Source organism: Narcine bancroftii, chromosome 2, assembly GCF_036971445.1.
Source record: "Narcine bancroftii isolate sNarBan1 chromosome 2, sNarBan1.hap1, whole genome shotgun sequence".
Classification (NCBI taxonomy): domain Eukaryota; kingdom Metazoa; phylum Chordata; class Chondrichthyes; order Torpediniformes; family Narcinidae; genus Narcine; species Narcine bancroftii.
The window spans coordinates 250,317,981-250,390,069 of record NC_091470.1 but is presented as its reverse complement, the minus strand read 5'-3'; the positions used below and the strand labels follow the sequence as shown (position 1 = coordinate 250,390,069).

Genomic DNA, 72,089 nt, shown 5'->3' with positions numbered 1-72,089 from the left:
CACCTGTCAGGTCCCTTCCAAGTCACTCAGAATCTTAGTTCGGCATTAAAACTCCCTTGTGGTTGCTCAGAAAACACCCTGGAACTCAGTAAAGCTGATGAAGTTGCTGCTTCACAATTCCAGGGAACTGAGTTTGATCCTGACGCCTGGTGCTGCCCGTGTGGAGCTTGCTCTCCTTGTGACAGTGTTCCAGTTTCCTCCCATATCCCAACACGTGAAGCTTGGTAGGTTAATTGACACTTTGATTGCCCTTGGTGTGGATTTTGGAGGTTAAATTTAGAGATATGCGATGGAAATGTGGCAAGGATAAAAAGGGATTTGTCAGCTTGATTTAATCCATTTGGTCCTTTCTTACTCCAAAGATGCTGAGTAATTCCAGCATTTATTTTCCATTTTTATTTCAGGTTTCCCACTGCCTCATTGTTTTGTTTTTTTTCAGTATGGCAACCTCAAGTTACATGGAGTAAGAGGTCGGATCATAGGAGAAGACGCGACTAATGCAAAAGGTCATTCATCAAAATGATCAGTGGAACTAATGCTACCTGAATAAGTCAGGAGTAACATATTTTGCAGCAAGAAAAATGTATTGTTTCCTTGCACTGATTATGTGGCTTATTGTTATTGGGTCTATCGTCCCAAATAACAATAAGCCCTAGAGTGTTGGTTTAGACAGTGAAAGCAATAACTCAATTAATCATTTGCAAATACCACAAAAGAGGGTGTTAAGGATAAAAAGTACACCAAAGGACCCAATAGGATTCTATAAATTGTTGCTGTGCATATTCTTGAGGGATTAGATTTGAATTGATAAAGTATAGTTGTACAGTGCAACTGAGATACACATGGTTATGCAGATGAATTCATAGGATGGCTATTTTGGAGTAGGACTTTGTTCTCTGTTCTGTTTGTTAATCATGTGATGCTGTGACATGTGCATTTTCAAAGTTATTGTCATTTAACGGAGGCAAAGTTCCAAATTTGCATTCATCATAAGAAGTGAAAGTGGGGTCCAGAGTGCCTTTCAAGTCTGTTCTGGCAGCTCAATCCCACTCTCCTGACCATTCAGCATTACTCCTTTAAATATTTACTATATCCATCTCAGCCTGGAACATACCCAATGACAAACTGTCCACAGGCCTCTGTGGTAAATAATTCCAAATATTTGCAGCTTTCCATCGAAAGACTGTTCTTCTCATCTCATTCCTGAATGGCTGGTCTTTACCAAAAGACTGTGCTTCCCTGGTTCTGGTGAGTACGTAATGTGTGCAACAGAAGACTTTCTGACCTCGCAAAGGAGGGGGTCATTTCCATTTCATTTTCATTGGACAGCCCAATGGCGCAATGCTGTCTCACACTGCCAGAAACCTGGGTTCAATCTTGACCTCTGCTGCTATTTGTGTGGAATTTGCATAGTCTTTCCCTGGGTGCTCCAGTTTCTTCGCAAATCTTAATGATGTGCAGGATGGTAGAAAAAAAACAATGTCTTAATGGAGAAAAGTTGTTGGTTAATCCATGACCAAACAGGACCCTATATTTGTACCCCTCCAATTATAACCCTTGAGCATTCTTGAACTGATTTGAAGTAAAAACACTCAACAGGTCAGGCAGCATCGGTAGGATATGAAAGCATGACATGTGAGGCCTGAGATACAAATGACAACAAAAGTAACCGTTAGTGCAACACTATTACAGCACCAGTGACTCACATTCGAATCTGGTGCTGTCTGTAAGGAGTTTGAATGTTCTCTGCATGTCTGTGTGGGTTTCCTCTGGGCACTCTGGTTTCCTCCCACAGTTCAAAATGTAGGTTGTAGGTCAATTGGGGTTGTGGGCTGAAAGGGCCTGTTACCATGCTGTATGTCTAAAATTTCAAAAAAATATATTAAAGGGGATGTGATCTAGTTTAATCTAAGAGAGCTGCTGTGATATCTGAGAGAAATGATACAGCTTCATCAGGGAGGTTCAATGTTGCAAATAACAAAGCTGGAATTTGTCTGGGTGAGCTGTAAGGAACAGCTGAAAATATTGGTGATGGGTAAATCTTTTTAACTATTCAGTGAAAATTATGAAGCAGAAAAAGTTCATGGAATCCAGCTGCATTTTTGCCAAGAAAATTACTGTTTCCCAAAATGATGCATATTGTGTAAAAAGCATTGATTAGTGTTTAATTGGCAAGTATATGAATTCAAAATAAATATTCTACCATCACATTTTGCTATTTTTCTGCCACTATATGGAATATAGTTTATAAAATACAGTAAAACCTCTGGTGTCCAGCATCTACAGGGATTGGTAAATGCCAGATAAGTGTATTTTCTGGCTGCATGAGACTTACTCTTACAATATCGAATACACCTCCATTAACAATAAGCAGTTTAAATGATAAAAAGCAATACTACTATACTGTCCTTAAACTAAACAAACTTCACTTGCTTGAATGTATAAACTTTAAAGCGTTTTACTTTAAAATCATTTAGCATTATTGTATCTGCAGGTTCCTCCCCCTCCACAGAGCTGCCCAAAAGAAGCATAATAACATTATAGATAATTACCCCAGCTCCCCCAAGTTTACAGATAAAGGCTCTGACCAGGGCAACTCATACTATGCTCAAATAAGGGGGCACTTTAAGAGAGTCACCCTAACAATGAGTGGCATCAACTAGCTCTTCATCCTGGATGACTGTTTCACACAACTTTATTTGCTACGAGCAAAGCATGACCAAAGCACTCCGCTGGCTGAATATTTGCTCCCATCTTCACCAAAGGTTTATGTGTTACTTCGGAGAACATTTACAACTTTAAACATGTATTTTTTACCTATTTTTTTTCTTATTTATTTCAATTTTTAAATTTTATTTCCCTCAATTTTTTTTTTTGCCAGTTGCTTAAATTCCAGATATCATGGGTTTTATTGTATAAATTAAGTTTCAAAAGCAGGCAGAAAGAAATCAACTTTACAAAATCTATCTCCTCCCCCACAACTTCCCAGCTTTCTTCTTGTGTATCTTTCCATCCATATCCACCTATGACCTCAAGCATGTGGGTCTATGCTCCTCCCCTGCCCATCCATCAATTGTTCTATTCAACCATTTCTTGCTTTTTACTCACACCTTGATGAAGATCTCAGACCCGAATGGTTGGTTATGTATGTTTGGCCTGCTGAATTTCTCCATAACTTTTGTGAATTAAATTACAATCACAGCATCAACAGATTTCTTGTTTAAAAAAATTTCCAAAATAGTTTGCAAGTTTTAAAATGGCAACTCATATACAGGTAATCCCTGATTTATGAGCTATGCCATCTGAACATACAACCGAATTAAGAAAATATATATAAAGAAAATTTATCCAGATTATGTTGTATTTCACGAGGTATAACAGGGAAAAGGGCATGTTAGAGCCAAAATGTGCATACTTACCTTGTTAATCGGCATTTCAGAGTCCCGGGGCTGGGAGCAGCCATCTTGAATCCTGTGTGAATACACAAGTCTTCGGTAGGCGCATGTGTGGTGGGTTTGTGCATTGAAATTTGGTTAGCACATGCACGAGAGATAAGAACGCAAATTCAATATCATTAGTATGTTTAACTCTCTTACATGTGCCAACCAAACTCCGATACGCGAATCTACTGCGCATGCTTGATGTGTTCACATATTGGAGTTTGTGTGGTGCATGCATGCGTGAGAGTAGAGGATGCGATTTCAATGTCATCAGGGTGCTTAACTCTTGTGTATGCACCAACCAAACTCCAATATGCAAACCCACCGAAAGCTCATGCATGCGCCAACCAAAAACTCACGCATGCACACAAGAATCGAGATGGCTGTGCCCAGCCCTGGGATCCCAAAACACTGACTAACAAGGTAAGCATGGTCCAGAATGTGGAAAGATTCACCAAGGTTGACTGACAAGTTCAGGAAGCTTTAAGTTGTTATCGTCAAATGTAAGATGAAAAAAATGATTTAATTAAAAAGTTTGCTTTAAAACTTCAGTATTCCACGTGCATGGGAACAATTCTGACTTACGTCCATTCCAAGATACAACCGATTCTTTGATCGTAAGTCTTTGATACTTTGGTTGTAAGTCGGGGACTACCTGTACTCAATTTTTGTGACATAACAGCTCCGACAAGTAAATGTGAGGATTGTTCGGATCATTGATGACTTTTTGTCAGTATAATCAACAGACATGAAAGGTGTAGAGGCCAGACAGCAGTTCCTAGAATTAAAAGCAGCTCTCTGATGTTTGTCTTCTGTCTGATCCCTGTGCACTTGTTGAATTGACAGCTAATAAACTATCCTTTATCAACTGTGAAGCTGGACAGTCCAAAGCTCAGTGTGTTGTAGCAAGGGTTGCTAACTCTCTTCATATGTTGGGATGTTTCAGCACATGATTTTATGCCTCTCCCAAACTCCTACCATTGGTTATTGAGTCATCTGGGACTATAGTTGCTGGAATTTAGAAGAATGAAAGGGGATCTTATAGAAATATATAAAATTATGAAAGACATAGACAAGATAGAGGTGGAGCAGTTATTTCTATTGGTAGGGGAGAATAGAACTAGGGAACATAACCTCAAGATTCAGGGTAGTAGATTTAGGATGGAGATGAGGAGGAGCATCGTTTTACCAAAGAGTGGTGTATCAATGGAATTCAGTGTCCATTGAAGCAGTGGAATCTACCACAGTAAATATATTTAAGACAAGGTTGGATATATTTTTACATAGTAGGGGAATTAAAGGATTTGGGGTAAAGGCAGGTCGGTGAGTTGAGCCTATCATCAGATCAGCCATGATCTCAATAAAGGGTGGAACAGGCTCAATGGGCCAGATGGCCTACTCCTGCTCCGACATATTTCTCATAAGTTAGCTGCACCTTTGGTTCTCTTGATGTAAAATTAGTCATTATGCTCCCCCTCACCCACCCACCACACTAGGGGGTTGCAGGCTGTGGGAAAAGTCAGCTTAGAGGCTCCACAGTGCATGGCTCTGAGTGGGATACAGGAATGGGCTTGCCTGCAAGCCCCTAGATGCCTGAGTGACTGACGCTCCTTGCCCAAATGTGTTCACGAAGGTTGTCAATGGGGCCAAAAAAAGAGACAAATGAAAAGTTATCTCAGCAGCAGCCAACATGTTTGGGCAAGGGTGGATTGAGAAGGTCTAGGGGATGTCTTTGTACATACGGGAACAGATCCAACAATCTTTACTGGGATCTACTTGAACCATACGGATCCCACGGGAAACCATTCTTTTGTGAATTTCAGGTGCTGTCAGTCACCAGAGTCCACATTAAAAGAATTAACCAATGAACACAGATTAAAGCGAACGCCACATTCTGCACTACCCTGATGGATACTTGTCAGCAGTGGAAAACCTCACTGATTGGAAAACCACAGTTTTAATTTACAATCGCAGAATGCACCACTGTGCCCCCACTCCCCTGCTGAGTGAGTTCTCGAATAGGAGTTTGTGCCCCCCCTGCAGTTACCCTAATGCCACCTGATTAGATCTCTTCTTGTTGATGTAAAAGGCACAACCAATGTTCTTTGATCTCCAGTAGATAATTGTACATCAGAAAACTGAGAAAACACAAAAAAAAATGTGTGATTTATCACCATAGATGTTTGTAGCAGAATCCTGAAGATCAATCATCATCCCTAGAAATGCCAGAAAATTTGGACCCTAAATTCTAGTCCATAATGTGAAGTTCACACTCACTTTTCAATTTTCTGGTGGAGGATTTGCTCCAGGGATTAGCAGGAGTTGGACCAGTTATAGTCAGGGTGTTTTGTAACAGAAGCAAAGATGACTATGTGGCTTTAGCCTCTTGAACATCCCTATATTTAGTTGTTTTACCATTGGTGGCCTTCCTGTAAAATCCTTGAATTCACTTCCTAAACGTTTACTGCCACCTTTCTCTCTAAGACCTTAAGGTATTTCTACTCTAAAATCTTGAAGGTATTGCTCTCAAGTGCCACTGTGAGTTCTTGATCATATACATAAGGTTACAGGACTGAGATGAGGAGAAACTTCACAAAACATGCACAATAGAGACATTTAAAAGATTCTTAGAAAGGCACATGGATGTCAGGAAAAGAAAGGGTTATCGGTGTGAGTTAAGAAAGATTAGATGTGGAGTAGGTTTGCAGAGATCGGCACAACATCATGGACACAAGGGCCTGAATTGTGCTGCAATGTTCAATGTTCTACATTCTAAAAGTACAATGCACTGATGGACTGAAATTCTTACTTGCTGCAGCAGCACCAGGTTACATCAATTACAATTGTATAAATTAAATGATCCCAAGACAGAAAAAACAGACAATAAATTTAAAAGATAAGTAAATAATTACAGTTGCATTTAGTACAAAAAAAAAGTGTCATTACAAGATGGCATATAGATCTTTTGATGGTCTTGGAATAGTTTGTAATTAGGGTAGTTTGTGGATGTTCAAGACCCCTGATAGCTATTGTGGAAAAAAAACTTGTCTTGAATCCAGACGTGCTGGACTTTGGGCTTCTGTACCTGCTGCCTGAAGATAACAGCAAGACATGTGTGATGGGGATCACTTATGATGTTGGCTGCTGTAATGGAAGATTTAAACCGTGTTTTTTACTTTTGCAGCCTTTGCTTCTACAAGGCTGAAAACCTGCTTGTTTTTTAGAATCAGCAGACATAATCTAATTTACACTATGGGGCCCAGGGATGGATATGAATTAGTAGATACACCTAAATTCCACCATGGGGCCAAGGATGCAGTTGAATCAGAAGACATAATCTAATTTACACTATGAGACCCAGGGATGCATATGAATGAGTAGACACATCTAAGTTCTACCATGAGGCCCAGAGATGCAGCTTTCTTTTGTGGTGCAGCCTGTCAGGAGACCTTGAAGATAATTAAATAATTTGTTCAAAGAGATAAGCTATGAAGTAAACAACTTTTGGGTAATATAAGCCATGGTCCCACTGCTGAAGTTGGAGACTCTCCAAGAGGTGGCAAAATCTCTCAGCAAGAAGAAGAACTTCTAGAGTCCAGCTAACGTCCCGGTCGAGGGAGGTGGAGAAGCTGCTACCGGCGCCCCGACAACCTACTACAAGTGTGCAGTCGTTGCCTCGCTTTGGCACTTGGGACCAGTCCAGGCATTGATAAGTATAGTTGGGAAGGGCTAGCATATTGTAGTTTGAAATCAGCTTTTGAATTTGTAATAAACATTTGTATAAACTGAACTGCTCTCGGTGTGGGTGTCTATTTTCTTTCGATAGCTCGAACACTGTGATCAATCTCATACGAACAAAGTGAGAGGTACAAATTTACCCAGGACAGTTGCCTCCTTGAGACAATGTCTCACAAACAGTAGATGCTTTCAATGAATGGGAGGTCAGTGCCTGTGATGGACTTGGCCAGCTTTGCATCTTTCTGCAGCTTTCTATGTGCCTGGGCACTCAACTATGTCGAGTTTCCAAATCAGGCTATGATACGACCTGTCAGTATTCTTTCCATAGTGCACTTTCAGAAGTCCAATAGAATATTCAACGAAATGTCTTATCACCTCAGGTTACTTGGAAAGCACATCTTGTTTGTCACTTTCTCGCACCAGGATGTAGTCCAGGAGGTGCCAGTGTTTGGATCGGGGATGCATCCACGTGGTCTTAAGGCTGTCCCTCTGCTGAAAAAGGGTGTTTGTAATGACAAGCCGCTGTTCTGCGCAGAGCTCCAACAGGAGGCGCCCATTGTCGTTGCACTTGCCGACGCCATGCTTGCCCAGGATTCCTGGCCAGGTTTCTGAGTCTTTGCCGACACGAGCGTTGAAGTCGCCCAGGATGACAACCTTGTCGGCTGTAGGGGTACGTTGGATGAGGTTGCGCAGGTCGGTGTAGAACTTGTTCTTTTCTGCTGGTTCCGCCTGGAGGGTTGGAGCATAGACACTGATGAGGGTGATGTGACGCTTGTTTTGAAGTGGGAGTCGCATGGACATGATTCGGTCCGAGAGGCCTGTCGGAAGGTTTTCGAGTTTGGAGGCAATGAAGCTCTTGACCATGAAGCCTACACCAGATAGGCGTCGTTCATCCGAAGGCTTGCCAGACCAGTAGAGTGTGTAGCCCGCTCCGCGTTCTTGGAGGCTGCCTACATCTGCCAGGCGGACTTCACTGAGAGCGGCTATGTCGATGTCAAGTCTGAGGAGTTCATGTGCAATGAGGGCAGACCGACGTTCAGGTCGGTGGCTGTCAGCCTTGTCTAGCATGGTTCTGATGTTCCAGCGTGCTAGCTTGAGTTTGTGAGCATCTTTTGAGGGGGAGGACGTGGAGGGGGAGGACGTGGAGGGGGAGGACGTGGAGGGGGAGGACGTGGAGGGGGAGGACGTGGAGGGGGAGGACGTGGAGGGGGAGGACGTGGAGGGGGAGGACGTGGAGGGGGAGGACGTGGACCTGTCCTTGGGCCTGCGCAAAGGAGCTTTTAGGTGGAGTGCAGTGCGCGCAGTACTGGCCCCACCCTTTACACCCATGGTTCGTGTGCCGTGGCCAAGCAAGCTGGGACGTGGCAGCGAGGTCCTTGGGTCGTAGGTTTTATATCGGAGTGGCCTTCTCCTATGCAGGTTTCTTACCCGGGCTGGAGGGGCCTGCCTCCCCTCCAAGGTCGGTCCATACTGCCCGGACCAGGGCCGAGGCCGCCGCAGTTCACCCTGTGCCTGGATTGGGGCCGCCGCCTCCCACTCTCTGCCCGGATCGGGGCCTTCGCCTGCCCCACTCGACTGAGGCCGGGGCCGCCGTCTCCCCCTTGCTCCTGCCCGGATCGGGGCCGCCGCCGTCTACCCTTCGCCCGGATCGGGGCCGGGGCCGCTGCTGCTCTCCCTGTGCCCGGACTGGGGCCGCCGCCTCCCACTCCCTGTCCGGACCGGGGCCTCCGCCTGCCTCACTCGACCGAGGCCGGGGCCGCCGTCTCCCCCTTGCTCCTGCCCGTATCGGGGCCGCCGCCGTCTACCCTTCGCCCGGACCGGGGCCGGGGCCGCTGCTGCTCTCCCTGTGCCTGGACTGGGGCCGCCGCCTCCAACTCTCTGCCCGTATCGGGGCCTCCGCCTGCCTCACACGACCGAGGCCGGGGCCGCCGTCTCCCCCTTGCTCCTGCCCGTATCGGGGCCGCCGCCGTCTACCCTTCGCCCGGACTGGGGCCGGGGCCGCTGCTGCTCTCCCTGTGCCTGGACTGCGGCCGCCGCCTCCCACTCCCTGCCCGGACCAGGGCCTCCGCCTGCCTCACACGACCGAGGCCGGGGCCGCCGTCTCCCCCTTGCTCCTGCCCGTATCGGGGCCGCCGCCGTCTACCCTTCGCCCGGACCGGGGCCGGGGCCGCTGCTGCTGCTCCACTCCAGGGTCATGCCTAGCGCGGAATGCCACACTGACCACCAGCTGGTTCGCTGCAAGCTCAAGCTTCACTTCAAGCCAAAGCCCAGGAACAATAAAGCCCCCAGAAAGAGGTTCAATGTTGGAAACCTGCAGTCAGACGAAGCGAGAGGAAACTTCCAGGCAAACCTCAAAGCAAAGCTCGACGTTGCAACCCGCCTCACGGACCCGTCCCCTGAAACCCTCTGGGATCAGTTGAAGACTACCATACTGCAATCCACTGAAGAGGTACTGGGCTTCTCCTCCAGGAAAAACAAGGACTGGTTTGACGAAAACAGCCAGGAAATCCAGGAGCTGCTGGCAAAGAAGCGAGCTGCCCACCAGGCTCACCTTACAAAGCCGTCCTGTCCAGAGAAGAAACAAGCCTTCCGTCGCGCATGCAGCCATCTTCAGCGCAAACTCCGGGAGATCCAAATTGAGTGGTGGACTAGCCTCGCCAAACGAACACAGCTCAGCGCGGACATTGGCGACTTCAGGGGTTTCTACGAGGCTCTAAAGGCTGTGTATGCCGCTTTAGTTGCCCATTCAGAGCCAGCTCTTCAGCGCTTGACGTCCTGCTTTGCGGAAACTGCCAAAATGTTTGGCCTGGAAGTCAGCCTGAAGAAAACTGAGGTCCTCCATCAGCCAGCTCCCCACCATGACTACCAGCCCCCCCACATCTCCATCGGGCACACAAAACTCAAAACGGTCAACCAGTTTACCTATCTCGGCTGCACCATTTCATCAGATGCAAGGATCGACAATGAGATAGACAACAGACTCGCCAAGGCAAATAGCGCCTTTGGAAGACTACACAAAAGAGTCTGGAAAAACAACCAACTGAAAAACCTCACAAAGATAAGCGTATACAGAGCCGTTGTCATACCCACACTCCTGTTCGGCTCCGAATCATGGGTCATCTACCGGCACCACCTACGGCTCCTAGAACGCTTCCACCAGCGTTGTCTCCGCTCCATCCTCAACATCCATTGGAGCGCTTACACCCCTAACGTCGAAGTACTCGAGATGGCAGAGGTCGACAGCATCGAGTCCACGCTGCTGAAGATCCAGCTGCGCTGGATGGGTCACGTCTCCAGAATGGAGGACCATCGCCTTCCCAAGATCGTGTTATATGGCGAGCTCTCCACTGGCCACCGTGACAGAGGTGCACCAAAGAAAAGGTACAAGGACTGCCTAAAGAAATCTCTTGGTGCCTGCCACATTGACCACCGCCAGTGGGCTGATAACGCCTCAAACCGTGCATCTTGGCGCCTCACAGTTTGGCGGGCAGCAACCTCCTTTGAAGAAGACCGCAGAGCCCACCTCACTGACAAAAGGCAAAGGAGGAAAATCCCAACACCCAACCCCAACCAACCAATTTTCCCCTGCAACCGCTGCAATCGTGTCTGCCTGTCCCGCATCGGACTTGTCAGCCACAAACGAGCCTGCAGCTGACGTGGACTTTTTTACCCCCTCCATAAATCTTCGTCCGCGAAGCCAAGCCAAAGAAAAGAACTTGGAAAGTAGATGTTGTAATGTAGATTGTTTACTTCAATGAGCATGGTTAGCACAATTCTGTTACAGCACCACTGACTGGGACAGAGTTCGAATCCCACACTGTCTCCAAGCAGTCTTTACATTCTCCCCATGTCTACATGGGTTTCCTCTGGATGCTCCAGTTTCCTCCCACCATTCAAAATGTACCGGGGATTGTAGGTCAGTTGGGTGTAATTGAGAGGGATGGGCTCGTGGTCTGAAAAGGCCTGTTAATGTGCTGTATGTCTGATTTTATATTTAAAATTTAAATGTTCTGTTTGCAACATGGCCTTTCTCCAATTGTTTCTGCTTCCAGCAAGGCCAAGAATCACACATGCACTCTACAAATGTTTGTTCATCTGTGCTATTATTGCCTTGTGTGCCTTAGAGACTGCAGATGTTGGATGCTCGAGCAAAAGAATGATCAGCATTTTGGGTCAAAATTCTGCTCTGGTCCTGATGCTTGGGCGATCTTGCTATGTTTAAGGGAAGGCTCAATGAAAATGGCAGGAAAGATGCACAGATTGAAGCCAAAGGTATAAGGGGAAGAATAGGTTATATGAGAACTTGTGGATGTTGCACAGAAGAATCCCTGTTTTGTTCTGTTAATTCATTCAATCAATCACAAAAGATGCTAATTTAAATTAGATTTTTTTTTAAAATTGATCAGAGTGAACAACAACCAACTTATTTTCTTCATTTGTTGAGTGGGGTAAAATTTCCTTTTGATGTATTACGAAAATAAAAGGAAGTTGTAGAGAAATAAGGCATGGCTAACCATTAGCCGTCCTCACCTATTGACTTTGTGTCAGGGCAACAACCTCTCTCCCAATGTCAGCAAAAAGAAGGAGCTTGTCATAGAGTTCCAGAAGAGGGATGCAGTTCACTCCCCAGCCCACAATAATGGTGCTGAGGTGGGCATAAGGGATAGCCTTATGTTTATCTCCAGTGAGCTTTCATGGTTCAACCACAATGAGAGATGGCCAAGAAAGTGTGCACATCTTCGGCTTCCCGAAATAACTTTCACAGATAAACCATCAAAAATATTCTATCAGGGTGCATCACTGCCTGGTTTAGGGACTGCTCCACCCAAGACTGCATGACACTGAAGAGGGTTGTGAGTGCGACTCAGACCATACAACGAACCTCGCCACTCTCCATCAAATCCATCTTCAGCTTCTGCAGCCTTGGAAAATCAGCCACATATTAAAGGGCTTATCCCACTCTGCCATGCTCCTTCTTCCTGTTGGAAAGAAGATCCACAACTGTGAATTAACACTCCACTGGATTTAAGGGTAATTTTTCTTCCCACTGTTATCCAAGTCCTGAATGAAATGTGCACTGGTGAACCAATATTGCCCTTACTTCATTCTATCTCATCTCTCGATGTAATTATGCACTGTGTATTGCGTGTTATTCCACTGTTCTTAAGTATGGGTAGACTTGCTGCATCGCAGGAAAACAAAACTTTTCACTCGATATATGTGACAATAAACTGATACAAACACATTTACACTCATTTCATTTATATTTCCCTCAGATTCTATCTCTCAAATCTATACCAGGAAAATTTACAGTGGTCAATTAAACAATCTGTGATGTGGAGAGAAGCCACAGTTCCCAAAGAGAAAGCATGCTATGACAGGGAGTACATGCCTACTGCATACAGACAGCACCTGGGATCAGGATTGAACATGACTCTCTCACACAATGAGGCATCATCTCTTCTATGCTGCCCTCCTGTCTCTCATATGTTTTCTGCATATGAAGCTTGAAAATCAATGTATCTGGTGAAGATGTGATCTGGTTGTTGTGTTGATGAGCATGTGTCAGATATCACCCATTGTGGTAATCAAGTAGGATGTATGTGGTAATCAAATAGGATTAATGTTGCATTCAATGGGGATTATAGTGGCACGACAGATTTCAAGGTACTTCACACAACTTTCTCTGAAAGCTTGCAGGGAACAGGCATGGGGAGTTTGTGGGAAAAAAGAAAGCATTTCATGATCATTATGGAAAATTTATGGAGTGCAGCTGGCATAAAATAAATACAATTTACATGAAGGCGTAAAATGTAGCTGGAATGGACTGGTCTGGCAGGAAAGTCTGTATGTTCTGCCTGATGTTTATGAATTATGACTTTGTTATGAACTATTTATTCTTTGACATGAGTTGGGTCATGAAGATTTGATCTGAAGTTAATTTTATTGTAATTACTAAACAAGCTTTTAGTCACGAAACTCAGTTAGCAAAGAAAGATAAGCGAGGGCAAGCTTAGGTCCTGGCTACATGTTTATATTGCAAGGGGAATAATCCTTTAGAGCAACCGTTAAAATGTCCCACTTTGCAAGAAAAAAAATGCGAACACAATAAAGGAATAAAACAGATTTATTTAAAGCAATAAACAATCTGGTGAAGGAGTCAACAGGTCGAGAAGCATTAGTGACAGGAGGTGGGGAGGAATTATCAAAATTTTGGATTGAAACCTATGGCTAGTCTATATGCAGTCTCTTGTCATGGCAGGTTTAGGTTGAATAAATAGAAGCAGTGCTAAGTAGTGGCCACCCATTTCAATTCGCCATCCCATTCCCTTACTGACATGGTCTCATGAACTGCCAGACTGAGACCACCCGGAAATTGGAGGAACAACACTTCATCACCCTATTGGTCACCCTCCAGTCAGATGGCATTAAAATCGACTTCTCTGGCTTTCGTTAAACTTCCCCCCCCCCCTCGCTTCTTCCCCTGTCACCTTTCTCCAGCTCTACCTCTCCCTTCTCTGTCTCCTTTTGCATAGACATGCTAAATTCTCACCTCTGCTCTTCTTGTATCCAATTCATATCTTTTGTTGGGCTGGATTCCTCCCCTGCCAGACTTGTCTGAATACTGAGATTTTCTGAGATTTCCTGCTTTTGGATCATTCTGCTTATTCTTTGAAGATAGGCTCAGGCCTGAAATGTTGGCAATATATCTTTGTTGTTTATGGAAGCTGAAAGACTGGCTGAGTTCCTCCAGCAGTTTTACTACAATCACAATGTCTGCAGACATTCGTATTTCATTCAGTAGTAGATAATTCCATTGCTGGTAACAAGGGTCATGGATCTAATATTCATTATATATAAGGCTGTTGGGCATAAAGTCAAATGGGGCTTTAAAAAACGAATAGACCCCAAGTAAGATAATGAGATGATAAGAGTTTATTGTTGTATACATAAGAACAATGTATAGGTGCACCAACATTTTTACTTGCTGCAGCCAAACAGGTATATCAGATCACCAGCTGCAATAGTTTAAATGAACATCACGATATGCCAAGACAGAAAAACAAATAATAAATGTGAAAGAATACTGTAGATAAATATTCACAGTGGCAGTTAGTTCAAAAAAAGTATTAGACATATATTTTGATTGTTCTAGAGTGCTGAGAGTAGTACAAGGAGATTCAAGAGCTTGCTAGCTATTGGAAAAAAATGTTCTTGAACCTAGAGATGCTGGATTTTAGGCTTCTGTGTTTTCTGGCTGAAGGTAGCAGTGGGTAAAGATCAGGGTGATGGGGGTCCTTTATGATGTCGGGTGCCTTCTTGAAGCAGTCTCTAACATATGATATATGTTTTCAATTGATGGAAGGTTGTAGCCCATGATGGACTTGGCTGGGTTTGCCCCTTTCTGCATTCCTGGGCACTTGAATTTCTGAATCAGGAGTGATGCAACAGGTCAGAATACTTTGCACAGTACTTGTGCAGAGGATTGATAGAGGTTTGATGTATTCAACAACATGCCAGATCTCCTCAGACTTCTTCACAGTTGGCTCCAGGAGAGGATCTGATATGTGAATTCCCAGGAACATGAAGGTACAATCCATCTCCACCACTGTTCCACCAATAAAGATGCATATGGTTCCTCAACCTCCCTTCTAAAAGTCCATAATTAGGTCCTTGGTCTTGCTGATAATGAAGGCGAAATTGTTGTTCTGGAATGACACAACCAGATTCTCAATCTCTATCCTATTTTCTGACTCATTATTTCCCATTATTTGGCCAACAGCAGTAGCATTGCAAGATTATAGATTACATTGAAATTGAACTTAGCTACACACTTAAGGAGAGTAGGGAACTAAACGTAGAGTATTATGGATTCTCTATGTTGATGGTCAGTGACAAGGAGGGTATGTTGTTCTGCACTGATTTGGGACAGCTGATGAAGAAGTCGAGTATTCAATTGCAAAGGGAGGAACAAAGTTCCAGGTTCCCAATTTTGATTATTAGTTTTGCTGGAATGCTAGTTAAATGCCGAGCTTTAGTCATTGAACAACAGCCTAATGTAAGTGTTCTTGTAGTTCAGGTGATATAATACAGAGAGGAGGGCCAGCAAAATGGATTCTGCTATTAACCTGATGTGATAATATGTGAATTGAAGTGGATCAAGGCAGACATTAGAAGAAAATAACTTGCAGGACTATGAAGAAAAGAGCAGAGGAATTAAACTGATGAGGTCACTCCAAAGCAGCTGGCATCGATGTGACAAATAAACTCCTTGTGTGTCATAAATATTTATAATTTGTTTTTTCATTGAGATCTGGAATGGTAGTGAAAAAACACTGCACGGAATAACTGACGTTTCTTTGTTGGAGTAATGGAGAGATGACGATAACCATCAGATATGTTATATTTTGCTGGATCACTGACATCATTTGAAGTTCCAAGTCTTGCTTCTTACTTTTGTTCTGTGATAGTACAGATTCTATCACCAATGTGTATATATACAGATGGTCGTGTAGGATGACTGTGATTGGCTGAGAGTGTAGCCACACCTACTGGCAGGTCTTAAAGGTTTGCTCTTAGCCAGACCAGGTCATTCTGGACTGGTCAACCTACAAGTGACACACTCCAGTCTTCTAGCTAATAAAAGCCTTGGTTTGGATCAACAAGCCTTTGATTCTTTTGACGTGCTCTACATGTTTCAAGCCACAGCTTCAATGAATGTAACCTATGCATCTAGCTCTTCAACTTCATGTTTGGAGATTATACCAGCTGCCAATAGAATTTCTGACAGATTGCAACTGCACCTTAATGTTATCTCTCCTTTCGTCAACTCTGGACTCATGGAGTACAGTACAGTTCTTGCTCTCCAGACTGGCTGTCACCTGTCTTTCTTGGCAGACCAGGTCATCTAATTCTGATTGATCCTTCACCCCTTAACTTCCTCTATTGTATTGGACCTTGTCTCAAAAATGTGCCAAATTAGAAATTACTCTCCCTGTACTTCCATCCCTCCCTGGTCTTGCTCTTTTGTCAACTCTGCAACATCCCAAGATTTCACAGCTCCTCCTCTAGCCCTTGGTCACCCATCTCTCTTGTGGCCTTCAGCTGCCAAGACTTTAGGCACTGAAATTCCTCCCTAAACCTCTGCTCATCCTTTAAATTGCTTCATAAAATCTAACACATTGACCGTGTTGCCGCAGGCCTGTCCTAAAATAATTATTTTCGGCTTGTTGTCAAACTGTGATTACTTGCACTCTAGTGAAGTACTTATTATGTTAAAAAGCATCACATAAATTCGCAGTGCTGCAGTTCTGTTATTTTTAATGGCCAGAAAATCACAACTGATGAGGTTCTGAAGAGCAACCACTCGCCTTTTAAAATTATGAAAAATGTTAATTTAAAAATAAATAGAATCACAAAATTCATCTGGGTATCTGACCATCCAATTAATTCTATATTAATGAAGCAATATGCAAATTGATATTAATGTCCCAGGGAAGGTTGGTAAGGTGGTGATTTTGTCTATGTATCCACATGGAAAAGGCTGTCAACAATTGTGAAGGAAATTGAAAGTTAAAGTTATAACGTGGAGGTAAACAGTGATTCATCCTATCAAAAGTTCTGAAACCAAAGATCAAAGACTTTTCAAACAAATGGACAGGTCATCTCTCTACATGCTCTGTCTTGTGGCATAAAAGCAAAGCGATTGAAACAGGATCACACATTGTTGGAAATTCACTGGCAGAGGGAGTAATCTGTTGATCTTGGGGGCAGCATAGTGAGGCAACTTGAAGCCTCCTTGCCTCATAGCTCCAGCAGCTCCGCTGCATGTGTGGAGTTTGTTCTGAAACGCTCCCTGTGACTATATGGGTCTCTTTCAACAGCTCTAGTTTCCTTCCACATCCCAAAGATGTGTGGTTGGAAGGTCACTTGGCCACTACAAGTTGCCCTTGGTGTGTAAGTGAGTGGCAAAATCTGGGGGGGGAGAGTGGATGGAAAATATATGTGCATTGCACAAACATGCTGGAGAAACACAGCAGGTCACGCAGTATTCTTTGAAAGCAAAGGCTAACTAACCTTTTGAGCCTGGGCCATCCAGCAGGTTTGTATATTGCACTTAACCCCAGCATCTGCAGACTTTCGTTTTGAACTCGATGGAAAAAAGTGTGGTGAAAATTAAGTGGATATGAGTTGTATGTGGTTGGTGTGGGGCCTGTGTCTGTGCTAGACCCACATAAATGATCATTGTTGAATGCAGGTACTTCAGCACACACTACAGGTGTGTGCAACCGCTGCAATCGTGTCTGCCTGTCCCGCATCGGACTTGTCAGCCACAAACGAGCCTGCAGCTGACATGGACTTTTTACCCCCTCCATAAATCTTCGTCCGCGAAGCCAAGCCAAAGAAAAGAACAGGTAAAGTAATGCCCTGCAATTTAACTACAACCTTGACTTAGAGAGAGGAACATTATTCAGTTTCCTGATACCATCACTGTGAGCACTCATTGCTGGAAGTATACTTGTTGGGTTAGTTCTTGTAATTTTCTTCAGTCAGAGGGTGTACAAAGCTGAGATTGATACATTATCGATCACTAAGTCAAGGCCACCTTTGATCATTTATCACGGCTCATCCATGAACAACTTGCAATGCGGAGGAAGGGTTGAAGTTCCGATAAAGCAACAAATGTTGCTCTAAATATCCTCATTGTTCGAGCACAGTTAAGACTGAAAAATAAAAGCTTCACTGAAATTCAGCCTTGCTCTAACAGCAGGAAGAGTCTTGCCCACAGTCAGTAAGCGTAGAGAAATTGAATCAAGGCAGGTGTCACCAGAAAACAGAGGGGGGAAGCAACCTTCATTCAGTTATCTTTACCAAGTAGAAGTAGGGCCAAACCATGCAGATAATTCAAGGCCTTGAATGAGCTACTCTGCGTCCATTTTCTCATTCATATCTCTGCATTTGTCAGGCCTTCCTAATAGATGAAGGAGATGGGACAAAGTCAGCCAATCAGTGGTGCTGAGCAATGATGTGTTGGAAGACCCCAATATACGAGGACAACATATTGCCACCGTGACTCCAGACTTATATGCTGAACAGAACACACATTTCTTCCTGGCTTCAGAAACTGAATTTTATTGTAATGAACAAGTTACAAAATTAGTTGTTTTGCGTTAGCATTACAGTGCAAATATTGCTATACATTACATTTTTTAAAATAACCAAATTAGTGCAAAGAAGAGAAAATGAGGTACTGTCTGTGGTTCATTTTTCATTCAGAAATCTGATGGCGGAGGGGAAGAAGCTGTTTTTGTACCTTTGCCTTGTTCCTGGCTTAAGTTTAGTGGCTCTTTGTCGTGACCGCACCTGCCTTAACTTGGCTTCTCCAGACAGGGTGCCATGAACTGAGCTCTCTCAGATGATAGTGGGAACGTTGAATATCTCAAGGCCTTCTCTGGCCTCTTTATATTGGAGTTAGGGCTTTCTTTTGCATGGTATGCATTTCCTGAATTGATGATAGAGAATGGATTGAGGTAGCCTTGGCTTCTTGACAATTTTTTTTTACCATTCTTAGCCTTGAATATTGTCTCAATGAAGATAGTTCATAGCTCAGAATGGACAATCCTTTATCATGCGTATCTAAACCCTAATTACAGACCTTCAAGCCTGGAGAAAAAGTCTTTCACCATCTGTTGTAATTTAATGATCCAATAACAACTACCGTCAATATGAATCCATTAATTTAGTAAAAAATGTTCATTATTTCACAAGTTTGTTGGACTTTAAGTCATTTTCCATGATTGAAGGATAAGTGACCAGAGAGGTACTTGTTAAAAGGAAAGAGAAATAGGCTGGTAGAAATGATTAGGGAAAATATTCGATAGCAGGGCCATGACCCAAAAAATCAACTTGTAGACTCAGCAGGGAGAGCAGGTAGAAGTCCTGATCAAGTCCTGATCAAATCCTGATCAAGTCCTGATCAAGCTCCCAGGTGCTCTGGTTGTGCTGGTTACCAGCACTCTCATGGACAGGCAACTGAACTCTGTACTTCTATATACTTTATAAATAATGAAAGTAAGCTCTTCCCTGATTCAGCACTAGATTCAATAATGGTGAAACTGCTGGCAGTTCTCTTAGAACCAAACTATTTTGGCTCTAGATTCCAGCATCAGCAGTTTCTGATGTCACCATTGTGCCTGTGCTCTTGATTGATTCATCTTGTTCCCACTGGGCGTCATCTTATCCTCATACTGTGTCCTTCTGTTCCTTTCTCCATTATGTAGCACCCAAGTTCTCTGCGGTTCTCTGGTCCAAACATGCCAGCTCTGAGTACCTGCTTTGGTAAAAGGTACTGGTGCCATTAAAGTATTCCAAAGGTAAACAAGATGTCAAATTTGCAACAATTGGCACAAATTCTCCAATGCCAGAAAAAGTAAAACAGAAAGGTAATTAACAAAAGAGAAATTAATTATTTGAAACAGTGAAATTGACAGGCTTTTTAAAAACTTTTGTTACCAGAGGCCTTTAATTTTTCTTCTCTCTTTACTTAAACTTAAAATATGTGCATCATTTGCAACACCAGCTTTTATTATACACCCTTAACTGTGCTCGAACAATGAGGATATTTAGAGTTGATGGTTGTTGTGGATCTGGAGCCATATTTGCAGGACAGGTAAGGGTGGAAGGTTTCCTTTCTGAGAAGAATTGTAGATAGGTTTGCCCAATAATCCGAGGTCACCTTTTGCTCATGCAAGTGTTTATTACTGTAACCTCTTCCAACCCTCCAAACTGTTGGGATCTCTCCGCTGCTCCACTGATGGTTCCTCATGCCGTGATTCTGGCTATCCACCATTGATAGTTGTGTTTTAAGTTGCTAAGGCCCCAAGTTTTAGAATTTTCTCCTTCAATCACCACCTCTCTCTTCTTTAAAGGTAATTCTATCTCTTCAGCCATCTGCCCTAATATGGCTCAATGACAAATTTCGGTTGACCCTGGTCCCCTGAGGCATCTTGGGAAAATTTTACTACATCAAAGGAGCTATGTAAGAATAAATTACTGTGGATTTGCTAAACTGAATTCAAATTGAAGTTCATGCTGCCATGGTGGATTTGTAATTATATGCATCTAGTTTGCTGATTCTAGCCTCCACATTACTTGGACCAATAATATAATCACTTCTGCACCTTATATTTATAACAATTTGGAAAAAGGTCATTTGTCCCATCAGGTCCATGCTGGCTTTTAAGGAATAATCTGATTAGTCTCTCTCTTCCTTTGTTATTTCCATATTTCCCCCTAAACGATTCTCTCTAAGGCATGCCTGTCAATTTGTCTTTGATTTTTCTTTTGCCATTAACCAGAAATAAGTAGCTAATTGAAATGTGGTGGTGGGAGAGGGTGGGGGTAGAACCAGGACATTTGTTACATTAAGGGTGGCACAGTTAGCATAGCGGTCAGACATGTGGTCCTTGGGAGACTCCATGCCTGCCCGATGCCCACAACTGCAACGAGCTGCATCTCCTCAGAGATTACTTCAGGGAACTGGAGCTGCAGATTGATGACCTCTGGCTCATTAGGGGGAACTAAAAAGTGATAGATAGAAGCTACAGGAAGTTAGTAGAGAGCACCTCTGAGGCCATCCCCCTCAGCAACCTGTATATCATTCTGGATAGTATTGGGGAGGATGACATGATAGAGGACGACCATGGTGACCGGGTCTCTGGCACTGAGCCTGGCTCTGTAGTGCAGAGGGCGAAGAGGCATGCAATATTGATAAGAGATTCTATAGTGAGGAGAACAGATGAGATTCTGTGAGTCCGATAAAGACCCACGGGTGGTGTGTTGCCTTCCTGATGCCAGGATACGGGATGTCTCAAATCAGGTCCAGAACATTCTGAGGGGAGAGAGCGAACAGCCAGAAGTCTTGGTACATGTTGATACCAGTGACATAGGAAGCTCACTAATTTGGGGCAGCAGGGTTAGTGTAGAAGTTAGCACAAGACTATTACAGGGCCAGTGATCCGGACCAGGGTTTGAATCCCACGCTATCTGTAAGGAGTTTGTACGTTCTCCCTGTATCTGGATGGGTTTTCCACCCACCATTCAAAAATGTACCAGAGGATGTAGGTTAATTGGGTGATATTGGGCGGAATGGGCTCGTGGACCAAAAGGACTTGTTACTGAACATATAAAATAAAAGCTGAGAAGCAGGAATCCTGGGCTGGTAATCTCAGGATTAATAGCTGTGGCATGTGCTAATGAAGGAAAAAATAGTGAGATCAGGCAGATAAATCAGCAGCTGAGAAGCTGATGCAGGGGACAGGGATTCCAAGGAATAAATATTCTCGGATGATTGGGATCTCTTTTGAGGAAGACATGACCTACACATAAAAGATGGATTGCACTTGAACCCAAAGGGATCAAAATCCTGGCGGTCAAATTTAATATCGCTGTTAGGGAGGGTTTAAACTAATTTGGCAAGAGAATGGGAACCAGCATGCCAAGGCTGAAGAAGGGGAAAACAAGAGTAAAGTGAAAATAGAGCACGGCAAGGATGACAGACAGGCGACGAGACAAAATAATAGCTGGAGGGATGGTAGCGACACAGCACATTAAAAAACTGGACTGAATGTATTGCTCTTAAATGCACACAGCATTTGAAACAAGGTGGATGATCTTGCTGTACATCTGCAGATTCGAGGGTATGATTCTGTGGCTGTTACTGAGTCGTGGCTAAAGGATGAATGTCATTAGGAGCTGAATGTTCAAGTATATAAGGTGTATCAGAAGTACAGACAGGTAGGTAGAGAGGGTGGCATGACTCTGCTGGTAAGCAACAATATTAAATCATTGGAAAGAAGTGACAAAGGATCACATGAGGTAGAAACCTTATGGGTTGAATTAGGAAAGGTAAAAGTACCCTAATGGCAGTTATAAACAGGCCTCCAAAAGGCACCTGGATGTGCATTACAAATTTCAACTGGTAAAAGATAAGGCATGTGAGAAGGATAATCAGGGGAGAGTTTAACATGAAATTACAGTTGAGAGAGGAACTAGCCAAAGTTGATTGGAAAAGCACACTAATGGGGAAGTCAGCAGATCAGCAATGGGTGGAGTTTCTGTGAGAAATGAGGAAAGTGCAGGACAGGCACATACCAAAAAGATAGAAATCTGTGAATGGAAAAATGAGACAGTTGTGGCTGATGAGGGAAATTAAATCCAAAGTAAAAGCAGGTGAGAGGGCAGACGTGGAAGCAAAAATTATTGTGAAGATAGAGGACTGGGAAGATTTTAAAAACCTGGAGAAGACAACTAAGAAGGTAATTAGGAAGGAAAAGATCAATTATGAAAGGAGATGAGCAAATAATATCAAAGATGATATGAAAAGCTTTTTTAAAGCCTATAAAGAGAGACAAAAATAGACAAAGACCAATCGAAAATGACACTGGGGAAATTGTAATGGGAGATGAGGAGATGGCAGACGAACGGAGTGAATATTTTGAATCATTCTTCACTGGGGAAGACATCAGAAGCATACCAGACGCTCAAGGGTCTCTGGGAAGATAAGTGAGCGCAGTCAAGATCATGAGAGAAAAGGTAATTGGGAAGCTAAATGGTCTAAGGCAGTGGTCCTCAACCTTTTTTTCCACTCATATACCAACGTAAGTAATCCCTTACTAACCACAGAATACCCAGAACATAGGTGGTTCACAATCTGTTTCCATCTGGGCCACAAAATCAACAAAATCCCTGATGATCTGCATATGAATCATTGACCTTCAAAATGATTCTGGATGCAGAGATATATTTTAGACTTCATCTATCTCTAAGTTTTGGCCAAAAATGGCAGATAGTTGCCCCAACATTGCAAAGGAGTGTCTTCAGAAGATCCTGCCCTTCACAATTACTTATATTTGTAAATCAGGCTTTTCAACATTGCTGCAGTTGAAGATAAAGGCACAACACCACATTGAAATGGAGGCAGCTCACAGGTGTGCATATCCTAACCAAGGATATGGATGCTAGTGAAGAAACTTGAAGAACAAGGGTCTCATTAAAGTTACGAGCTTTGAATTTGATTCAGTTTTTATGTTCAATGTATGTTTGGAGTCATTGTTAATGGAGAAGGGTTCAGAGAGCTCATTGCTGTATCTGACCCGACCTTGTTGGTTTTCGTGCAGTTGGATAATCATGTTGAGGAACTTTGGGGGACATCCGATGCGCTCTAGTATTTGCCAAAGCCCTTTCCTGCTCACGGTGTCGAAGGCTTTGGTGAGGTCAACAAAGGTGATGTAGAGTCCTTTGTTTTGTTCTCTGCACTTTTCTTGGAGCTGTCTGAGGGCAAAGACCATGTCAGTGGTTCCTCTGTTTGCGCGAAAGCCGCACTGTGATTCTGGGAGAATATTCTCGGCGACACTAGGTATTATTCTATTTAGTAGAATCCTAGTGAAGATTTTGCCTGCAATGGAGAGCAACGTGATTCCCCTGTAGTTTGAGCAGTCTGATTTCTCGCCTTTGTTTTTGTACAGGGTGATGATGGTGGCATCACGAAGATCCTGAGGCAGTTTACCTTGGTCCCAACAAAGCTTGAAAAACTCATGCAGTTTGGCATGCAGAGTTTTGCCGCCAGCCTTCCAGACTTCTGGGGGGGATTCCATCCATACCTGCTGCTTTGCCACTTTTCAGTTGTTCGATTGCCTTATATGTCTCATCCAGGGTGGGAACCTCATCCAGCTCTAGCCTTAGGGGCTGTTGAGGGAGCTGGAGCAGGGCAGAATCTTGGACTGAGCGGTTGGCACTGAAAAGAGCCAATTTAACAAATTAACAAATTAACAATGGCGTGAAGCAAGGCTGTGTTCTCGCACCAACCCTCTTTTCAATCTTCTTCAGCATGATGCTGAACCAAGCCATGAAAGACCCCAACAATGAAGACGCTGTTTACATCCGGTACCGCACGGATGGCAGTCTCTTCAATCTGAGGCGCCTGCAAGCTCACACCAAGACACAAGAGAAACTTGTCCGTGAACTACTCTTTGCAGATGATGCCGCTTTAGTTGCTCATTCAGAGCCAGCTCTTCAGCGCTTGACGTCCTGCTTTGCGGAAACTGCCAAAATGTTTGGCCTGGAAGTCAGCCTGAAGAAAACTGAGGTCCTCCATCAGCCAGCTCCCCACCATGACTACCAGCCCCCCCCACATCTCCATCGGGCACACAAAACTCAAAACGGTCAACCAGTTTACCTATCTCGGCTGCACCATTTCATCAGATGCAAGGATCGACAATGAGATAGACAACAGACTCGCCAAGGCAAATAGCGCCTTTGGAAGACTACACAAAAGAGTCTGGAAAAACAACCAACTGAAAAACCTCACAAAGATAAGCGTATACAGAGCCGTTGTCATACCCACACTCCTGTTCGGCTCCGAATCATGGGTCCTCTACCGGCACCACCTACGGCTCCTAGAGCGCTTCCACCAGCGTTGTCTCCGCTCCATCCTCAACATCCATTGGAGCGCTTACACCCCTAACGTCGAAGTACTCGAGATGGCAGAGGTCGACAGCATCGAGTCCACGCTGCTGAAGATCCAGCTGCGCTGGATGGGTCACGTCTCCAGAATGGAGGACCATCGCCTTCCCAAGATCGTATTATATGGCGAGCTCTCCACTGGCCACTGTGACAGAGGTGCACCAAAGAAAAGGTACAAGGACTGCCTAAAGAAATCTCTTGGTGCCTGCCACATTGACCACCGCCAGTGGGCTGATAACGCCTCAAACCGTGCATCTTGGCGCCTCACAGTTTGGCGGGCAGCAACCTCCTTTGAAGAAGACCGCAGAGCCCACCTCACTGACAAAAGACAAAGGAGGAAAAACCCAACACCCAACCCCAACCAACCAATTTTCCCTTGCAACCGCTGCAATCGTGTCTGCCTGTCCCGCATCGGACTTGTCAGCCACAAACGAGCCTGCAGCTGACGTGGACTTTTTACCCCCTCCATAAATCTTCGTCCGCGAAGCCAAGCCAAAGATGTTTGGAGTGTTTTTTGTTCTTTAAAAATGAGAAATAAAATACTTTAAATGAGATAAAGTTGTTTTTCTCACAGAACTTCCTTTGACATTAAAATATTGCTCAGTCTTTGCCTCTAGTGGGCCATGGCATGTCAAGCCAAAAGATAGATGGGCCTTACACCAGAAAAGATTGAGAAGCACTGCCATAGGTGGTCTTTGATTAGTAAGGGATTACTTAAGGTGATATGTGAGTGGGAAGAAAACATTTGAAAACCACTGCCTTAAAGGAAAATCATGCCTGACAAACATATTGGAATTTTTTTCAAACAGATCACTAGTAAGGATAGGCAGGAGAGATGCAGTTAATGTGCTTGGACTTTCAAAAGGCCTTTGACAAGGTGCCACACATGAGGCAGGTTAACAAGATGGGAGAGCATGGAATTACAGGAAGCCTACTAGCATGGGAAGACCATTTGGTGATAGGCAGTAAAAAAAGACTGGGAATAAAGGGATCTTATTCTGGTTGGCTACCAGTTACTAGTGGTGTTCCGCAGGGGTCAATGTTGGGTCCCCTTTCTTTTACGTTGTTTATAAATTATTTGGATTAGATGGCTTTTTGGCTAAATTTGCAGATGATGTCAAAATAAGTGAAAAGGTGGGTAGTGCTGAGGATACAGTAAGGCGGCAGGGAGACTTGGATAGATTAGGAGATTGGGCAAAGAGGTGGCAGATGAAACACAATGTTGGAAAGTGTACGGACATGCACTCTGGTAGAATAAATACCTGTAGATGGAAAACTATTATTTCAATTCTATTATAATTAAAAATTTGGAGATGCAAAGGGACTTGTCACTCCTTGTGCAGAATACCCTAATGGTTAACCTCCAGGTGGGTAGTGAAAAGGCGAATGCAATGTTGGCATTCATTTCTAGAGGTTTAGCATATGAGGGCAGGGATGAAGTGGTGAGACCTCAAGTAGAAGTAGGCTCATTGGTCTATTCAATCTGTTCTGCCATTCTAATAATGAGCTGATCCATCCACCAACTCAGCCCCAGTCCTTTCTCGCCATAATCCTTGATGAGCGGATTAATCGAATACATGTCAATAAACCTAATGACATTGCTTCCACAGATACCTGTGGCAGCGTTGCACAGACTCACAACTCTCTGACTAAAGACTTTTTTTTCGCATCTCTGTTTTAAATTGACACCCTTTAATGCTGAAGATATGCCATCTTGTCTGAGAATCTCCTGCCATGAGAAACATACTTGCCAATCTATTCTGTCCAGGTGTTTCAATGTTTGAAATGCCTCTATGAGGTCCCCACTCATTTTTCTTTTCTCCAATGGTACAGTCCAAGAGCCAACCATCATTCCTTATATACTAGCCTTTTCATTCCTGGTATTGTTCTAGAAAATTTTCTCTGAACCCTCTCCAATGGCAGCATGTCTTTTCTCAGATAAGAGCCCAAAATGGTACATAGTACCCCAAGTGAGGTCTCATCTGTAATTCCATGAACTCTTATCTTGTTGAACAGCCTTATGTGTGGCACCTCGTCGAAGGCCTTTTGAAACTCTAAATACACAAAATCCACTGCATTTCATCTGTCTATCTAATTGTGATCTCCTCAAAAATTTGCAATAGGTTTGTCTCGCATGATTTTCTTTTAAGGAAACCATGCTGATGGGCTATCTTTTCATGCACCTCCAGGTATTCTGTAACCTCATCCTTGACAATCAACTCCAACAGCTTCACAACCACTGACGTCAGGCTTATAGGTCTACATTCTCCTTTATGCTGCCTTGCTCCCTTCTTAAACAGCAGAGTGACATTCGTGATCCTCCAGGCCACCATCAGCATGCCAGACTCCATGGACTCCTGGAAGATCATTACCAATGTCTCCACAGCAACTGCCTTCAGAATCCAAGGATGCTTTCTATCTGGTCGGGGAGACTTATTTACTCTTAGACCATTTAACTTCCCAAGTACCTTCTCTGCCATGATCTTGACTGCACTCACTTCTCTTCCCAGAGACCCTTGAGAATCTGCCATGCTACTAATGTCTTCCACAATTAAGACTGATACAAAATATTAATTTAGTTCCTCTTCCATCTCCTTGTCTCCCATTACAATTTCTCCAGCATCGTTTTCTATCAGTCCTATGTCTACTTTGGTCACTCTTTTACTCTTTATATATTTAAAAAAGCTTTAATATCCTCTTCGATATGACTTGCTCATCTCCTTTCATAATTCATATTTTCCTTCCTAATCACCTTCTTAGTTACCTTCTCCAAGTCTTTAAAAGTTTGCTAGTCTTCTATCTTCCCACTTATTTTTGCTTCCTTGTCTGCCCTCTCACCTGCTTTTACTTTGGCTTTAATTTCCCCCGTCAGCCACAACTGTCCCATTTTCCCATTCACAACTTGCTTTCTTTTTGGGATGTGCCTGTTCTGCACTTTCCTCATTTCTCGCAGAAACTCCACCCATTGCTGATCTGCCTCAAGGATCTGTATTGGGCCCATTGTTGTTCGTTATATACATTAATGATCTAGATGATGGGGTGGTAAATTGGATTAGTAAATATGCAGACGATACTAAGATAGGTGGAATAGTGGATAATGAAGAAGGTTTTCAAGGATTGCAGAGGGATTTGGGCTGCTTAGAAAAGTGGGCTGAAAAATGGTAGATGGAATTTAATGCTGATAAGTGTGAGGTGCTTCATTTTGGTAAGAAGAATCAGAACAGGACATACGTGGTAAATGGGAGAGCATTGAGGAATACAGAAAGATTTAGGAGTAACGGTACATCATTCCCTGAAGGTAGAAACTCACGTGAATAGGGTGGTGAAGAAGGCTTTTAGTATGCTGGCCTTTATCAATCATTGCATGGAATATAGGAGTTGGGAGGTGATGTTGAGATTGTATAAGACGTTGGTGCGGCCTAATTTGGAGTTCTGTGTGCAGTTCTGGTCGCCTAATTATAGGAAGGATATAAACAGAGTGGAGAGAGTGCAGAGAAGGTTTACCAGAATGTTACCTGGGTTTAAGCATCTAGAGTATAGGGAGAGATTGGACAGATTAGGTCTTTATTCTTTGGAGCGTAGAAGGTTGAGAGGGGATTTGATAGAAGTATTTAAGATTATGAAAGGGATAGACAGAGTGGATGTGGATAGACTATTTCCGATAAGAGGAGGAAAGATTAAAACAAGAGGACATGAGTTAAGAATTAAGGGGCAGAGGTTTAGAGGTAACATGAGGGGGAACTTCTTTACTCAGAGAGTGGTAGACGTGTGGAATGAGCTTCCGGGAGAAATAGTGGCGGCGGAGTCAATTGTATTATTTAATAAAAGGTTGGACAGGTATATGGATGAGAAGAAGATGGAGGGTTATGGGCATTGTGCAGGGAGGTGGGACTAGAGAGGGGTGTTTGGTTCAGTGCGGACTAGAAGGGCCTAATGGCCTGTTTCCATGCTGTAAATTGTTATGTTATGTTATGTTATGCTGACTTCCCCATTAGTGTATTTTTCCATTAGACTTTGGCCAGTTCCTCTCTCATTGCGACTGTAATTTCCTTTACTTCACTGAATGCTAACACATTACCTTTGGTTCATTACACAATCTAGAACAGCTAATCCCCTGGTGGATTCATCAATAAGATGCTCCAAAAAGCCATCCCGTAGGCATTCCACAAAACTCTCTCTCTGAGATCCCATACTGACCTAACTTTCCCAAACTACTTTCATTTTAAAATCATCCATAGTTATCGTAACACTGTCCTTCTGACATGCCTTATCAATTTCCAGTTGAATTTTGTTATCTGCTTCCTGACTGCTGTTTGGAAGTCTGTATAATGCTGCCATTAGTGTCCTTTTATCTTTACCATTCCTGAATTGAACCCATACACACTCTACCTCTTCCGATACTATGTCACTTCTTTCCAATGATTTAATATTGTTGGTTACCAGCAGAGCAATGCCACCCCCTCTACCTACCTGCCCTATCCTTCTCGTACAATATGTATCCTTGGACACTCTGTTCCCAATGACATCCTTCCTTTAGCCGTGACTCGCTAATGGCCTCAAAATCATGTCCTTTAATCTGCACCTGCACAGCAAGATCATTCACCTTGTTTCAAATGCTGCGTGCATTTAAGTATAATACCTTAAAGCCAGTTTTTGAATGTACAGTGTCTCCGGCTTCTTCCAGCTACAATTTTGATATAATGAAAGCAATGAAATGCTCGAGGAACTCCTCTGGATTATTCTGCATCTAGGATCATTTTGACAAAGATATATTGCCAACATTTCATCCCTGAGTCCTTCTTCAAGGAAAACTCAGAAAAGGCAGAAGCAGGATATATCAGAAAGTCTCAGAATTTAAACCATGAGGGAGAAATCCAGACCAACAAAAGGTGTTAATTGAATTCGATAAGGGAACTACATGAGAATTAATCATGCCTATGTGAAATGAGATAGGGAATGGAGAGATGACAGGGTGGGGCAGGTGGGGGGGGGGGGGCGGGGTAATTTTAATGAAAGCCAGAGATGTCAATATTAATGCCATCCAGTTAGGTGGTGCCCAGTTGGAAGATGAGGTGTTTTTTATGGGTGGTGTCAGTCTGGCAGTCCATGATATACTGCCTGATTGCCATCCTTGCTGCACACAATCTTCACTTTATTTCTGTTTCCCCCTTCAGCGCTAGCACTCTGGTTCCCATCCCCCGCCAAATTAGTTTAAACCCTCCTGAACAGTTATATTAAATCAAGATATTGGTCTACTTTGGGTTTAGGTGTAACCCATCCTTTTTTACCATCCCCCCCAAAAATCCTAATGATCCAAAAATCCAAAGCCCTGCACTAGTTTCTCAGGCATGCATTTATCTGCCTCATCTCACTATTTTTGCCCTCACTAACACATGGCACAGGCAGTAATCCTGAGATTACTACCCTGGAGTTCCTGCTTCTCAGCTTCCTTGTTAATTCCTTCTATTCTCCCTCCATGACCTTCTGACTTATCTTACCTATGTCATTGGTACCAACATGTACCAAGACACCTGGCTGTTTGCCCTCTCCCCTCATGATATTCTGGACCTGATTTAAGACATCCCACACCCTGGCATCAGGGAGGCAACACACCATCCTGGGGTCTTTATCGGGATTACAGAATCTCTTGTCTTTTCTCCTCATAATGGAATCTCCTATCACTATTGCATGCTTCTTCACCCTCTCCGCTATAGAGCCATGGTTAGTGCCAGAGATTTGATCTCTATAGTTATCCTCTATCAGGTTCTCCTCCCCAATACTATCCAGAATGATAAAGGGGTTGCTGAAGAGGATAACCACACAGGTGTTCTCAGCGTAATCCTTGTGGCTCCAAACTATCACTTCCTCACTCTCCTGAATGAGCTGTAGGTCATCGAGCTGCACACTTGGAGTAACCTGTACAAATTTTGGTGCCTTATTTAAGAAAGGATGTGCTGGCATTGGAGAGGGTTCAGAGAAGATTTACTAAAATGATACCAGTAACTAAAGGGTTAACATATGAAGAACATTTGTTGGATCTTGGACTGTTCTCTGATCTCATAGAGACATTTTGAATGCTGAATGCCCTGGACAGAGTAGATGTGGGAAGGTTGGTTCCTATGGTTTGGGAGTCTTGGACAAGAGGGTTGTGAGTCTGTGGAACTTGTTGCCACAGGTGGCTGTGAAAACGATATCGTTAGGTGTATTTAAGGCTGAGATTGACAGGTATCTGATTAGTCAGAGCATTAAGGGTTATGGGAAGGAAGCTGGTGGGTGGGGCTGAGTGGGAGGATGGATCAACTCATGATAGAATGGCAGAGCAGCCTCAATGAGCTGATTGGCCTATATCTAATCTTGTGATTACAGGGCTGGTGATCTAGGTTCGAATCCGGCACTGTATATAAGATGTGTGCATGTTCTCCCCAAGTCCGTGTGGGTTTCCTCCTTGTGCTCTGGTTTCTTTCCACCCTCCAAAAATGAATGGAGTTTGTAGGTTTATTGGTGTATTTGGAGGAGAATGGCGTCATGTGCCGGGTGGGCCTGTTACTGTGCTGTATCTCAAAAAAAAAATTGGAGTAAATCTGTCTGTCCCTGAGAGGGTGGGCAAATTCTTCAGAGACAGCACCTAATTTTAAAAACTGTTAATTTAGACGTAGTATGGTAACAGGCCCTTCCATCCCACGAGCCCGAGCCACCCAAACAACCCCCGTACATTCCGAATAACTACAATGGAGAATAAAGTAAGTGTATGGTATGTTTGCCATCATTTGATGGGAATGGAGTACATGTTGCAGCTATATCAAACTTTAGTTAGGTCACACCCAGAGTATTGCATGCAATTCAGGTCATCGGATTACAGGAAGGATGTAAAGGTTTTGGAAAGATTACAGAAGATGTTTAGCAGGAGGTTGCCTGGATATGTGGGTATGAGCTAATGGAAAGAAATTGGACAGCCTTGCCTTTTTTTCTGTGGAGCATCAGAGGCTGAGGGGGAGACCTGATAGATGTTTATAAAATTATGAGAGGCAAAGATATGGTTGACAGTCAGATTGTTCTCCTGTGTAAAAATATCAAATATTAGATTTAAGATAAGGAGAGAGAAGGGTAGAAGGGGTAGGGGGTACTTTAAAGGAGCTGTGCAGAGCAAGTTCTTTTTTACACAGGGATTGGTGGGTTGCCAGGAGAAGTGGTGGAAGTATATACAAGAGTAGTGCTTAAGAGGCTTCTAGATAGACACATGAAAATGCAGGCATAGAGGGGAATGAATTATGTGCATGATGTAGTTTTAGGTTAATTCAGGCAACATGTTTGGATCAGATATGTCAGCCAAAGGACCTGTTCCTGTACTCTATTGATCTATGTTCTATGTCCCGTGTACTTCACTCTTGCTTGCTTTAATTAATTGTTTTGCACCAGACTCCATTGTGGTGAAACTGGGGTCAATTCGCTTTGGACCAAGCAAGATTGAGAGGAGATTTGATAGAAGATGACATTGACTCAATAGAAAAATATACTCCCAGAATTAGATGGTTCAAGGGCCAGGTGGCGTAGATTTAAACTATTGGACCAAAGAGAAAAGCGAATGTAACGGTGTACTTTTTTTTTAACAGAGAGAATGATGATCTGAAACCCACCAACTCTTGGGGTGCTGGAAACTATGACAACCAGAACATTAAAAAAAGAAATGATTAGGCACTTGAGAAAGAATAATTGATGAACTTCTAAGGAGAGAGCTTTGGAAAGGAATTTAACGTATTTCTCTGGTAGGACACAGCACATGCTGGATGGGTCAAATTGCAACAAATGCATAATTCAGCAATTGTATGATTCTCTGTAGAGGGGAATAATTATTTGGCAGTCCAATGAACTCACTTTGTTCCAAAGCACCTGCTCTGCTTTCTGCTAAATTGAGATATACTGAAACTGGCCTCCTGGAAACAAGAGGAGTAACTTGGCAATAAAGTCACCAATGTGACCTAACAATGGTCCAATAAAAGTTTTTAAAAAATTGAATTACTCCTTTGCACTCAAGGATCTGACCATAATCTTGACCTTAATGTTTTGGGGCAAATAAATCATACATTTAATCAGAATTAAAAGGGCTTCTTCAATCATAAACCAGAAAATAGTAAAAATTAGATATATATTTCTGAGTTCACTCAGAAGAAATCCGACAAAGAAAGAATTTCAAAATTCCCTAAAGAAAATACAGTAGCTACAGTTTGGGTTTGTCAAAATGAAAACAAATTACATCTCAAGTCTACCTGAGATATTGCTCCTCATGATGAACTTAGTAAAGGCAAAAGGGTTTAGATTGAAAAGACAAAGTCAGATAATTTTACAGGCTTAGGATTGTTAAAATTGTGTATTTTCTCCATTTTTCTTCTGGAATGTGAATATCCTCAATGTAGCAGACTAGAAATTGTTAATTTTCTGCAGGGCCCAATGCATGCCTGAGTTGCAAGACAAAGCTATGAAGCTTTGGTCCTAATTTGAACTGTCCATAATGAGGTAGATGCACACCACACCCCTGCTCTGGTTGGAAACAAAGAGTAAGAGAACCTAAGAAAATAAAGTTAGGCTCTATGAAAAAGGGATGAAAAGGGATTTTATTCCATGCATAGAATTGCATATTTCCTTAATTCTCTTGTACGTCAATGAAGGTTCCATTGGAGGATTAATGGCTGAAGTAGAGGAATTCATTTTTATCCAAGGTATCCAGAGTAAATGGAATCAACCATTAATGGTAATAGATTCAGATTTATTATCAAAGTACATAAATGACATCACAAGCAGCCCAGAGATTATATTTTCTGCGGGCGAGGGAGAATAACCTCTTATTGGTAGTGCAAAAAAAAATTGTTCACAGTGTATACATGTAAACAAATACAGAACCGTAAACAGATAACAAATGTAAACAAACTGACTGTGCAAGACAGAGAAAATAAAAATATCAATTAAGTCCCTGATTGAGTTTGTTGTTGAGGAGTCTGATACTCGCATCAGGGGTAGCAGCTGTTCGTGAACCTGGCGGTGCTGGTCTTGTGACACTTATACCTCTTTCCTGATGGTAGCAGTGAAAACTTAGTGTGCACTGGTTGGTGTGGATCCTTGATGATTGCTGCAGCTCTCTGACAGCAGCATTCCCTGTAGATGTTTTCAGTGGTGGGGAGGGTTTTGCCTGTGATGTCTTGGGCTGTGTCCACTATCTTTTTTTTTTGTAATTCTTTATTTATCGCACAATGAACCATATCAACCTATATATTTACAGTTGCATCTCTTTAAATATTCACAGTGACATTTTCTCTTTTTTCCCCCATCCCTCCCTTCCCCCTCCAAAAACAGTAAATACAATAAAACAATCTCTTTATACAAAAGGAAGACAAACAAAAAAGATGTATCATCTACTTATTCACATTAAATCTGGTCGTGTTTATCTTCTTTATCATTTTAGGTGGTGGTGGTCCGAGGCCTGCTCTTTCTGTTGTGTCCATATATGGTTCCCAGGATTTTTCAGGCATTGTAACTTTGTCTTTTAAATTATATGTGATTTTTTTTGCCCAACGGGATACACTTAAACTTGGTTACATATTCCATTCATGTTTATAGTTATATTGTCCAACATGGCCAATTAATATCTTTATTTTCACTTCTTTTCTGCCTCTTCACCACCTCCATCCCTTTTTTCCATTAATGCCTTTTAAATTTTCCTTTTTAATCTCAATATATGTCAACGCACTTAAAACATGAAATACCCCAACAATCCCCACAAGCAATAACCCTTTAACCCCAAAGGAATCTCCCTTCCTTGGATTGCCCCTTGTCCCTTGACGGCAACCACAACACCCCTTTGCATTCGGTTTGCAAAATTACTCTCAAGCATCAAGTGATTTCGCAGTGACCATTATTCTCCCCCCCCCCACCAGCAAACACTATTTTCCTATACATATAACAAAGCTCTCTCTCTTTTTCTCCCTTCTTCCCTTCTCTTATCCATCTTAAAATCTTTATATATACATTACCTATACTTTATATTATTACATATTTTTGTATATTTTCTTGCTGGTCATCCTTCTTGTCACTCTTCTCCTGTCCTGCAAATGTTCAGCGAATTCTTGGGCTTTCTTTGGGTCCGAGAATAGTCTATTCCATTCCCCAGGAATGAATACGTTGAGTACCGCTGGATGTCTTAACATAAAGTTATACTTTTTCTTCCATAAGATTGTTTTCGCTGTGTTGAATTCCTTCCTCTTCTTTAAAAGTTCGAAGCTTATGTCCGGGTAAAAAAATATTTTTTGTCCCTTATATTCCAATGGCTATTGTCTTCTCTAACCTTCTTTCTTGTCTGCTCCAGTATGTTTTCTCTTGTTGTATATCTTAGAATTTTTACCAATATGGATCTCAGTTTTTGATGTGGTCGCAGTTTCGGTACTAGTGCTCTATGCGCCCTTTCGATTTCTATTTCTTCATGTGGATCTGTCATTCCCAGCACCTTCGGGATCCATCCTTTTAAAAATTCCTTCATATCTGACCCTTATTTGCCTTCATATAGGCCCATTATTTTTATGTTGTTTCGCCTACTGTAGTTTTCTAATACATCAATTTTTTGTGACAATATATCTTGTGTCTCTTTAATTTTTTTTCCACTCTCTTCCAACTTCCCTCTTAAATCATTTATCTCCATTCCTACAGCAGCTTCTCATTCCTCCACATTTTCTACTCTTTTCCCTATTTCCCTAAGCTTTGCATTCAGTTTACAGCTCGTTTCATTTTTCTTTTGATTGAACTAAATTCTAATGATAGCCATTCTTTTAATGACCTCATTTGTTCTTCAAAACAGGCTTTATCTAAATTTTGAATTATCTAAACTCTGAACTCACAGAGAGCATGTTGCATCTGATGACTAGGTTCTTCCTTGTCATTGAAAAGGAGGGCCACACCCACAGACCCAATTTATGGAGGATCTTTGTGATCTACTCTGACCAAGTCAAGTTTATTGTCATCTGATTGTACAAGTGCAACCCAACGAAACAACGTTCTCTGGTCCTCAGTGCAAAACACACAGACACACAACCAGATATAACACACATACAGATAAACAATACATATGCAGGACAAGTATTTTATCTATACAAATAAATAAATAAATATTGTTTCATGAATATGAGAGTCACGGATGGTTAGTGCGAATAGTTCCTTTGGCCATTCAGCCTTCTCACTACCCATGGGAAGAACCTGTTCCTCAGCCTGGTGGTGCTGGCTCTGATCGTCCTGTATCTCTTCCCTGACAGGAGCAACTGAAAGATGCTGTGTGCAGGGCGGAAGGGATTCTCAACGATATTGCGCACCCTCTTTGGACAACGAATCTTGTTGCACGCCTTGGCGCCTTAAAACCAGATCCTCAACTCCTTCAGGAAGTTGGATCTGACTGTGAAGGGGATGTGGGCCAGTCAGGGCAGTTACCAAAGAGCAATATCCCACTCTTCTGGTTTACGCTGGTGTCTGATGCAGACTCAAAATAGCCACAGATGCTGACCAAACAGAAGACAGCGACGTCATCCATGTTCAGTGAGGCCTTGAATTGACTGCCTCCACTGCCTGTCAACGTCACTCCTCTTATGCATTTGTCCTTCCTGATGGATTCAGCAAAGGACTCTATGCAGCACACATAAGACTGGAGATAGTACGGCAACCCTGCCTGACTCCAGACTTGAGGGGAAGCTATTTCTTTGCCACCCATTGATTTGGACTGTGCTATGATTGTCTACATAGAGCAGTTTAATCCCATTTCATATTTACTCCCCAAAGCCTATTTTAGAGAGCACGTCCATCACGTGAGTGTGAGATCTGGTCGAAAGCTTTCTCCTGACCAGGCAGGTGTCCAACCCTGCACATAGGCGATGGTATTTCTGAGCAGCATGAGGCTGTCAAGAAAATTTTCTGCCTGGAACCACGTTGGCTTGGTCTGGGTGGATCACCTGCTACTGGGTGGCGATGGCTTTAGACAGGATTTTATAGTCAGCATTTAACAATGATATGAATCTCTATTCCTGATATCCTCCTTCTCCCACTTCTGTTTTGAGGGTAAGAGTGATGATGGGCCTTCCTCATGGAGTCTGAAATGCTGTACATCAGGAGCTTAGCTTTGTATGCTTCTAGCAGCTTTGGGTCCACCTAGTCCCTACAGAACCATGAACAAATCTGCTGGTAAACCGTCACTTCGGGGAGTCTTACTCCAGCCTAAGGAATGGATGGAGTCTGTCAGCTCCCCCAGGGTAATTGGCTGCTCCAATCTCTTCCACTTACTCTTGTCTAAGACCTCTGTGATAGAGGTCAGGACATTTTGGGAGGCAATTCTCTCTGTCGCCTTAGCGTCATACAATTTAGCATAAAACGATCTGTTGATCCTCTGTGTGTTCTGGGGAAGCAATATTATGAAAGATCAGTCTTCAGAGAGGGCTTCAATCAACAGACAGCTCCACCATTTTACAAGGTTTAATGTCCTGTTAATTTTCATTCTTATTGAATGAGGTCAGTGGATGCAGCATTCACACATCTCCTGTTTGCTCCTTTGGGAATTCATTTGGCACCTGACAAATAGGCAGAGCTCAACCCAGACCCTAGCCCTGTACAAATGATCCACAAGGTAGAATTTTGGTAAAGATTCAATCCGAGTGCATGGACTCACACAGCGAGGAAAAAGCTCCTCCAGCACATCAAGTCCACGCTAATCTTCCAGAACTCAATTACAGTAATCCCAAAGCAATCACATTTTAAAAACATTCTAAAATAATTTTCTCCATTTTTGCATCAACGTCTCCAGGGTCAACCCTCCATCAATAAACTTTCGTCAATAAACAGTGGCCAATTAACCTAACAACCCATGGATATGGGAGGAAACTGGAGCACCTGGAGGAAGCCCGATGGTCATGGGGAAAATACATAACTTCCACATAAAAAGAAATGGAGGTCAGAATTGAACTGGGTAATTGGAGCTGAGGCACCAACTCTACTAACTGCATTGCTATGTGGAGAGGTAAGGTCAAGGAAATTGTCCAGTGCCGAATTCATATCATGAAACTGTTATTAAAAGTGGACAAAAGAAGGATACAGAAGGGAATCAAGAATTAAATGGATTAGGGAAGGTAGAGTCATGGTCAAAGATAGATTCTTTGTTATATTATTGAATGGTGGAGAAGTCTAGAGTGGTCAAAAGATTAACTCTTATTTCTTTCTTTGGCTTGGCTTCGCGGACGAAGATTTATGGAGGGGGTAAAAAGTCCACGTCAGCTGCAGGCTCGTTTGTGGCTGACCAGTCCGATGCGGGACAGGCAGACACGATTGCAGCGGTTGCAAGGGAAAATTGGTTGGTTGGGGTTGGGTGTTGGGTTTTTCCTCCTTTGCCTTTTGTCAGTGAGGTGGGCTCTGCGGTCTTCTTCAAAGGAGGCTGCTGCCCGCCAAACTGTGAGGCGCCAAGATGCACGGTTTGAGGCGTTATCAGCCCACTGGCGGTGGTCTTATTTATTGCATTCTTAATTGGTACAGCAATCAATATGGAAAGATTCAAATAACTTGCAGAAAACACAGCAGTCCATTAGCATACCAGATTCTCCCGCAAATTGTAATCTGATTATTTAGATTTGTTTAGCATTGCCATATGTACCAAGAAACAGTGGAAAAAAAACATTGTTTTACATCCCTTTTAAAGGCTAGCACAGACAATGAGAGTGGTTGAGGATCATGTCCTCCTTTTCTGATGGCCTTGTAACTACAGTGGCTGCAGCCATGCTATTGGCACTGTTCTCACATGTTATCTAGGGGTGAAGGGTTTGGAGGGGTGGGATGCAGGCTGTGTTCACTGACAAACTCTCCATTGAATCTCCTCAACCCCTAGTCCTGATTTCCTGAAGCCATTTCCATCATTTCCATCCTTATGGTGTTCCACCTTTCTATAGTCAATTAGAAAGGCCAAAAGCTTTCTGTTACTTAATTAAATGATTCTTGACTCTCAATCAAAAGTCCCTTTCCCATGCCCACAATCTCACAATGTGTGGCCAGCGTTAAAGAACTGGAAATGAGACAGGGTTCAAGCAGAACATGAACACTGGTGTGGATAATGAGACTTTTAATTACCATATATTTTGGCAAATAATGGGTTGACAGATGGGTTGACAGCCCTTTTTTAGCTTCATTTTCATGTTTTTATGTTATATTTGGCATACAAGTCGACCTCCATTTTTCGGACTATCCGGGCCTCCCAGGAACAACCAAACATTTTTTAAAACACCCCAATTGCAAGTAACAAAGCTGTAAATTCAGTAAGTTAAAAAAAAAACCTTGGCCTACTAGGCAGCAGTGGCAATGACCCACGGAGCTGGAGAGGCGACATAATGCTCCTGGGGGGAGCAGGAACATCGGCCTACCAGGAAGGAGTGGTGACGGTAACCTTAGGATCCCAGGTAGGACCAGTTACGGCAATGGCCAGTGGAGGGGAGGGGTTGGGGAGCGGCAGTGCCAGCGGTGGGGAGGTGCTTCCAGCATTGACTTATACGCCGAATAAATGTCTATCTGTTTTTTTTTGCTGAATTTAAGGTCTCAAAAGTATATCTGGTGTATAAGTGGACCCCTCCCCCCCCCACCCTACCCTTTGAGGATTTTTTTAGAGTTTCATGACTTATATGCCAAAATATACAATACTTGTTTCCTCGTGATAGTTTTACTATCTCTGCAACTAAATATTCAATAAAAATGAAAACAACTCTGCACATGAGAATCGCTTCCTTTTTTCATGTGGCATAGTTTTCGAGATAATTTCAATATTTGGAAAGAATTTAACTCTAGGAAGAAATTCTGCCCAAACGTGATTCTGAAAATCTCTTCCACTGCTCCCATGGCTTTTCCAATTTGCTGAGCAAGCAGTTTAAATAAAATTAATTGCACGGTAGAGGGATAAAGTTCATTGCATGGTAGAGGGATAAAAGCCTGCAAAAAGACTATATAGAAACTTGTGTTTGGAGATATTTCCCATCAAAGACCTCTACCCCTCTGAGACTTTACATGATGTCAGTTATTAGGATTTGTGTAGCTAATGAAGTTTAAGCAAATTCCATTGATTTTATTTTTAACACACCTATTTAAATTTCACAAAGTATTCTAACTATGCTTTTTATTCCAGGTGGCGGCATGTTGCGCTATGCAGCGGCCTCTCCGGGAACGTTAGTTTATTTTATTTATTTTTTAGTTATATACTTACATAGTGTTTAAGTTTTTTTAATTTTAATAGAATTTAATAGCATTGTTAATTTTTCATGAAATATATGTAATATGGTTAAGTGACAAAACTGCAACTTTCAATACTTAATGATACTTACCTCCAGGAAGATCTGCGGGTCAAGCTACGTGACTATAGGCTGCTGTGGGGACTAGGCCTTAAGGCCTTGGGAATGCAGAGAAGACGGAAGTGGTGGGTGAGGTGGAGGAAGCGCGGTAAGTGAGCAGGGGTTTGCGCTTGGTTGAGAGCGAACCTCTGCGACCTGGGTCTCCCATCCATCATGCTCGCCAGTGTCTGTTCCCTGGAAAACAAAATGGACCACATCCGACTCCAGAGGTCTGTGCAGCATGAGTATAGAGATTGTTGTGTTTTGGTCTTCGCTGAAACATAGCTCAGCGACAGAATCATGGACTCTGCCATTCAGCTGGACGGGCTCACTTTATTTCGGGCTGACAGAGATACTGTTCTGTGCGGTAAAATCTGTGGTGGGGGCTTATGTGTTTACATCAACATAGAACTGTGTAAGGACTCTGTTCTAGTCTCCAGTCATTGCTCAACACTGGTGGAATTTGTGACTGTCAGATGTAGACCATTTTATCAACTGCGGGAATTAACCACAGTCCTCATAGTTGGAGTGTAACTCGTGCCACCACCACCTCCCCCCACCAGCGCTAACGTTAATGAGGCAATCTGGGAACTGTATGGGGTTATAAGGGAACTGCAGACCACACACCCTGATGGACTGTTTATTATCACTGGGGATTTCAACCAGGCGAACCTCAAGCCAGTGCTAAATTCCATCAGTATGTGGACTTTTGTGACAAGAGGAGTGAACGCATTGGACACTTTGGTCCTTGTGTTTATGAACATTTCTGACGCGTATCAGGCTGAGCCCCGCCTCCACCTCGGATACTCAGACTGTATTTCTGTAATGCTAACCCCAGCAAACAGACCTCTTGTCAGATGCTCCAGACCAGTTCTAAGGCACGTTAAAACCTGGCCAGCACTTCAGGACTGCTTTGAGCACACTGACTGCAAATGTTCAAGGAAGCAGCAACCGATGGCAACTTCATCAATCTGGAGAAGTGTCGAGCTACATTAGTAAGTGAACTCATGACGTCACTGAGCCCAAGACCATCATTACTCACTCTGATCAGAAGCCATGGATGATTGCAGAGGTCCATGTGCTGCTGATTAGCCAAGACGTTGCCTTCAGAGTGGGCGACGAGGTAGCCCTAGCTATTGCGAGAGCCAAGCTGTCTAAGGCCATCAGGGAGGCAAAGCGTGCACATGCCCAAAGAATTCATAGTCACTTTCAAGACAGCAAGAACATGTGATGAATGTGGAAGGGCATTCAACGTATCACCAAACACAAGACTACACGATCTGCCTGCACTGGTGATGCCTCCCGCCAATTTGCACTGAACAACTTCTACACATATTTTGAGGTGAAAAATCATGTGGTGGCAAAGCAGACCACCTTTCTTCAGAATGATCAGATGCTGTGTCTTGCAGTGGTTGATATGAAGAGAGACTTGGGCAAGGTTAACGCACAGAAAGCTGCTGGTCCAGATAACATTCCCGGCAGAGAGCTAAAAAGATTTGTGGCTCAGCTGACAGATGTTCTCACTGATATCTTTAACATCTCCCTGAGTAGCGCCATGGTAGTGCTTCAAAGCCAACAGCATTTTCCCTGTGCCAAAGAAGTCATCAGTGTCCTGCCTCAATGACTACTGCCCTGTCGTGTTCACATCTACCGTCACGAAGTGCTTCGAGAGTCTTCTCATTGGGGCACATCAAGCTCTTGCTGTCCCCATCACTGCACTGGACACCCCCCTCCCCCGAAGTTTGCTTATAGGCCCAACTGCTCTACAAATGATGGAATCACCACCACCCTCCATCTAGCCCTCACCCACCTGGAAAGTAAGGACACATATGTTTGAATGCTGTTTATTGACTTCAGTTCAGCATTCAACATCATCGTACCACAGTACCTGACAGGGAAATTGAGCCTACTGGATCACCTCCCTCTGCAATTGGATTCTCAACTTCCTGTAGGGGAGACCTCAGGCAGTTCGGATCGGAAACAGCCCTTCCAAGACCATTGGACTGAGCACAGGGGCCCCACAGGGCTGGGTAGTTAATCTATTGCTGTCCACTCTGCAGACTCATTACTGTGCAGCAATACACAGCTCAAACTACATCAAGTTTGCTGACAATACAACCATGGTGGACCTTATCAGCAAGAACGATGAGTCAACATACAGAGATGAGGTGCAGTTGTTAACGAATTGGTGCAGAGCCAACAATCTGTATCTGAACGTTAATAAAATAAAAGAAATTGTTGTTGATTTCAGGAGGGCCTGGAGGGACCATGCTCTGCTGACCATTGACAGCTTGACCATTGATGTCCTCAAGAGTATCAAGTTCCTTGGAGTGCACTTGGCGAGAATCTCATCCTGTCCTTCAACACCAGCTCCATAGCCAAGAAAGCCCAGCAGTGCCTCTACTTTCATCTCCCACCCTTCATCCTCACTACATTCTACAGAGGATGCATCGACAGCATTCTGAATAATTGTATCACCGCCTGGTTTGAAAACTGTACCATAAGACCTTGTAGAGGATAGTGAGATCATCGGAGAAGATTACTGGGGCCTCTCTTCTTACCATGACAGACAGATATCTACAACACACGATGCAGGAGGAAGGCAAATAACATTTGTGAGGGACCTTTCACACCCTCTTGTAAACTTTTCTCCCTTCTGCCATCTGGAAGGAGGTACCGTAGCATTCGCGCCCACACGTCCAGATTGTGCAACAGTATTTTTCCCCCAAGCCAATTCCTAGAACATACGTGCACTGATATATCATGGATTTTGATTGTAATGTGCTTTAATATTTAACTCTTATTTATGTAAATTTGCTCCATGGTCCTGGAGAAACACTATCTCATCCTTACTGTGCATTGCATTAGCAGTTATGGTACGAATGACAAATAAAGGTGACTTGACTTGATATGACTTGATGACTTAAAATAATGAGACTTGCATTTTTGTTTCCAGCTCATATTCTGCCCAGATCGTTCAGTGCAGCCACAATGAAGACAAACTTAATTCTCAATAATTGCCAATTTCAACAATTTTATTTTTCTAAAAATAAACTCTGCTAGAAGACTAAGTTTCAGGCTGTGGGCTGCTGGAAACTTGTGTTGGATAGACCCACACAGCTGTAGGCTGCTGGTATCTTGTGGTCAAAGGACCCACACAGGCTGCACATTTCTGGTGACTTGTGTTCAAAGGACCCACATAGGCTGCAGGCTGCTGGAGACGAGCTCATGAGAACTAAGTATCAGAACTAGTACCCAAGATGGTGCTCACGGCAAGATGAACTCCCAAAGGGCCTTGTGTACTGCAGGCATATCCGGGCATGTCCTCACTGGGCTGGGCAGGCTGGCCTGCCTTCTGTACCTGTAGTCCCACCCCATAATAAAGGCTGAGAGTCCTAGTCTCCTCCTTCATACCTGCCTTGGACATGAGCAAGAGCATGTAGAGGCATGCCTGGGTTTTCTGATTAATAAAGCCATTGACTGCTTGTTTCATGTCAGTGGGTGGTCATTGATAGCACTACAATCATATCAGAGGTTTGGATCTGGTTGCCAATAGGAGTCTGTACAGCTGCAGAGGCTGTGGGAGTGTTGGAGGCGAATCCATGGACACTCAGTCTCTGAAGGGAATCACTTGCTTCTTTCTCTTTTATTGTTAGGGTGCCGGGCAATGCTCATGTTGTTTTTTTGTTTGCCTTACAGCAGACAAAAGCTGAAGTATGTCATGTGTATTATATTTTCTGTATTATTCTGTGACAATAAAAGGAATCTTGAACATGAGAGTGCAGTCATTAGTTCAAGTTCAACTGTATTATTATCTGATTGTACAAGTAGAACTCAATGAAACAGTGCGCTCTGGTCCTCAGTGCAACACACTATAATGCACATACAGACATAACAGATATACATATGCATATATATTTTAAAAATTTTGATTTTTAAATTTCATATTTAGATATACAGCACTTTAACAGGCCATTTGGCCCATGAGTCCATGCTGCCCAATTTACACCCCATTAACCCACACCCCCGATACCTTTTGAATGGTGGGAGGAAACTGGAGCCCCTGGAGAAAACCCACGCAGACACAAGGAGAACATACAGACTCTTTACAGACAGCGTGGGATTCGAACCCAAGTCCAGTCCCAATCGTTAGCGCTGTAAAGGCGTTGCGCTAACTGCTACACCAACCATGCTGCCCTCCACCACGTCAACTGTGCGGCCGAAATATTATTTATTTAATAAATAGTTGAGTCATGGAGGGTTATCTAAGGAGTTCAGTAATTATTTAGCAGTCTCACTGCCCGTGAGAAGAAGATGTTTCTCAACCTGGTGGCTCTGCCTCTGATCCTCCTGTATATCTTTCCCGACAGGAGTAGCTGGAAGATACTGTGTGCAGGGCGGCAGGGGTTCTCAATAATTTTGCGAGCCTCTTTCGACAATGATCTTGGTAAAACCCATCAATTTAGGGGTGGGGGAATAGAGACGCCAGTGCCACTGTTTCACTGCTCCAGGGACCTCAGATCAAGTCTGGCTTTGGTTGTTGTATATGTCGAGTTTTCATGTTCTCTCTGCCTGAGTTTCCTCCCACATCCCAAAGATGAGCTCATAGGTTAAATGGTGATAGTAGATTATGCCCCAATGTAATCGAACAGTAAGCAGTTCAATGATCTCACACTAGTTGTCAAGGTCACCAAATGCATCATCAAATGGCATTTGAAAATATAATTGGAATATGACATGGAAAAATATGAGGTCATTGACTTTGGTGCAGAATGGAAAAACAGAATATTTGGCTCAGTACTTAACTTAGGGTAAGGACAAAAGGGATATTGATGGACATGAGAGAGAGAGCAAGTTGCAAAGCTTCTGAGGAAATGAAAATGGAATTTATCTCCTGGAAGCCATCACAGACACAATAGGCTGAATGGCCTTCTATGCTGTAATAAATAAGTAGAATGTCAATCCAATACAGGCCAACTGACCCACCCAATACATTTGGAAATTGATGTTTACCTCTTTCCCCTTGGTTTACTCTTGCTGCCTTTCTGGTAAGAGAATGGAGTATATCAAAGATTTCATTCAATGTGCTTGGGTGATGTTCCATTCAAGGGGAGATAGTTACACAGGCCACAGAGTGTAAATAAATGCTTGACAGTCAGTGTGGATTCAGTGGGCTGAAATGTCTCTTTCAAGTCATGTTTTTATAATGTTTCTATCAAGTACAACCTGACGAAACAGCACTCACTGATCCTTAGTAGGCACACAACCAGACATAATACACGTACAGATGAACAATACATACTGTATGCAGGACAAGCATTCATATTCAAATATTATTTTGTGAATATGAGAGTCTTAGATGGTTAGTGTGAGCAGTTCCTTTGGTCGTTCAGCATTCTCCCTGCCCGTGCTTGCTTCAGTCTTCTCAAGAAGTGTAGTCACTATTGCGTCTTCCTGATGAGTGAGGAGATGCTGTAAGTCCATAATAGGTCACTAGTTTAGTGGACTCCAAGGAATTTGGTACTCTCTACACTCTCCACTACCGAGTTTTTCCTGGTCCTCCTGAAGCCCACAATAATCTCCTTTATTTTGTCCATGTTGAGATTCAGGTAGTTACTCTCACACCATACCACAAGATTTTTTACATTTTCTTTGTTGCTGGTGAGGTCAACTACTGTCGTGTCATCTGCAAATTTGATGCCACTGTTGGAGTGGATCGGGTGAAGCAGTCATGGGTCTACATTATATCTCTTGAATACTCTCATTTTGAATTCACAAAACTCTGCATTTAAGACCTCATATTCTTGTGGACTGTGATGGCCAATGCCTAGAATCTCATTGCTAATCAAAAATGTTATAAATGTAATGTGATGTTTTGGCACACTTTTGTCTCCAAAATTCAGTGCTTTCAAGCTTTTTTGGCTGGGAAGGAGAAGAGGATTTGGAGAACTTCAAGCATCCTTGACCAGGAAGAAATTTAAGCACAACTGAAGTGTGGCAAGGTTTTGACAATTTTTTGAGAATATAGACATACTTGTCAACCTAATTTTTTAAAATTATTTTTTATTTTTTATTTTTCACACTATGAACCATACAGACCAAATACACACAAACACTTCCCTCTTGAATATACACAGTGTCATTTTCTCCCCTTTTCCCCCCTCCCTTCCCTCCCTCCTTCATCTCCCCTCCCCACCCATTCAATGTTCAACATATATGATACATTAAACCCATTAAACAATGTCATCACACAATGAAAATAAACAAGAAATTTGTGTCATCTACTTTTACATACTGGGTCAGTTCATTTCGTCTTCTTCTCCTTCTGTCATTTTAGGCGGTGGAGGTCCATGGTAGGACTTCTCTGTTGTATTCCATGTATGGTTCCCAAATTTGTTCAAATACTTTGATGTTATTTCTTAAATTATATGTTATTTTTTTTCCAATTTATTCATTTCTATGTACCATTGCTGTATTCTCAGGCTATCTTCTAATTTCCAGGTTGAAATAATACTTTTTTTTGCTACAGCTAAGGCTATCATAATAATTAATTTTTGTGCTCCATCCAAATCGAGTCCAGGTTCTTTACTTCTTGTATTACTTAGAAGAAAGATCTCTGGATTTTTTGGTATGTTGCTTTTTGTGATTTTATTTAATACCTGATTTAGATCTTCCCAAAACTTTTCCACTTTCTCACATGCCCAAATTGCATGTACTGTTGTCCCATTTCCTTCTTACAGTGAAAACATCTGTCTGATACTGTTGGGTCCCATTTATTTAACTTTTGGGGTGTGGAGTATAGCCTGTGTAACCAATTATATTGCATCATGCGTAACCTCGTGTTTATTGTATTTCTCATAGTTCCGGAGCATAGCTTTTCCCATGTTTCATTCTTTATCTTTATGTTTAGATCTTGTTCCCATTTTTGTTTGGGTTTACAGCTTGTTTCCTCATTCTCTTTCTCTTGCAGTTTGATGTACATGTTTGTTATAAATCTTTTAATTATCATTGTGTCTGTAATCACATATTCAAAATTGCTTCCTTCTGGTAACCTCACCCTGCTTCCCAATTTGTCCTTCAAATAGGTTTTCAGTTGGTGGTATGCAAACATTGTACCGTGAGTTATACCATATTTATACTTCATTTGTTCAAAAGATAATAATTTATTTCCCGAAAAACAATTTTCTATTCTTTTGATCCCTTTTCTCTCCCATTCTCTAAAGGAAAGGTTATCTATTGTGAAGGGGATTAGTTGATTTTGCATCAATATTAATTTTGGTAGCTGATAATTTGTTTTATTCCTTTCTATGTGAATCTTCTTCCAAATGTTGAGCAGATGTTGCAGTACTGGTGAATTCCCATGTTGCACCAGCTTTTGATCCCACTTGTATAGTATATGTTCAGGTACCTTCTCCCCTATTTTATCTAGCTCTAATCTGGTCCAATCTGGTTTTTTCCTTGTTTGATAAAAATCTGATAGGTATCTTAATTGTGCTGCTTTATAATAATTCTTAAAGAAGTTTGGTAGCTGTAAGCCCCCTTGTTTGTACCATTCTGTATAATTGAACTTGTCAACCTAATTGATAGCTAAGTACAATGTCACGACTACTCATTGTTTGACTTTTGAGCCACAATAATTCTGACATTTACTCCTATATAACACGTTTCATCACATGAGACAAAAATTTACAATTTACTAAATCTCTTCATTTCCCTCTAGGAAGGTCCCACAGTGGTTTTCACCAATATGATGGTTTCAAAATGATTTATAATGTTGGAAGCAGTTAACTCCAATAAAGAACAATGTGTTTAATAGCTAAATAATCCATTCCTTGATGTTAAACTGTATATATTGTCCAGGAGTCTAGGACTAACTCTTCTGGGCTCCTTTGAAATAGTGGAATAAGACCTTTAATACTGTATAGGATGTAGAATGGATAGAGTACAGAATTAATATGCAGTACTCCTTCAGGCATCAGATAGAGTTCTGTGCTCCGATATTGAACCTGCTGGTTTGTCCACTCCAGTCCTATCTCACAGGATAGTTGTTTTAAGCACACATTAGAATTTTGATTGACTCAAGTTCAATCGACCTACAGGATAAAATGATTTTGTGCAAATTATATATTAAGCGTTGATTAACAATTAGCTTCCACAGGATATTGTGACGTCACTGATATTAAATTTCTAATGCATCATGCAATCAATTTAAGGACTGGGTCTACCTTTTGTTTGCTGCAGGGTAAGTCATCACAAGGATTGTCTTCAAACTCCTCCCAGTGGCTGGAGAACTGCTCCTTGTATTATAGTGTGCATTTCATCAATTAATACAATGGATACAATTGAGTTGGTGGAATGGGCAGTGCTCTGGGATGCAGTTGAGGATCTGAATTATCACACCATGGCTGTCAAAGACTTTATCAAAACAGTTGTGGATGAGTGTGTCTGCACCAAATCATTTGGTGTTTACCCAAACCAGAAACTCTGGATGTACAATGAAATCTGGAAGTTGCTGAGAGCCAGATAACAGGTATTTAAGTATGGAGATCCAGGTAATTACAGAAAGAGCAAGTATGACCTACAAAAAACCATCTCCTTGGTGAAATGGAGTTTCCATTGAAATTGGAAACCACATAAGATACTCAACAGCTTTGCAGGGCCTAAATGATGTAACCTACTACAAAACTAAATGTGGTGCTGCAGGAGGTAACAAAGCTACACTCCCAGATGAACATAATGCCTTCTACGCTCGATTCGACTAAAAGAACAAGAAAGAACCACTACTGTGCATCCCCATGTTCTCTGATTATCTTCTCCTGTCTGTATCCAAGGTTGATGTAAGGGCAGCCATCAGGAGTGTGAATCTGAGGAAAACATCTGGTCAGGACAGTGCAGATGAATTTAGCAAAGTATTCACAGATGTCTTCAACATCTCATTCCGGTAGGGTGTGATACCCAGCTGTTTCAAACAGGTGTCAATTGTACTAGTGCCCAAGAAGAGCGTGGTAACCTGCCTAAATGACTATTGACAGGAGGCACTTACATCAACAATTATGAAGTGTTTTGAAAGGCTTGTGATGAAGCATATCAGCTCCTGTCTGAGTGGTGATATGGATCCATTCCAATTTGCCTATTGTACCAACAGGTGCCAGCTCACTAAGCTCTGGAACACCTGGACAGCAAAGATGCATACATCAGAATGCTCTTTATCAATTACAGTTCAGCATTTAACACCATCATCCCCTCAAAACTGATCAGCAAACTTCAATACCTGGGAATCAACACTCCACTGTGTAATTGGATCATCGATTTCAACATCTACAGACTTCAATCAGTGAGGATTGGTAAGAACATCTCCTCCACAATCTCCATCAGTACTGGAGCACAACAGGGCTGCATTCTTAGCCCCTTGCTCTACTCACTTTACATCTATGACTGTGAGACTCCGTATGACAACAACATCGACAAATTTGCTGATTATACCATCGTAGTGGGTTATATAAAAAAGGGTGATGAGACAGCATACAGAGGGGAGATTGAAAATTTGCCTGAATGGTGCATCAACAACAACCTCACACTCAATGTCACCAAAACTAAGGAGCTGATTATTGACTTCAAGAAGAGAAAAAAAAGCAGAGGTGTACAACCCAGTGATTATTGGGGATCAGAGGTGGAGATGGTGAGTAAATTTAAGTTCTTGGGAGTCACTATCTCTGAGGATCTTTCCTGGACCCAACACACTAATGGGATCATGAAGAAACAAAGTCAACACCTCTACTTCGTCAGGTGTTTGCAGAGGTTTGGTATGCCACCAGAAACCCTGGCAAATTTCTACAGATGTATGGGGGAAAGTGTGCTGACCAGTTGCATCATGGACTGGCATGGAGACACCAATACCCCTGAGTGTAAAGCCCTGCAAAAGGTAGTGGTCACTGTGCACATCATCACAGGCAAAAACTTCCCCACCATTGAGAACATATACAGGGAACGGTGCTATTGCAGAGCAGCTGCAACCATCAAGGATCCACACAACCCAGCATACGCCTTGTTCTCACTGCTACCATTGGGAAAGAGGTATAGGAACTACAAGACTCACACCACCAGGTTCAGTAACAGCAGCTACCCCTCCACCATCAGACTCCTCAACAATAAATTCCATCAGCTATTCTTTTAAGCCCTCCTATTTTTGCACTTATATTTTTTTCCTTCCTGTATTGCACAGTCAGTTTGTTTACCTTTCTTTAATTGTTTACATGGGTACAATGTGTTCAGAATTTTTTGCACTACCAATAAGTGGTCATTCTGCCATGGCCGCAGGAAAAAGAATCTCAGGGTTGTATGTGATGTCATGTATGCACTCTGACAATAAATCTGAAATCAGAATATGATCTCCACAGCATTTCAACTCCAGGAGAAATGCAGCAGGAAATAAACAACCCTCGAGTCTGAGGGTTCATGTTTTCAAACTCACGTACCTTCTGCCTTACTGGAGGGAGCTGAAGAGAATGTGGCGTGGGTCTTTTAATATGTTGATAGTTTTTCCAAAGCAGCTGGAGGTAAAGGTGGAGTCAATGAAGGGAAATTCGCGTTGCGTGATGGCCTGAGCTGCATTTACAACTCTCTACAATTTTTTACAATCTTGGGGAAGGTAGTTCCTGAACCAAGCTGTGATGAATCTCGAGATGATGGAGCATCTCTAAAAAGTGGTAAGAAACATTGGTGGACATACCGCATTTTTTTCTGATTTAAAGGAATAAGAGACGTCAGTGTGCCTTCTCGGCTGTATCATCGATGTGTTCAGCAAACAGATTGTCCACCAATCTGTTGCTCAGCACAGCACATGACAAGATCCTGAAAAACTGCAAATGCTCTTTTTCAGATGTCAGATTAATTGCCAGAGTACATACATGACATCACATACAACCCTGAGATTCCTTTTTCCTGCAGGCACGCAGAATTACCACTAATTGGTAGTACAAAAAAATAAACAGTAGACAGCACAACATGTAAATAAATAAAAGAACTGTAAACAGATAATGAATGTAAACAAACTGATTGTGCAATCCTGAGAGAACAAAGAAAATCAATAAAGTGCACAAGTAAGAGTCCTTAAATGAGCCCCTGATTGAATTTGTCATTGAGTCTGATGGTAGAGGGTTGCACTTGGTGGTATGAGACTTGTACCTCTTTCCTGATGACAGCAGCGAGAACAGAGCATGTGCTGGGTGGCATGGGTCTTTGATGATTGCTGCTGCCCTCCGATGGCAGCATTTCCTGTATATGTCCTCAATAGTGGGGAGGGTTTTGCCTGTAATGTTCTGGGCCTGTGTCCACTACCTTTTGGAGGGTTTTACGCACAGGGGTATTTGTATTCCCATACCAGACCATGATGCAGCTGGTCAGCACACTTTCCACCACACCTCTATGGAAAATTCCCAGGGTTTCTGGTGTCGTACCAAACCTCCGTAAACTCCTGAGGAGGTAGAGGTACTGACATGCTTTCTTCATGATGCCATTGCTGTGTAGGGTCCAGGAAAGATCCTCCAAGATAGTGACTCCTAAGAACTTAAATATTCTCACCCTCTCCCCCTCTGATTCCCAATGATCACTGGATTTTATACCTCTGGCTTTCCTTTCCTTAAGTCAACAATCAGCTCCTTAGTTTTTGAGGCTTATGGAAACTCAACTTCTCCAATTTCCATTATCTCCTTATCCCAGTTACTTTTCATCACCCCTCTTCTCCCTTCCTTCAACCTCCTTCCCTTCCTTCTCCTATCAGAGTATTATCTTTCTTCACCGTCTCCCCTCTTTCCCTATCACTTCGCTCATACATCTGCCTGATTTTTGGTATTCCTGATGAAGGGCTCAAAATGATGATTTCCTTTTACTTCCTTTAGATGCTGTGTAACTTGTTGAGTTTCTGCCGCAGTTTTATGTCTTGAATGAAATTCACTCTTGGCTCCAATGCACCAGCACAGTCTTTGGTCAACTGAACCGAAAGATGCTTGAACATCAAGACCTTAACACTAGAACTAAATTGACAGTCCACTGGGAGAGAGCAATCCCCCTTCATGAGACACTTCAAAAACCAGGGGAGAGAGAGACCACTGACTCTGTCTCCACAAATCCACTGGAAGGAGAAGTTCATGAAAATGTTTGTTTCCTTTCTCAGGCCAATGTCCTCAATATTGAGGTTATTAGTACAATCGGCTGTCTTCGTTGGATAGGCAACAAATCCAGTAGAAGACTCCCAAAATAGGCTCTTTACTTTGAGATGGATCATAAGTGATTTTCTGAAGGACAGAAAATAAATGCTTAAAGGATATTCTTAAAGTCTCTTAAAAAATTTGTAACATCCTCACTACCTATTGAAAATCATTGGTTGGAAGAGAGAATGAGCATCTGAGCATCTTAAGTTTCTTTAAGGGAAACATGTGGATGCAAAATACAGGGCATCGCACATCAAACTACTCACTAATTACTTCTTTTAACGTGGAGTGCTGACTGGTCACCCAGCTAACTCATGGACTGTCACAGCATAGTTTTCATCCAGTAGCAAGGAAGTCCAAGATGAATGGAGCCCAGACTTTGTTGTACAGAATTACACAACCACGTGTACATGTTTATTTGGAAATAGCCTCTCACACTCACATGCACAGACACACACACACACACACATAGACCGACAGTCACATATGTGCACTCACACACACACACACACACTCACATGTTAATATACACAGACATGTAGAGACACACATCCACACATGGATATACACCTAAATACACACATAAATACACAAATACACACACATACATGGATAGACATAATTACACCATAGACATACATAAAGTGACGCACATGCACATACAGGTGCACATTTGCACTCACCCATGTGTGCATTCACAGATGTGCACATACACCCGCATACATGCATTACACATGGACGCACACACACACACACACACACACACACACACACACACACACACACACACACACACACACACACACACACACACACACACACACACACACACACACACACACACGCGCGCGCGCATCCCTGACCTTTATTGCTCCAGCTTTGGTGGCTGAATCTTCATCTGGCTTGGCGAAATTGGCAGTATTCTTCCTCTGACATTGACTGTTACCTCATTCTCCTCCTTTCTCGGCATTCCTTGAATTCCGCCCAGCTAACCTAGCATTTGGCCATCTGCCCACACATTTAGCATGCCTTTATCTGAGAGTCTGTCTCTGAAGTTCTCTCAGAAGCTGAGATGATGTAAATGCAGATTGCCACTGGTTACTTGCCACTCTACGTGTCTCTGAGGTTTCTTCCCAGGCAGTGGAGAGCTTCCCAAACAGCAAACTCAGCATTATCTCTCATCCCCTCCATCTTAACAATTATCAAAGAGAGCAGAATGAGCTACATCAGCATCCACAAGCCGAGCTTGGCTCTTGACTGTAGAAGTGATCGCAGAGGCTCGATTGGAAGTAAGGCCCGCTGTGTGAAGGAAAACCATAGGCGCTGTTGATAATTGCCCTCCAGACACACATTGGTTCAGATTGAGGTCACAACATTGGTGACTGGCACAGGTGTAGCATTTGCATCCACTGTAAGCTGCAACTGATTACGTGGTTGTAGCTATGATGTGATTTCCTTCAAATCAAGTACTCTGGTCTGAAAGCACCCTGCTGAATCCTGTGGTGGCAAATTTAAAGGACACCTCTGCCATAAGAAAGGCCATGTTAAATTTCTACCACAGAGACTCAGGCACCACTTGACAAGAGGTGCGTCACTATCCATAAAACAGCACTTATGCACAAGTGCCTGAGCTCATTGTCCTGATCTGTCATGTAGAAAAGAGCATGAATCAAGAAGCGCAGAAGCCAAACAGAAATTATTATTGATTTAATCACAAAATCAGCAACAAACACTTCAGGCTAAGATAGCAAATCCATAACAGCCTGCCCACATAACCACCCTTACAAATTTACCAGCAAACCACCGTGTGCATTTAGCAAGCTAGAGATCAAGGGTCACCTTCACTTGGTGGGGAAATATTGACATTCCTAATGCTTAAATATGTTTTGAGTTAAGTGTTATCAATCAGTGATAAGAGTTGACTGTCTGTTAAACATAAATACATTGGCAAAAGGATTATAGAATGCTTTCTTGTCATAATCTCAGCCAGATAGGTGCATCTATCAGACAAAACTCTGCACAAAATCAATCCAACAAAGATGCTGCCTGTTACGTCTGTCCAGTGCAATGAGCAGCAGAAAGACAAAAAAAGTAGCTCTGTGATCTTTAAGCATAACTAGTTATCTAATGGGAATAAAGCTTTAATTTTTATGTTGAACATGCAATCGATGTGCTGGGATCTGTAATGTCTCGGTAAACAGGCTGTAAACTGTGCCTTCAGAGGCCAAGCAATTCAGTCTTCATTTACAGGCCCCATTAACAACAGTAAAGTGCTAGATCTCATCCCCGCATACTAATTCTGATTAAAGGCTGATGGGGGCCATTGTTTGAACATTCCAACAGCAATAACTGATTACTAGCCTAATGTTTTAACCCTTCGCCGTCCTTGCAAAAGGTAGACAGTGGAATTTCTTTTATCACTCGCGATTGGGGCATTAAGTATAGCCACTGAAGCAGATTATGTGATAAAATGTTTTTTTCCTCTCTCTTTCCCAGATATTAATGTAGTGGCTCCAAACTGAAATATTGACCCTGCTTCTCTTATCACCAAATGCTGCCTAATTTGCTGAGTGTTTTCCGGCCATTTTTAAATTTCTGTTTTCCTGCATTTTGTTTTGATATTCACATGTGATAAATGTTGCAGCTCATGTAATAAATTTTCCCCCTCCAGGTAAGATTTCACATCCCTCCAACTCACATTCCACTCTTGAAATTTGTGGTCATTCTGTATTAGGGACACTTAAATGTGCTCAATTTTAAAAAATGCTTTGTTAAATTTTATCAAAATGATGTTACAAACATTCTCAAGTGTGACAGTTCATGAATGTGTAAGAAAATGAGATGAGGAAAACCTTTCCCTGACACATCAACTTTCCTATTGCTTGTTGAACTGCAGGGAAAGAAATAGGAGTTAAAGATATGGAACAAAGTATAGAAACACAATTCGCATTTCTGTTACTGCTAAAACACCCAGCAAAAGCATCCCTAGCCACTTCTCAGGAACTACGTAAGATCAAGGGATGCCATCTTGCACTAGTCACCAGATAACTATAAGTTAGGCCAAAGATGTAGATTTCAAAGAGCATCTTAAAGAAGGAGAGAGAGAGAGGCAGCAAGGAAGGCAGCTCAAGGTCTGGGAGCTCGAGATGTGTTCCGGCCCACTATACTTCTCTTGTCCCTACCAATCAGCACTCCTTTGGGAAACAGGTGGAAACCAGGGAATCCAAGTCATAGGGAGAGCATGCAAACTCCATACTGACAACATCAGAGATATTGGTGAAGCACTAGCACACCCTGCCAAGGGTACCTAAAATGGAGCAATAGGGTTGTGGGATGTGTTTGGGGCTCAGGAATCAGGATGGAACACAACAGTGAGGGTGCAAAGGAAGGGTGGTGATGTCATGGGGTTTATCTGTTTATCTCAATGTGATGTTTTGTATTGAATTGTGCCCTTATAAGATCTGAATATCAACACAATGATAGAGAGAGGCCTTTCTCCTTGGAGCTCTTGTCCACAAGCCGCAATTTCTCTGCACCCTGCTTCCAAAATTTGTTTTTGTTGACTTCAATAGAACTGTCAGCAGACTCCACCATTTCTTTGTTGGCAGCACAACCTCTGAATGTCATGGGTATTCTGAGTGAACTAAAACCTGAAAATATTGTGAATATTCAACAGGTCAGCTCGCCTCTCTCTTCTTTGGCTTGGCTTCGCGGACGAAGATTTATGGAGGGGGTAAATGTCCACGTCAGCTGCAGGCTCGTTTGTGGCTGACAAGTCCGATGCGGGACAGGCAGACACGGTTGCAGTGGTTGCAGGGGAAAATTGGTTGGTTGGGGTTGGGTGTTGGGTTTTTCCTCCTTTGTCTTTTGTCAGTGAGGTGGGCTCTGCGGTCTTCTTTAAAGGAGGTTGCTGCCCGCTGAACTGTGAGGCGCCAAGATGTACGGTTTGAGGCGATATCAGCCCACTGGCGGTGGTCAATGTGGCAGGCACCAAGAGATTTCTTTAGGCAGTCCTTGTACCTTTTCTTTGGTGCACCTCTGTCACGGTGGCCAGTGGAGAGCTTGCCATATAACACGATCTTGGGAAGGCGATGGTCCTCCATTTTGGAGACGTGATCCACCCAGCGCAGCTGGATCTTCAGCAGTGTGGACTCGATGCTGTCGACCTCTGCCATCTCGAGTACTTCGATGTTAGGGATGAAGTCGCTCCAATGAATGTTGAGGATGGAGCGGAGACAACGCAGGTGGAAGCGTTCTAGGAGCCGTAGGTGATGCCTCTACCGACAAAGAAATAGTTAATGTTTCAGGTCTGGGATCCTTTGTCAAACCGATGTCGTACCAATTAGTGGTGTCATATGCTATCGACTTTTAATATCTTGTAATGAAGGAATGAATGAATAAAAGAATTATTGTTTTATATATATAAGAGAGAGAGAGATAAAAATGCAATGAAAGCTTCACCAGGTATCCAGGTACATAAAATACACAAAAAAACAATTCAAGAGAAGAGAAAATAAAGCTAATAAAGACCACTACATGGGCCACACTCCTACCAGCCAACTGCAGGGGCAAATCACTGTACCTGCAGGTAGGCAACCTGGGAGGCTGGCCCCACCTGCCTGCTGTCAATCACTGGCCCATATGGGCCAGTCCCTTTAAGGACAGTCAGACATGTGGAGCCAGGAGTATACTGAGACATGGAGTGTACAAGTTTAAGTTAATTAAAGCTTGTTGTATGTCTGTGGACTTTTTGTCTGCGTTATTCACACAGCATCACTCACAATTAATAGTTCAACAATATCCTTTCAGATATGCTGTAAAACTCAATTACTCCATTGAAAGTTGGCAAATGGGACTAGCTTGGTTGGACAATTTGATCAGCATGGACAAGTTAGGCCAGAGGACCTGTTTTGCTGCTGCTACACTCTAAGACTCTATGCCCCACTTCATGAGTTCCTGCTCATTTTTTATCCTTGAGTTCATTTGCTCTATCTTTGGTAGTAGTCCCCAGCTGCCAAGCCTCTGAACTCAGGACTTTACTCCCTGAAGCTCTCTGCATTTTGCCTCCTCTTACACACTCCTTGAAAATGCATCACTTTGCTCAAGTTTTAAACATTTTCTAACTTCCTTGTGCAGATCTTTTTTAAATATCGATTTCTGTAAAGTGCTTTGTGGTGCGTTTTGCAACAGGTGGTTTCGAAGTGACTGAGATGATGAGTTGTGTTTTTGTCAAAGTTGGTGATGTCAGATATTTTTGTATAGAAAATGATGAAAGCAATTCAGTTGGTTGAGTAGCGTCCATGGTGGGGGGGGGGGGCGGGTGGGGGGGTGGAGGTGGGGGGGTGGAGTATGTTTCAAGTCTGAGATGTTCTTTTTCAGAATGGTGAAAGAGAGAAACCAGATTATTTTGAAGGTACAGAAAGGGTAGAGAAGGGATGAATTGTGTAATAACCCCTGTCAGAGGCATTTCATTTGTCCACGCTCTTCTGACTTTCACACCAATCACTCACTCACTCTCTGCAACTTAAAACTGACAGACTTATGGATAGCGAAGTTTTGAATATGGGCCAAATGCAGGCAAATGGCACTAGCCTAGTGTACCAGTTTAGTTAGCATAAATTAGTTGGGCTGGAGCCTATTCTACACTGTGTGGCTCTGGGGAAATTTGCCTTCATTTCCATATCTAGCAAAGAGCATTTGACCTCAAGAGTTCATTTCAATTAGTTCTCAGTGGATGCTGCCTGGCTTGCTGAGTGTTTCCAGTCTTTGCTGTCATTATTCTCAGACACCTGCAGTTTTTTTTTTGAGGCACAAGAGACTGCAGATGCTGGAATCTGGACCATAAAACAATCTGCTGAAGGGACTTAGTGGGTTATTTGCTGATGTTTCCAGTCAGCATCTTCATCAAGGCCAACAGTGCAGAGGGGAGATAGCCAGTATAATGAGGGCAGTGCAGGATTAGACAGGAGCCAGTAGGGGATTAGTGAACCAGGTAGGGGTGAGGGATAATGGTCAGAAGGAGAGGGATGACTGACTACCTCCACTCTGCTCTCTCGACCTGCTGAGTTCCTGCAGCAGATAGTTGTTCATTTTTGCAGATTTTTCTTCTTTTATTTCTTTCTTGACATGTCAATATAGTGGTGGGGCTAGATAGAGTGAGGTGGTCAAAGATTTAGGGTGAGATTAAGCAGCCAAATTGACAAATTGGGCCAATATCCAGCTTCAAGAATTTCAGTGCATTTGGACATTATACTCATGAGTGACCAAAAAAAAACCTCTCATCTCATCGTCATCAACACTTTAAACCTGATGAATTTTGTTTGGTTTGCCTTTACTCTGAGTATTGCTTTGCACTTTGACTGTGGAAGCATCACATCACATAATATCCACACATGATTTGTTGCTAATGAGCATCCTACTGTGCCATCATTTTTAACTCTCTCAAGTTCAACAACATCATAGCACATTATTATCCCCACTAAACAGAGAGAGCAAACATGGGAGCTTTCTAATTTCACTGTCGCAGTTCGACATCCTGAGCTACACCTACTATTGGGGTGACTGGAACAGCTTATTTGTTAACTTATTTCCTAAATGCTACGTGTTGCCCTGAGTAATCCTCTGACAACAGATGTGTGGAGCAGCATCCAAAATAAAAATTCATTAGTCGCTCCAAGGATGCATTGTTCTGGTAGTCATGGTGGCTTGTTCAGACGTGTAGTTTTCTGGTGCAAGAGCAATTTTTATTATATAAGAATAATGATAAAGCACTGAATTCCACTTGTCTTGATTGGTTTTACTGGCATTTCCTGCTTTGTGCCTCTTCATTCAATAGTCAGATTTCTTTTCACTGACATTCCTATTCACTTCGTAATCCAATAAAGGCACTTTTTTGTTGCCAATTTCTGCCTAGCGTCAGTTCTTTTACCCATAATCTCCATCCACCCGCACATTCTATTAATATTTACCTGTCACGTCAGTCAAATGTATAATTGGGCAGTGCAAACAAAACATTCTCCCCAGAATCACAGTGGTGGTCACTGGAGAAAAAGCACAGGCTCGATGGTTTCAGTCATTTCTTTGTATTTTTGCTCCCAACCTTTCCTCTCCAGAATGTGCTCACTCAGGCACCCGGCACATTTCTTCAATAATGCCGGCAACCTTTGATACATTCTTGCTGAAACTGGTTGGATAATCTAGGGTTTTTTTTTTGCTTTAATACCATCAGAGGCTTTATTCGATATAGAGATAATATCTACAGTCGGGAGTGTGATGGGATATTCCCCACTTGTCTGGATGTGTGCGGCTCCCACAATGCTTTAGAGGTTGGAACCCATCCAAGGCAAGGCAGAATGCTTAATTAACACCCCATTCCCACTCTAAACATCCACTCCTTCCAAAACTGGGAGCTGCAACGTGCACCATCTGCAAATCACACTGGTGACATTGGCTACATCTATAACCAGTGACTTCCACCCCCTTGGAAGGACAAAGGCAGAAGGTGCCTTTGGACAAGTCCCCTCTAAGTTGCGCATTACCCTCACTTGGATATTGCAGGGTCTAAATTCCAGAATTCTCTCCTCAGCAGTACAAGGGAGGAATATCTTCACCAGCTGCAGAGACTCAAGGAGACACATGGATTTAAGCAGACAGCTCACTCTCACCTTCACTTCCTTGCAGTCGATTGGGGATACACAATATACACTGACCTTCCTAGAGACACCCAAACCCCATGAGAGAATATGAAAACATAAACATGCTGCATTCACAGCCACTGAAAAAAACTGTCAATCATTGAAAATTCATGAGTGAGCACCAGCTGGTCTTTTCCAGTGCTCCCGAGTTAAAAACCTAGCCAAGTGTTATCATGGACAATAAATAACCAGGAGAGTGTTTACATATCCACTGCCACCTCTTAAGCCATAATCATGAAGTGTTTTATTGCACTTTTAAAGTGTTGATAGGTTGCCTCCTTTCAACAATTCTGCCGAACCTTCTGCTCAAATAAGAGGAGCTGCAATTGCACTTTGCTTTTCCTCTAATCTCCAGATCTTAATCCCACAAACCCCTGCTCATGGGCTTCTTTAGATCCCGCTCTGGAATGGTGATTTTGGATGGATAAGAGGGAGATATCTGATCTATGCCTTCCAGGGATGTCTTGAGTGCATTGTCAAGATGAGAGCCAGCTACAAGGACAGTTGAAATAGAAGATGCATCAAGTCCCATCACGGTGTCCTCACACAAACATCATTAAAAGCATTCTATCTACAAAAGGCAAGGATTTCTCTATTTCCCACCCCCCCCGCCCTTTTTCCTGTAATGTGGAAGGAGGCCATTCAGTCCTTCAGTACCATACCAGCTCTCAGAAAAACAATCCTACTAGTCTCATTCCTCCTCTCCTTATTTCCATGTAGTCATAACAATTATTCTCTCTCACGTGAACCTTTCACCATTTATTATACTCGGGAATCATTTACCCACTGTTATGACAACCCAATACTTCTTTGGGACGTAGGAGGAAGCCAGAGCACCTGGGGGAAATCCATATGGTTAGCAGGAAAACAAGCAGTGTGTACACATAGCAGCCCCTGAGCTCAGAATTTTATTGAGGTCCCTGGAGCTGTGAGACAGTGACAGTAACTCCTTCTACCATTTCAACTTTCCTCATTTATCCCCTTTATACCTTCTCCCTTTTGTCTCTTTCTGCACATTGTTAAAACATTCAAATTCCATCCTTTCTTTTTTCTTTCATTTCATTCTTTGAAAACAACTGCAGCCCAAGTGATTCCATTGTCTTCCATGACAAAGCCATCATCACAAAAAAACCTCAGTTCGTTCCATCTGGCATTATGCATATACCTCTCCAATTTGATTTATTTTCCCTTGGTTTATCTTTGATCTCCCCTTCCCCCACTCCGACCTGATTCCATCTGTCCATCATCCCTCCTCGCCATTTCCACTTGTCGCATAACAAAACCCTGTCTCACCTATATTCTGGCTATCTTTCTTCTGTAGTCCCAATCTCTCAGCTCTTTGAGCAGTATATCTTTTTGATCCAGATTACAGCACGTCCAATCTCCCATACCATGCTAGGCTGCATTCAGCAAGTATGCTTTCAATGGTACACCTGTAGAAATTGTTAGTAGACATGGAGTGCATGCCAAACTTCCTTAGTCTTCTAAGAGGAGAGGCACTAGTGCGCTTTCTTGACTGCCACATCAATATGCTTGATCCAGGTCAGATCATTGGAAATTTTTAAGAACTTGAAGCACCAGTGATGTAGACGGGAGGGTGGTCTGTGTCCCCAACTGTCCATCATGCCCAGTCCTTGACTTGCCTATGAAATACACTGTTTATAGTACAATATGAATTGAGGTTTTGTGTACTTAATGTACTTTTGTAAAATTTAAGTTGGCACAGGAAGAAATCGGTGCATTCAGAGCAATCAGATGTTGGGAGCTCCTAGCACCCATTTTAAAATTGAAAAGAAAATTATTGGTGATGCTGGAAACAAAACTGGTGAGGATGCAGGTAGCCTCTTGACTGAATGCTGCTAAATATATTGGCTGGGGTAGTAAACAATGATGGAGGTTTATATCTTCTTGTTTGCTATCCATTTATAAAAACAAAACAGCAATATATATATTTTTTAAATCTGACTGAGTTAATTCTGAATTCAATTTCCCTGTCTCCCAACTATCTGGCTAGTCAGAATGGAATTTGTTACCTTAATACTTTAAGGGTTAATACAAATGCATGGAAGGTCTTTTGAGCAAAGACATTTCTGGCCTATCCAACATAGGAACTAATTAACAGTTATAGGCCCGAGTCTCAAGTTATGCGATTGTTTTATACGGAACATCTGAGATTGCTTCAACCATTTGCAGGATCCTGGGTAGACATTAAACAGTTTCATTAGAGGAGATAATATTGGAAAGAATTAATAAGAAATCATTTTGATAAATGTTTAGAAATTACATTGCATGTTAATGAAGTGTGAATAAGCTAATTATTTTCTGAAATAACAGAGACTTGATTGAAAATACCAGAATTAAATGAGAAGCGAGCCCTATTGTAGACTAGTTAACATTAATTAGCCACAATGTAAAGTAGTAAATGATACGCAAACCCTAAGAACACAATGGTGCCACAGTAAGAGGAAGAAAAGTGCAGGAGGTGTCATTAAAAATATACAAAAGTAAAGAAAGTGCATGGATCCTAATTATAATGCATAATAGTTAATCTTTCATAATCTATATTTAGCAAGGGAGATACAGAAATGCGGCAGGGAATTTTAATTTCACTAATGTCTCTACTGACAACTGGGAAAGCAGGTGATTAAAATGGAGGAGAAACTTGTATTAGGGATGTAATTGTGGGCATATGTGGTGATTCCGAGTCAGACTCTCACTAACATACACGGTGGGCTCTTTACTTTAGAAGAGATTGATGTTGTGCTTTTAAAAAAAATCTGAAGTCAGTCACTGGGGTATTATCTAGCATAGTTTAACACTGGGCCAAATTAATAGATATTAGAACAGTTGATGAAAAGCCTCATCAAAGATGCAGGTAATCCAGAGTTCGTATTAAAAAGTAACAATGATTTTATTCAATGGGAGAACAGACATGAAGAACTAAATGACCTCTTCTTGCTTAAATTGTTTATGCTGGGCTCTTGAAGGAGAAGTTTTCTGAGGACAAGACTGGGTTCTGACTGAAGCTATGGTGCTTGTAGAGCTGTGGGCATCTTGCAGTGGTAGACCAATGGGAATTAAATGTGTTCAAAGGTAGCAGAAGAGCTGAGGACTCAAGAGGTCTGTCAGGCTGGATGGGTTTACAGGAATAGGGAGGGTAAAACCCTGCAGTGACTTCGATAGAGAGGACAAAAGTTTAAACTGACTGGGAGATAATAAAGGCCAGCAAAGGTCAAAATGAGTGACAGGTGAACGAACTTTAATGTGAATTCACTTAGAAGTGCTCAGGTTTACAAACAGACAAAGGTTGGAGGGATGGTAAACGGTCAGGAGTGGAGGTAACAGAGTTATGTGTTTCAGCAGCGAGTGTGATGAGGCAGGAGAAGTAAGGAGCCTGAAATTACAATAATCATGAAATAAAGAAGGCCATGCCAGAGCTCTTAATTGTGTTCCCAGAAAGTCTGGATGCAAGTTCCTTCCCTGAAGGACAGAAGATGTATTTCTTTCCCACCACCCACGTAACAATGACAATCAATCCTTTTATATGCAGCACGACAGGTTGCCCTCGTTGATTGAAGTTGTGCGCCGCTCTCTTCATATCATCTACCTGCCATGCTAATATTACTGTGAGCCAGACTGAGACCCCTAAATGTGGTTGAAGGACTGCTTTCTTATGTGCAAGATTTCTACTTTAAAGGCATAAATCACATGCCCTGTTGTGTTATATGTTTTATGCTTGCTGTTATGAAATTTATAGACATTGGATGTTGAATTTAGCATCTTTAATACAAAGCAGGGCTGAATCGTAGCCACAGGGCCCTGACACCTCAGTATGTTTTCAGTTGACATCAAAATCTTTGAGCTAAAGAACAATTTAGATATGGCTTCTTTTTGACTAAATCCACAAAAACAATGTGAATCTCCACCATGAAGAATTAACATTGTGTCATTAGAGTCCATGAGTCACTTGCTTGTCCGTGGGTGCACACACGTGTGTGTGTGTGTGTGTGTGTGTGTGTGTGTGTGTGTGTGTGTGTGTGTGTGTGTGTGTGTGTATATAGGTAATGATGTATATGTGGGAAATAAAGTGTGTGTGAATACCAGTAATGATGTATGTGTGGGAAAGAATGTGTGCTTCTGTGTGTGCTTCTGTGTGTGTGTGTGTGTGTGTGTGTGTGTGTGTGTGTGTGTTTGTGTGTGTGTGTGTGTGTATGTGTGTGTGTGTGTGTGTGTGTGTGTGTACAGGTAATGATGTATATATGGGAAATAAAGTGTGTGTGAATACCAGTAATGATGTATGTGTGGGAATGAATGTGTGCTTCTGTGTGTGTGTGTGTGTGTGTGTGTGTGTGTGTGTGTGTGTGTCTGTGTGTGTGTGTGTGTGTTTGTGTCTGTGTGTGTGTGTGTGTGTGTGTGTGTGTGTGTGTGTGTGTGTATACAGGTAATGATGTATATGTGGGAAATAAAGTGTGTGTGAATACCAGTAATGATGTATGTGTGGGAAAGAATGTGTGCTTCTGTGTGTGTGTGTGTGTGTGTGTGTGTGTGTGTGTGTGTGTGTGTGTGTTTGTGTCTGTGTGTGTGTGTGTGTGTGTGTTTGTGTCTGTGTGTGTGTGTGTGTGTGTGTGTGTGTGTATACAGGTAATGATGTATATGTGGGAAATAAAGTGTGTGTGAATACCAGTAATGATGTATGTGTGGGAAAGAATGTGTGCTTCTGTGTGTGTGTGTGTGTGTGTGTGTGTGTGTGTGTGTGTGTGTGTGTGCGTGTGTGTGTGTGTGTGTGTGTGTACAGGTAATGATGTATATGTGGGAAATAAAGTGTGTGTGAATACCAGTAATGGTGTATGTGTGGGAAAGCATGTGTGCTTCTGTGTGTGTGTGTGTGTGTGTGTGTGTGTGTGTGTGTGTGTGTGTGTGTGTGTGTGTGTGTGTGTGTGTGTGTGTATATACAGGTAATGATGTATATGTGGGAAATAAAGTGTCTGTGAATACCAGTAATGATGTATGTGTGGGAAAGCATGTGTGCTTCTGTGTGTGTGTGTGTGTGTGTGTGTGTGTGTGTGTGTGTGTGTGTGTGTGTGTGTGTGTGTGTGTGTGTGTGTGTGTGTGTGTGATTGTGAATGAGAGAGAGAGAAGGGGAGGGGGAGAATTTATTCCAATATTCCAAATAAGCCCACAGCAAACAAAGTAGCTTTGACTTGCAATCTATTGACTATGTTGTAATTATAAATTACAATGAAGCTGATCATTCGAACATACTTACGTCCTTGAGAGATACTACCTAAATCCAAATATTTCTAACTTTTTTTTTGTGGGAGAATAGTTTTCAATTCAAAGTCAGTAAAAACAATATTGTGAAAATTTCAATGATATGGGGTTAGGATTTATGTATTATTGATGTTGGATCTTAATATTCTATGTAATGTTCCCATTGTTGCAACCAGCTAACAAGGGATAAATTAAAATACATCCCAGGACTCTTTAGGTAAGTGAAGTTAAGGGATGGTGAGCCATGAAGGTTATCTGAAATCAGGAGGAATAGGGCCAGTTGTTTTTTAGAGAGTACGGAGGTCAGACTATATTTAAAGCAGTGTTGGAAATTTAAACTTAATCCTGGATGGTTTGATCAGGAATAATATCAGCACCCAAACACCAAAGGGAACTTGTAACTCTTTCTCCCGAAAATCTGTTGCTGCTGAGTAGTTAGAAAATCTTACTCAGTCATGTGTTAAAGCATTATTTAACCTCTATGTTGTACTCCACTTCTGAAATTTGATTTTGTTGAAGTCCATGGGACCCAGGATGAACTTTGATTCCAGTTAGTTAAGTGAAAACATCAAAACGTTTACTATTTTGATCAGGGTATTAAGTGCAGCAGAACCAAGAAAGGAAAATGGAATTGAGATGCAGTGCAGCCATGGTCTCAGTGAACTCCAGAATAGTCTCAAGAGGCTGAAGGGGCTGATCCCCATTTCTTGAATTCCATCCTGAATGCAGGAAGAAGGGAAGATTACCAAGCCTCTGCCCTTTTGCGATCCATTATGGTTACATATACTTTGAAAAAGGCCACCAAACTAATATCTCCACAGAATTGCCCTATAATTGGGATAATTTGTTAAATTGTGATTTCAGATATGAAATTTATGAGATAATTGATAATTTTAGTCATTTTTATGGCAGTAAATGTAGGTATCGATCGTAATACAGTTTTATCGTATAATTGCATTTTATGGTACCTGCCTTTTATGGTGGAATAATGTATAATCATTAGTGATAATAAATGCTTGTTTTATTGACTGCCCAGACTGGTGTGATAGTTGAAACAAATGTCAGGAATTGTGATGTCAAGAGACAAGGTCAAGTACCTAAAATAATCCTGAAATGTATAATTCACTTTGTAGTCAGTTATTGCTTTTACATAATGATTTAGCCCATTCAACATCAATTTAGCAGAAAATAAATGAAGCTTTCCAATGGAGTGTGATATGAAGTACATTCATGCACACCCACTTAGCACATTTTAAGAAATTATCCCCAGCAATATGCATGAAAGTGAAAATAAAAATACAGATGTCATTAAAATGCTAATAGGACACCATTTATTAAAATTCACTGTGCTATGCAATTGACTTTTTGATTTTCATATTTTTATCTAATAATTCTGTGAGGGGGAACGATTTTGCAGTGAGGCCTTCAGAAAGCTGTGAGCCAGGTCAGCTCTAGTTCCCAATTTTGCCAAAAGCTGATGGACATTCCCTGTTTTTACATACTTGGCTTTCCCTGATGACAGCGTGCTGGCCCAGTGTGCCTCTGAATCTATTGCAGCCGGTTGGTGTAAAGCCAAGCAATGTTGTTAGACAGTGACTAGTAGGGAACTCTCATTTAGTATACCATTATATTGTGATCGGCAGAGGAACAAACAAACTTGGGCTCTCCACTCCACACTACTACCTGGTGGATCACAGTGTTCCCGAACAGTCAAACAAACACTCCCTCCAACACCTGAGAAATAACCCAGCACTGTTGACAGCAGAATGGCAGGCTCACAGTTTTAGGGACTTAGATTCAATCCTGACCACTGGAAATGTCCTTTTGGAGTGCGTGCATTCTCCTCCTCAGGTGCTCTCGATTCTTTCCCTGTCCCAAAGATGTGCAATTGGTGGTTAAACGGCTGTGGTAAATTGGCCCTCATGTGCTGGTGAGTGAGAGGGAATGGAGGAGAATATGAGGAAAAAAAATTAAAGTGGGATGTGTGATGTTAGTGTAAATGGCTTGAACAAGCCAAGTCATTTGATTGGCTGAACAGATTGGAATTGTTCACTGTAATGTCTTCAAAAGTGCATTGATACACAATATAATATGCATATATAATTGCAAGGCAGCAAAGTTAAACTATTATCCACATTGAGACATTTATCTGTTGGACCAAATGTCTGCAGAGGTGTCCCACCGCTGGAAAGCAGGAACTCCACATGACTCTGCTCTCCTTAAGGGTTACAATATAAATGCACACAATACAAAGGGCCAAAAGTTCCAGCTTAAGTAGATATCACATCTACTTGGTTTTTTTTTAATAATTTTTTATTTTTCACACCATAAATCACATTAGCCATGATATACACTATTTCTTTTTCACACATATACAGTGACTTTTTCTCCCCCCCCCACATCTACTTGGTTAACCCCACATATACCTTCTTTGTGCAGTAAAATATCTCAAGGCAATTTGCAGCCATGTCTCTAGGAAAACTAATAGAGTGTTAGTATTTATTGCAAGTGGAGTTACATACAAGAGGCTTCAGTTCTATGGGCAAGACCACACCTGGAGTACACCATTATGTAAGAAAGCATTGGAGATTGTTACTGGACAGATACCCAGAACGGGTGGGTTGTCTAATTAGGGAAAGGATGGATAGGCTAGGTTTGTATCAACTGGAGTTTAGAAAAGTTGGAAAGGGCCTGAATGAAGTATTTAAGATATTGAATGGCCTTGTCAGGGGGTGGATGAAGAAAGGACTAACGTTAATATGTCTCATTTTAACAAAGTGCAGAGTAACCCTGAGCATCCACCACTTGTCCATCCAAGGAATGGAGAATGTTGCACAGTTGTTTCCATAATAAGCCATTATATCAACAAGCCAAATGATCATTGGTTTGATCCACATCACCATGCCCTTGGTGGATAGTTCTTTAAGGGTTTTCCACTTTTAAGCAGATATGCCTATTTTATTGAACACATTAAGATCCCTGAATGGCATCCATGACGAAATGTTGTCATCTATGCAGAGTCCACAATCTGCTTCACCAGTGCTGTGGGAAGCAACTTTAAATTCTTGGAAAGCATTGCTTCATCCTTTATGTTTTTGAAAGCAAATTGTGTATTTCAAAGCATTACATTTCAAAAAATATTCCTTTGTTCTGTTGTGAACAAAATGGCCAAACTTTGATAAGAACAGAACTATATCACCAAATGGATCTTATAAGAGAAAACCTGGATATCTAACTGTTGAGATAATAGTCGGATATTAGTGTGCCCTTTACTTCATTCTGCTCATATGTTATACCAATGAATCACTTGTTACATTATGATGTGTCATCATTATTATTGACAGGAAGTCTGAGAACAAACAGACCAGATTCCAAAGTGCTGCCTCATTAATAAACTGTGATCATGAAATGAAAGAGAAAAGATTAACTTTTATATTTCATAGCAGTAGGGGTCTTTAAATCCAATAATTGTTTTCAGTTGCTCTTAATGACTCTTTTTTTTCCATTTGGCATCATAGTTTAGACAGATGATCCTCATAGAGAACAATGGGATTTGCAGTTGTGGATGTCAACGTCATTCAACGAAGTTTATTTTCATGATGACCTATTTTCAAGCAGTGTTTAATAAAGATCTGAATGGTGTGATCAATGTAGGTAAAGTCGACTGAATTTAAGTTGTGGAAAATCTGTATAATGTTTTAATGTTTTACAGCCTCGGAATATTTTTCTAGCCCAATAAGCTTGGTTGAATGTATTGCAGTGGTTGAATACTACAGGCCCCTTTGGCCCTTCTTGTCTGTACCAACCCATTTTTTTTGCCTAGTCCCACTTACCTGCACCCAGTCCATAGCCCCACATACCTTTCCCATCCATGTACCTGTCCAAATTCTTCTTAAATGTTAAAATTGAGCCCACATTCACCTGCTCAGCTGGCAGCTCGTTCCACACTCCCATCACTCTTTGCGTGAAAAGGTTCCCCCTTATGTTCTCCCCAAAACTTTTCTCCTTTCACCCTTAATCCATGTCCTCAGTTTTGGATCTCACCTACTCTCAATGGAAAAAGCCTATCAACATTTACTCTGTCAATCTCCCTCATAATTTTATATACCTCCTCTCCCCTCATTCTTCTACGCTGCAGGGAATAAAGTTCTAACCTGTTTAACCTTTCTCTATAACTCAGTTCCTGAAGTCCGGGCAACATTCTAGTAAGTCCTCTCTGCTCTCTTTCTATATTATTGATATCTTTCCTGTAGTTAGTGACCAAAACTACACATAATACTCCAGATTTATCATGTACAACTTTACTAGAACATACACAATACTTTGATTTATGAAGGCCAATATGCTAAAAGTTCTCTTTATAATCCTATCCACCAGTGATGTCATTTTCAGGGAATTATGTCTCTGTATTCCCAGATACCTCTGTTCTACCACACTCCTCAGTGCCCTACTATTTACCATGTATGTCTTTTCTTGGTTTGTCCTTCTGTTACTGACTTATGTTCTTATTAATTTTGAGGTTATAATATAGATATTTTTAGTAAAGACTTTGTGGTTTGGAAACAGGGAAATATACATACAAAACACCATTTTGAAGAGACACTGTGTCTGCTATGTCCACTGGTAAAATATAGTTGATTGTTCCATAGAAATATAGAAGACAATGAATGTTTACTCAGAAAGACATCTGGTCAAACAGAAAGCCATTTGCTTTATGAAGTGGTTTCTGGAGAAATTAAACTTCAAACAGTGACAGTAGTGATGTGATGTCATGAAATCATCTTTAATATGATGCATCAGTTTCATCTGAGGTCAGAAATATAGTATAATTCTGTAAGAAAGGACTGCTATTGTGTTCTCCTCGTCAAGGGAGGCACACAGGATCAAACTGGCCTCAGAAAAGATGGCCACTTTGACTGTCATTCTTTGTTAAGAGAGAGCAGTGCTACTGTGGCCATTGTAATCGTCATTTCATTTAAACCCCTTGCCTGGATTTGTGAAATCATGGTGGAAATCATGAGTTCCATAACTTCTATGCAAGAGAGGGGAATTGTGAAAAACCATTCATATGAAGAAACATTTCACTGAAAGCAACTCTACTAGAATTTGTGAGTTTTGATATGTTCTGATGTCTTGGCTGCTCACCTACTCCATAATTACTTTTGAACAACAGTTTAAAGATTCTGAGTTCCAACACAAAAGATTTATAAGACTGAACTTTGAAATGGACTTTTCAGAGTCATGCCTGAACTGTAATTGTTTAGGATCTGCCCATAGACACACACATTTGCACACATTAGGGTTAAGTAAGAAATGTTATATTATTAGTTATTAATAAAAATAATTGTATTGAAGATACCATTGTCTTGGTGAATTTCTATTGCTACTGGTCTAGGTTGCAACACTTCCAAAATGGCACCACTTCACACTTGTCTGCATTAAACTAGTGCTCAGTGGGTTAGGCTGCATCTATGGAGGGTAAGGTATGGTTTTACTTTTGGTTTGAGACCTTGCATTGGGCGTGGGGTTGGGTGTCAATGGGTGGGTAAGTATAAGATAGTGACGGATGAGGAGAAATAGAAAAAAAAAGAGCACTGAGAGAGACTCTCATAGAAGTTGCCTTCATTTGCTGTTCTACTTGATGCCTCTTCAAAGGATGGCTATGCTAAAGTTCTCTTCTCTTCAAAGGGAATTCTGTTAGAGTGTCTCTCACTACTTTTATCCCAACTGCTCTTAAGCTCTATGCAATGGGATCACCCAGATTCACTTCCACAGCAGCGAGTCCTTCCTGGCACCATCTTGCACTTTCCTTTACCTCTCTGTCTCACTTCCTCCAGCTCCCCACCCCTTCCCTTACTCCCATCAGAGACCTATCCTCTATATTTTGCCCTCTCCCACTATCATTTCTCAGCTTCTGTCTCTTCTACCCTTCCACCTGTATCCATGTGCACCTGCCTCTTTCCCTTCCCTCCCCTCCACCTTTTTATTTGGGGGGGGCTGCCTGATTTCCAATGGTCCTGATGAAGGGCCCATAATGTTGAATGGATGCTGCATTACCTGATGAGTTTTCCAGCACATCTGTGTAGTGCACTGGACCCCAGCATCTACGGACGTTCTTGTATACCAACAAATTCACCCATCAAGGTTTATCTTTGATATGAAAATTTCCTTCATACTTGGAGAGTCATGAACAAGTGGACATCACTTAAAAATGAGAGGCTGGTCATTTAAAACTGACATGCATAGAAATATCTTCTCTAGAGTGTGGTGAGTCTCTGGACTTCATGTCCCCTGAATGTGGCAGATCATTCGGTATATTTCAGGTGGAGATGGATACTATTTGGAAGATAGAAGGTTGTGGGAAACTGCAGAGGCAAGTTGGCTTGCGGGACCAAATGGCTAACTCATGCTCCTATTTTATTTCCGTGCTTGTGGCTGCATCACCATCCATTCAAGATGAAGATCAAAATGCTCCGCTTGCACCTACACATCCTCCCTCACTGCCATTCGGGGCGCCAAACCATCCTTCCAAGTGAAGCAACATTTCACTTGTGAATCTTTTGGTTCATGGCAGCATCGGGAGGAGGAGTGAAAGATTTGGCAGAGAGGTGAGTGGAAAGGAGGCAGTTAAAAGGAGTGTGGAGAGCAACTGAACAAAAACATAGGAACATAGGAAGTAGGAACAGGAGTAGGCCAAAAATGGCCCATCGAGCCTGCTCCACCATTCAATAAGATCATGGCTGATCTAATTTATGACCTAACTCCACCTTCCTGCCTTCTCCCCATATCCCTTAATTCCTCTATCATGTAAAAATTTATCTAACCAAATTTTAAATA

At 42.2% G+C, this 72,089-nt stretch overlaps 1 long non-coding RNA gene across 1 annotated transcript; it reads left to right on the top strand.

The window, feature by feature from the left end:
• The first annotated feature begins 44,810 nt into the window (after positions 1 to 44,810).
• LOC138752672 (uncharacterized) lies at positions 44,811 to 47,881 on the top strand. Its single transcript, XR_011350825.1, has 3 exons — positions 44,811 to 44,889; positions 45,982 to 46,080; positions 47,799 to 47,881. It is a non-coding gene; the product is annotated as an uncharacterized lncRNA (long non-coding RNA).
• Positions 47,882 to 72,089: the final 24,208 nt, after the last annotated feature.